The 72,089-nt window shown below is 46.0% G+C and overlaps 1 protein-coding gene across 1 annotated transcript; it reads left to right on the forward strand.

The window, feature by feature from the left end:
• The first annotated feature begins 13,981 nt into the window (after positions 1-13,981).
• Positions 13,982-55,802, forward strand: si:dkey-69o16.5 (Alpha-aspartyl dipeptidase-like). Its single transcript, XM_048534976.2, has 9 exons — positions 13,982-14,325; positions 18,678-18,808; positions 26,077-26,165; positions 28,897-28,971; positions 32,399-32,478; positions 33,394-33,567; positions 36,651-36,710; positions 38,036-38,118; positions 55,619-55,802. Exons 2-9 carry the CDS (start codon positions 18,714-18,716, stop codon positions 55,695-55,697), a joined length of 735 nt encoding a protein of 244 aa, XP_048390933.1. The 5' UTR covers positions 13,982-14,325; positions 18,678-18,713; the 3' UTR covers positions 55,698-55,802.
• The last annotated feature ends 16,287 nt before the right edge of the window (positions 55,803-72,089 follow it).

Consider the following 72,089-nt stretch of genomic DNA (forward strand, 5'->3'; position numbering starts at 1 on the left):
TACTGCATAATCCCAGAGACTAATGTTCAGTGCCTGGAGACTCCCACAGTGTTGGCAACCAGAGGGCACAGGCAACTAGTGAGGAACTCCACTTGTATAGCTATCATAGGCACACTGGCATAGAAACAGATGCATGCAATTTATCTGCTATCTGAAAAGTTGCTTGAATATGAAGAATGTGATGCATAGAGCGTGATTTAGATATGTTTGTATCTTTTTAAGAGTTTAGATTATAAACTAGTGGCATATGGGTGCTTTTCCTTTGTGAAAGTGTTCAAAAATATATCAAACCAGTCTGTCCAGGACTATGATTTTAAACCAGTATTGTCAGACAGCAAGGAACTATAGAATGTCAATGCAAGTTTGCTTATAAAGTGGAGGTATGTGACAGGAAAGAGAAAAGAAAATGAATGATATTAGCTTGATTTTGAGTTTATAATTAACAAGGATTGAAGTCAGTTTAGATAAACCCAGAGCTTTTGAACACTTTGAAGGAGACCTGACTGAAATCAAATGCAAGTCTAGTTCCTTTTAGATAAAAGGCATTGCTCAGTGCAGGAAAAGAATTACCTCAGGGAAGAGTTTAGTTTGTGGAATTTCCAGATCAGCGCGTTTGTTTAGAACTCTGCACATTCTAAAAGACCTGGGAAAGTCTAAGACCTCAGTTGTGTGAATATCTCATGGAAAAGACCTCATAGCTTGCAGGACTGGAACTGATAAGGAGCAGTTAACTTAATCCTGCAGAAATGATAAGGAAGGTATTACTTCAGAAATTGATCAAAGTAACGGTGTCCATGAGAAGTCAAGGTTTCTCTTTTGCCACATTTCTTGACATCTTTCAAACTATGTTATAAAAAGATAGCCCAATTTGTTTCTTTTTAACTAACTTTGTGTAATAAACTTCTGTTGTACTTTTAAAACCAAATCTGCGGCCTTATGCATTTCAGTGAAAGACTCTGACATTAATTTCAAAAAAATCCATCAAGCCAAATTTCCTTCAGTAACATCAGCTGGGATCCTAACAATTTCATTTTTTAAAATTCCCACAACATTAGAACTAGGAAGGGAAACTTCACCCACAAACTGTAAATAAATTTATGTCCACATTCTATCTTCAGCATCGCTTATCCCAGCCACCTCGACTTCATGTTCCCGCTGACTGGAAAATCCAGAGCCATGGGTCTGAGCCTAAGGATTCAGAGCAAGCATTTAGGGCTGAGGTGGTGAAATTTCTTCATCCAGAGAATGGTGAGCTTGTGGAATTCTCTACCACAGAAAGAGGTTGAGGCCAAAACATTGAATATTTTCAAGGAGGAGTTAGATATAGTTCTTAGGGCAAAAGGGATTAAAAGGATCTGGGGAGAAAGCGGTAACAGTTTGGATTGTCAACCATGATCATATTGAATGGTGCAGCAGGTTCCAAGGTTTGAAAGGCTTACTCCCGTTCCTATTTTCTATGCTTCTATGCTGATACTCACCAGATTCCTGATCCCGAGTTCAAATGTGTCTGAGACAGAAACTTGCTGAAAGACAAACAGACCCAAAAATGACTACTCCACACTAGAATATCTTGCACCTACACTGAGCACTTTTAACAAAGAAATAAATGACACAAAGCATTTGGCAGAGGTTGGCTCAGGCAGAAGCAAATCAATAGTAGACTCACTCTAAAATGGAATGTTTTGGTGGGCATTCAAGAGTGGGCCAGGGAGAGAGGGAGTGCTGAAGCCGATGAGGACACATACATTAATGGTGAAGTGTTGGAAGGGAGGATATTTGTGAGCAGACCCCACATTATCGATAACCCTATATATACGGGTCCTGCCTGCAACCCAAATAATTTGGCATCCTGGAGATAATTTTATGTGGCTCTATGGATTGGCTTGTTTAGATGGAGCAGTGATCAGGATGGAAGGTACTGCAGGAAGCTTTTCTGCCTTTCAAGCCTGGTCTTTTGCTGTTCAATAAATCATGGCTAATCTGCCACATAACTCTATTTAATTATCCTTGCCTCATATTCCCTTTGGTTGGCTAAAATCTATTAGTAGACATCCAATGAACAATTGGTCCAGGACCAGTGGCTACTTCCAGAAAAAAAATCCAAACGCCTTCACACCGAGAAGGATTTCCTAGCTTCATTTCAAAAGGTTCAATTTCAAATTTAACTATGTCCTAGGGTTCTTATCCAGCCAAAATAGCGTCTCTCTATTCACCTTAACTAAATACTGTGAAAACCTTTGAATCAATTACCTGTGAAGTATCACAATCCAGGGAGTTCGACAGTCATTTATGGAATTGCTCCTTTTAATTTAACAGTTGGAGACCAGTTATCATTCTGGTAAATGGACATTGCACTGTCTCCAAGGCCAATATATACTTCCTGAAGCATGGGGCCCAGAGATGATTGTTTCAGAGCTGACTGGGGCTGGAATGAGAATTAACGCTTTGTGGAATATGACGCCACAGGGTGTCCGTGGATCCACCATGCTACAGCCTCAACGAAAGGAAATCTGTCATTCTTACTTGGTCTCTCCTCCACATTGCTCCAGACCCAGTACAGATGAGCAATAAATGTTTGCCCACATGCACACATACTTTGGGCAGGATACTGAGTCAGAACAGGAGTTTGGTTCACACTTCCAACACCCAACAGCCAGCGACCCTCAACCCTCACCCATCATCTCCTTCCACCAGCCTCACCAATCCCATGCATTATGAAACTATGATCTGAACATCACTTGACTAACTCAACATAGGCCAGCAATCAGAATGGACCTTCCACTCTGTGTGAATCAGTGACATACGTGTGCGACCTGTTGCAGGATCAAGGTGCCTCATGCAACAACAACAACTTGCGTTTACATAGCTGTGTGAAAAGCTGAACACACTGTGCAAGAACCTTATCGGGTTCGTTGTGTCGCTGAATGTTAGCCAACAAGTTAGGAATTAAGGAGAAGGGAGCAGGAAGATTGAGGGAGAGAATTTTGGGGCTAAGGACCTCAACAGCAACTTCAATAGTGAAGTGAGGGAAACTTCTAGAAGCTTCCTCACTGGTTACTTTTCCACCTCAGACAGAATAATTAATCCTTGCTACGTGAAGAGACTTACCTGAACAATGTCAATAAGCTGGAGATATGTTCGCCCCAGGAGTTTTTGGCTGTCACTGAGTCGCTCAATTCCCAGTAGCTCAACAATTATCTTGTTCCTTACATCATTCTTCCTTCTAGGAATCTAGCAGAGAGTGCGAATTAGAGTGACAAATCGAAGTAATTACTAGGTCTCCCGCCAAAAGTATCTGCTGTCCAACGGGGCAGTTTTATACAATACCTGAGCACAGAAGTATTTGATTTCTTCGAAAGGAATGACGATTTTTGACTTTTTCATTTTCAGGAGTTCTCTGAGGTGGTGTGGCATGGTACACTTCATGACCTCACCCACGGTGATCCGGATAACAAGCTGCATTCTCTTCTTCAGAACCACTGAAAGTTGGATCTCTTAAAGAGAACAATTCAGCTTCTGAGAAAGGGCGGGCAGGAGTCAGTCAGCTAACGCCCCAAACCAACGTCCACTCGAAGGATCAGCTGAATACTACCCCCAGATGTAGCTCGTACAGTTTGTTCTCCGCTCACTGCTCTCACCTGCAGATGGCATCAATTGGCTCAGTTGCTTTTGGCCTCAATTGCTTCACACTTACCAACATCTTAAGTGGCCCAAGATCCCAGCTGCTTTGGTAACTAGTATCCCAGTGGATCCTGTCACCTTTGCATGTCTTTGAACACAAATCCCATGTTCCCCGATCCCCACGAGCTGTAATTTCAGGAGGCTGATCTCCATGGAGAAGACTCATTTCATCCCAGGTTTCTGAAATATCACCTCAACCATCTCCCCAGTAACTCTTCCTAGCCCGACTCTGTATGAATCTAACTTGTGACTTCATCCCACTGGTCGGTGTTGTTTGACAACTTGTACACACAGAGGTTTTCAAGGGCAAAAAGACAGCGTTATAACTCCTGAGGGCATTGTCAGAGAGAAAAGGTCAATTAAACATTTGAGAACAGTGCAGCCTTAAGCTGATGAAAAGGATACAAGTATTGGAAAAGTCTTTACAGTGTTTTATATGAAACACCACACAACCAACCTGCAATGAAAAATGGAAATTCATTAAGTTGAAGCAATTAAAGGTTGAGTCTTGTGGTGCAGGTGATCATATCCCTCTGTCTGGCCTAGGTGATCTGGGTTCAAGTCCTAATTCGGGACTTGACATACCCAAACAAGCTAATCACTGATCCATCATTCCTACTGCAGTCAGTAAGAGCAGAGAGACTACTGTTGGTCTGGCCTGTATGTGATTCCAAATCCAGGGGTCAATGTGGCTCAGCAGCCACTCAGTTGAAGGGGCAATTAGGTATGGGCAACAAATGCTGGCCTAGACAGTGATGCCCACATCCTATGAATGAATTAATTTAAAAAAAACTTGCCAAGTACAGGGTAGTGTCAACACACAGGAAAGTCCATGGCCACCAATGTCCATATGTCTGAAATCGTAACCAGGGACCCGGGTTCGATTCCACCTTCGGGCGACTGTTTGTGTGGAGTTTGCACATTCTCCCTGAGTCTGCAATGGGTTTCCTCCAGGTGCTCTGGTTTCCTCCCACATTCCAAAGAGGTGCAGGCTAGGCGGATTGGCCACACTAAATTGCTCATAGTGTTCTTGGATGTGTAGATTACGTGGGTTATAGGGGGAAGGGTCTGGGTGGGATGCTTTGAGGGTTGGTGTGGACTTGTTGGGCCGAAGGTCCTGTTTCCACGCTGTGGCTAATTTATGATCTATGAACTATTTACTTTTTATTGGTATCTCAGCTGAGACACAGTTTCTTCATGTGAATCTTGGACAATGAGAAAATGGAAACGCCACTGAGAAGAATCAGATGCAAACAGACCTCCTCTTGTCCTCTGCCTAAACTGCAGTGCGGCCAGGAAAAAGACACAGTTTTGGATGCAGTAACCATGGTTAAGGTGCCATTCCACAGGGCAGCCAGTGGGAACCTGCTACGGCCATATCTGGGAGCCGCACTGATGTTACATCGACATCAGGCGGGGGTTTCCATGCTCTATGGCTCTATGGCTCTATGACTCTCGAAGTAACTGCCTGCTGTCAAAGAGGGCAGGCAGCTCTTCATTCGCAACGGCGCCACTGGGAGTAGTGGCCATTGCTGGGGCTGCAGGGGTATCTGGAGCTGTAGAAGGAGATGGAGGCCCCTGAAGATGTTCAGCGGATTGGACTGGCCCAAGCCAGTTGGGAAGATCCCAACAACCAGGGCATTAGCTGAAAGTCAGGAGTTGCTCTTCCAGAGGGAAACCATCAGTTTATAATTGGTGGTCCTTCCATATATCACCAGGGGTCACTCCACGCTCACTGCAATTCTCAACTAGCTTAGAGGCTGAAGAACAGACCTCAATCTTCTCTGGATTTAATCAAGGCAAGGAGGGGTGCTTCTTACCCATGACTTCCCAACTAGCCATAGGGATTGCCTCATCTCACAACCATTCTTAGGGTGAGGGGTAAGGAATGGATGATGGAAAGCACGATATTCTGTCCACTTTGTGAGTACAACTTTAACATTGTGCCAAATAATGGACTTGAATGGGTGGAAATTGGGCTCGTACAAGCTGCAAGCTTATCAAAATCTACATTGGAGTTTTCCATTACAGGGCTTAAGGGCCTATGGCACAGTGGTAGTGTCCCTACCTATAGGCCAGGGTGCCCAAGTTCAAGTACCACATGCTCCTCTGGTGTTTGATCTCTGTGTTCTGAGTTTCTTGTTCAGAAATTATCTTTCATTGTGCTAATCAAAGTTGAAAACCTTCCAAATGTTTAGAATTATCCTCCTATTTGTGCTGAATATATTATTTTCAATTACTTAAAGATGATCGAATTACTTTAAAATAAAGAAACACTGTTTTATATTTTCTCTCTTCATTTTCCCTTAATAACAGTTGTCCCACTCTTTTCCACAACATGTATGGTTCAGGTCCTTTTGCCCATTCCCTGACAGATATGTGCCTTTTTTTTATTCAGTAGGTGGTATTATGCTGTTATCATGTCTCTAAGGACATTTCAGTTGCTAACTAAAATTAATTTTTCATTCAAATCACTGATTTTCTTTAATTAAGCTGTTCTTCATTTGATGTTATGATTCTAATTAGTCAAATTATGTTGTCATTTCAGCATTTATGGGAAGTCGGTGCAGTAACTTAGCAATGCTAATGCAACAAGAGCAGTGGTGTCCAGACTAATGTTCTTGGATATGGGCTCAAATCCTTCCACAGCAGATGAAATCTAGAATGAAAAGCTAGTTTAATAGCAAGCATGATGATTCTCACAAAAAACCCTGTCCATCTCACTAATGTCCATCATGGAAGGACTCTTAACTGCCCTCTGAAATGGGGTGGTAAGTTCAAGGTAGTTTGGAATCAGCAATGACTACACCCCATACCAAAATAAAGGAAAAACCATTCCTTTACGTGTCTTTTCAGCAAGAACAATGGAGCTACTCCCAATAAAGTTAATTGATACTTGTTCACTAAATATCACGATTTAAGCCCTTTAAGCTTCTCAGGCAAAAGTTTTCTATAAATGTAGGAGTATTCACTCTTCCTCAATGGGACTTAGCTTATCTGGTGTCCAACACCATCGGCAATTTCTTGGGTTTCCCATTTCATAATGCCCTTTGCAGTTTTGGTCAGAGCCTACATGGTCCTCACAAGCTGTTTCACTCTGTTTCATTCTTTCCCAGATATATAAATTCACATAGACAGGGTTTGCTAATGCTATCCATGCTGCCTCTCCATAAATCCCTGGCTGCTTTGTGCACAGAGGCTCAGTTTGTTATTGAGCTGCTGAACATTTGAAGATAACCTCACAGTTTTCTGGGTGCAATTTTTCTTTCTCTTTTCTTAACCTTGGATGCCGTTGCTTTTGTGGAACTGAAGCTTTCTTTCCCACAAGCACTGCTGTTCAGGAACTTATACTTGGTGGTGGGGTGCACCTCTGAAAATAACTTTAGATCCCAGTGTTGGCAGCCCCTTATGCTCTCGTGATTGCGTTCACTTGAACCACCTAGAATGCCTTGGATTTGCTGCCACCTATCTCTCTTATTGGCATAAGTCTAAGTTGAGGGTACCCAAACTGTGTTCTAATGGGCATAGCTTATCTCCCGCTTCAGTTAGGTACTAATTCTGATACAACGTTGCCTTTTACCAGCAACACACAGTGTGAACGTCACATGACAGTTATAGCCTATCCACTTATTAGTCTACTTTCTAACAAGCCCTCCTCAGCCCTCACACAGTCATCTGTCTCATGGTACAGTGAACGACCTCCAGACTGCACTCCCCCCACACAGTGCCGTCACTCTCACTGGTATTCAATGCCGAGGCTGGTTTGCAAGTGCCAGACTCTTGGAGGACTCCTGCCTCTTCCGACTTTGTTGGGTGGCCACCTTAAACCTCCCCCAATGCACGTATCCCCCTCCTTCCACCCGCCCCAACTAGCCTCATGTGGAGCACATTGCCTGGTGTGTGAAAGATCACCGAGATTGGTGCAAATAACTCACAGGGTCATCCACAGCTGTTAGATAGGCATGGGAAACAGCTGTTGCACTGCCTTCACCTTCTTCTGCTTCAGTTGGAATTCCCATGAAACGCTGTAAGAAGATAATATCAGGGTGAGGGCCTTGTGCCATGTAGTATTGGAAATGCTTAACTAGCAGCTACAACCCACTGAAGAGAATGGCTCAGAGATTCTCTGAAAAGATAAGGTTTGCCTCTGACGGTAACGATGAGCAGAGAGGGGAACAGGGAACAGGGAAATGACACCCTCTTCCTGGCAACAGTCAAGTTAATGATCATAAATTATTGTCCATTAAAAAAAAATGGGGAAAGTTCTGTGGAAGGACCACTAAAGGTGACCTGTCATCTCAACATTTTCAGAAAATTCTTTTCAAGTTCAACTCCCGACTGATGCTAGGAAGTGAAATCTGACATAGAGCCAACTGAGGTAATATTAGGTAAGATTTGAAGAGATGATTATGACATCGGAATAAGTCGGGCCATGGAGCAAATCGAACAGAATTGAAAATTAAATGAACGTTCCGAATCTTATCCGCAGGGCCTGAATGAAGGAATAGACCCCCAATAGTTCATCTACACCCATTCGGTAACCTTACTCCAAAACTGCTCCGAAGCTGACAACTGACCTTAATGAGTCCAGGGTTCTTCATGCTTTGGGATCGGTTCCTGTTAGAGCGCACAGTGCCATTTTTGGAATTGCTGGCTGTAGATCGCTTTCTATCTGCACTAAGTAAGGTCAAGTTCTGAAATGTCCTCCTGCGCGTATTCGTCTGGGACACGCTGACATCAAGGATGTCGGAAGTCACATCGGTACGGCTGTTCATAATCTCCAGAGGCGCTAATGCAACGCTATGAGAACGGCTCCTTGGTTTTGGAACATGCAACTTATCCATGATTGAATTCTGACAGCCTTGGATTCTCTGATGTTTGGCTCACAGCTCTTTTAATGGCATGAACATTGCATCTAGCGCCCACTAACTGACCAAACCAACTGGCGCATCTTTCTAAAGTCTGATATTTTTCATCCAGGCACTGGGAGTGGTTTTGTTTTGAAGTGAGTAACCGTGGCATCGCAGAATGTAGTGTCCTTTACATCATAATATTCATTCCAAATCTGTTGTTGATCAAAGCAAGTGCGGTCTGTAAGAATAAGGTTACTATTGCTTCATTTGCAACCCTCCCAATGCGTTACTCTTTGAGTTGACCAGTTTTCAAAATATTTCAGTTGACTGGCTTGTAATAGTTGTAATATTCTTCAATGACGAAGCGGCTTATACCACTCTAAAGCTTTCACTGAATGTAGAAATTACAGAGAAACAGGCCGTTTGACCCATTGGCCCATGCTCCACTTCATGCTCCACTCACCCCAAGCAGCATAACATTACACCCCCTTCCCTTGCTTATTTAACTTCTTAAACCCGTCGACACCATTCATCTCAGCCTCTCCGAAGTGGCAGTGAGTTCCACATTCTAATCATTCACTGGGCTAATAAAATTTCTCTTGATTTATAGGTGATGTTTCTGTTTTTGTGATTTTACTCATTCACGGGATGAGAACATCGCTGGCTGGGCCAGCATTTATTGCCCAGAGGGCAGTTAAGAATCAATCACATCACTGTGGAGCTACAATCACAGGTAGGCCAGACCAGCTAAGGATGGCAGTTTCGTTCCCTATGGGACATTAGTGAACCAGACGGTTTTTTCAGACAATCAGCAGTGGATTTATTGTCATCATTAGACTCTTAATTCCATATTTTTTAAAAATTGAATTCTAATTCTACCATGGCAGGGTTCAGACCTAGGTCACCAGAACATTACGTGGGTCTCTGGATTAAAGTCCAGCAATGATACCACTAGGCCATACCTCTCCTCCAATTCATGGTGCTGAGCTATGGACTCTCGACAAGTGCAAAAGTCTTGTCTGCATCCCCCTCAGTTAAACCTTTTCATAATTCTGGAGTTGAGACCTTTGTTTAAAAGATCAATCTCAATTCCCTGGGATGGCATGTCTAATGATTTGATAAGCTTTATGTCCATAACCCTTGTCACTGATTGCCCTCACATATTATTACCTCACCAAGCCATCTTAGTCCCCTATACCAAATTGATGCCAACCTATGCTCCAAATCAGCTTTGGCCTGTACTGTCTCCATGCTAACTCACCTAGCATCCTCCAGCGACCATGCTCAGAAGCCGATTTCAGATGAAATAAAGTAAAAACTTAAGTATCTAAATCAACCTTTGTCATAGTTAAAAACACTTTCATTCATAAAAAAGCATTTGAAATTTTTATATCCCCTTAAGGAATCTTGACCAGATGAAGCGATGGGCTGAGGAGTGGCAGATGGAGTTGAATTGAGATAAATGTGAGGTGCTGCATTTTGGAAAGGCAAACCAGGGCACGACTTGTACACTTAAGGGTAAGGTCTTGGGGCGTGTTGCTGAACGAAGAGACCTTGGAGAGCAAGTTCATGGTTTCTTGAAAGTGGAGTCACAGGTAGACAGGATAGCGAAGAAGATGCTTGGTATGCTTGCCTTTATTGGTCAGTGCATTGAATATAGGAGTTGGGAAGTCATGTTGTGGTTGTACAGGATGTTGGTTCAGCCACTTTTGCTGTATTGCATGCAATTCTGTTTTGCCTCCTCTAAGTGTTGTGTTCCTCTGTGTGAAACTAGAAAGGGTTCAGAAAAAACTTACACGGATGTTGCCGGGATTGGAGGGTTTGGGTTATAGGGAGAGGCTGAATAGGCTGGGGCTATTATCCTTGGAGAGTCAGAAGATGAAGGTGCAAGGGGCGTGGGAAGGGTGAATAGGCAAGGCCTTTTCCTTGGGGTGGGAGAATCCAAAACTGGAAGGGCACAGGTTTAAAGTGAGAGGGGAAAGATATAAAAGGTACCTAATGGGAAATCTTTTCACCCAGAGGCTGGTGCATGTATGGAATGAGCTGCCAGACAAGATGGGTATGTGAATTGGAAATGCTTAGAGGCTTATGGGCCAAATGCTGGCAAATGGGACCAGATTTATGTAGGATATCTGCATGGACAGGTTGACCGAATGGTCTGTTTCCGTGCTGTGTATCTCTATGGCTGTATGACTTGTAACTGTTTAATTACTTTTCAAAACAGACACATTTCTATTCATAACCCTCAGCAAAGGCAGCTAAATCTTTGAGCTGTCAGTCTAAAGTGTCTGCTGACATAAATGTAGCTTGCAGAAATCATGTCAGCATTCAAAAAATGTTCTCAGGTAAATGTCAACAAATTGGTTTTTCAATTAATTTAACAACTTTTTCCAATCTTACTGACACAGGTAGGCTGTTCCTTTCAATTTTATTGTGTTGGGGATTTTCCAATAGCAGAAATGACATCTGTTTAATTTAAGCACTGAGTTCAAATGACGCCGGCTGAGTTCAGGCATCCCCGTATGTGAATCATGCTCTTCCCCCTTCACCCTAACGTTGAAAATGGGATCTGTCAGGAACAGGGGCAGGATTTTCAAATGCAGTTCTCACCTGCCATTTTTAGGTGTTTCAATTATTCTAAATGCTACACAGCTAGAAATTGAGCATCACATACATTCTTTCTCCACCTGTAGTCTCACATCATTGAAGTTATGATTACTTTATACTATTCTAACTTATTCCGCACTAGATCTCAACTCTGTGTAACTACTTACATTCAAGTTTATTCTTCCACCTTCTGTTGCCCCATTGCTAAAACTTAGGCATAGCATCAGTCATAATCTTTTCTTAATGAACCTTTACTTTTGCTATCTTCAATCTTCCCATGGCCTTGCAACATGAGCTTTAGTCCTTCATTGCCTCTTCTCAAAACTAAACTAGTCAATTCAAGCTCTGATCTTTCAAAATAGTTCGGCTTTAGCATCCAAACATGGGAAAAACAACATCCAGGAATGCTTGAGGCTGATCCATAGTCTTTAATTGCATTAAACAGGACCTGTCACAATTTCAAAACATCCCAAAGCCCTTGACAGGCAATTTTTGTTTTTAAGTGTAGTCATTGTTTTAATGTAGAAAACATGGTAGCCAATTAATGCACAGCAAGTTCCCACAAATATGAATGTAGTAATGCTCGAGATTTTGGGCAAAAGAAAAATTTTGATGAAAAACATGATGAAGAAATACCCAGCATTTCCCTAGACATCATCATGGGATCTTTATGTCCATTTGAGGAGACAGTCTGTGCCTTGGTTTCACATCACATCCAGAAGACAGCTTCTCTGACTGTCCAGCACTCTCTCAGTGTTTCACTGAGGTTGTCAGTTGACACTAATTGTTAAATTTCTGGTCTTGCGGTCAATTCAAATAGTACTTCATTGGCTGCAAAGTGCTTTTGGTTCTCTGAGATCATGAAAGATGAAGTAAATGTATGGTTCAGATCTTCACCACAATGGAGAGCCTTTCTTTCATTCAAAATGTGGCCTAGAATTGTAAGTTCCTCACCAAAACATAACACTTCCTCATTTATCCTGTGGTGGGAATGGAGTCAGGACATGTTTTTGCACATGTGTGTGTTTGTGGAAGTGTGTTCTAGGCATTTAAATCATTCCTTAATGTGGAACCTGGAGTTGCAGACTAGAGAAAATCAGGACCATATATATTTGTTTAGACAGCCAGAGTACCCCTTTGGAGAGATAAGGTAGCCCTTTGGATGTTATCCCTGGACACCTTTTATGAAGAACACATTTTAGTTTGGTTCAGGTGTCCTTTAGGATTGTTAACTGTGTATGTGAAAGTTCCTAAAAGGTGCTTAAATCCACCAGAGCTGTCAGTCTGTCAAAGAATTGGCAAAGTTATCAAAGAGCTGTCATAGATGACTTGTCAAGAGACTTATCTCTGCTGGATTTTGTCTTTAGAAATTGTCCATGGAGTTTTGTCTTAAGGAAAAACCAATATTTCCTTTTACTGTTGTCTATTGACATGAGACTGGAGGCCATCCTGTCATAGGATTTGTGCAGTCTGAGGAATTTTAGACCTTAACTTTATCCTAGTCAGATGTAAATGAACAGTTTGATTGACAGTTCCAAGTAGTTGCAGAATATAAATGTTTGCCTTCATAAAATACAAAGCAGTTGAGTGCGAGGCCTGAGATTATTTGAAGGAATTTCAAAGTTTTGATCTTTTCACTAAGAGTGCTTTTTTTAAAAAAATGTGACATCAACAGAGAGATTGCTTTATGTTATGATAGCTTGGCACCTCAGGTTTGCCCATTTTGGATACTGGGCCAATTGGTATGGAAAGGGAGGGCAAAAGGTGGAGTCATGAATTGGCACATCAGCACCAAGTTGGCACAGGGTTCATAAAGAAACACAGATATGAGTGGGGTGCATGTGTTTGCAATAGGAACGAAGGGAAGAACATGGTTGTGGATGCAGGGGAATACATTGACAACAAAGTGTCATGGAACAGTCTTGAACTGAGTGTTGGAGTCCCGAGGCAGGGTTTTTGCCATCCTGCTTCCACATTGGGCATCTATCCTCGGCTCTTGCCAACACCCCGCACTGAAATTGAGACATTCTGGAAAGCGGGGCATCTCCTGTCACCACCAACCCAACACCACCGCCCCCCCCACCCCCCAGCAGGAGTGAAAATCCTTCAGTTAAGATGGGAGGTAGAGTTGATTCTGCTATGACGCATGTTCCAGCGATATGAATTGGCTATAACATGACTGATAAATAGGGGAATGCTATTTCTAAAATGCAAACTTGTGTAGGCTATCGCACACTGCCATCAGTGAGTGGAGGATTACACGTTGACATCACATGATCGTTTTGTGGGCTTTGCCTGAAGACGCACCATATGTTAGTGCCAAAAGAGTCTCCATCCTGGCAACATGTGATCATTTTGCAGGCAAAGGATCATATGACTGTTCTTCTGGGTGCCGGTGGGAGACTTAAAGCTTAAGCCTATGGTGGTATACCGTTCTGCCAACCTGTGAGCCTTAAAAGGTTACCGTAAGTGTCCTCTGGGCATCTACTTTAGGTCAAGCAAAAGAGCACTGTTGTGTTTTCCTGCCTGGTGTTAAGTTTACTTTTATTTCATTGTTAGATATGAATTAAACATTTATTCAAACTGTGCTATCCTTTGTGTTAGGCTTTTGAGTGCTTTTTGAGTGATATTTTTTGGTGGTCTGCCCCAACCCCCTCTTTTCCCATAGGCCCCTTTATTTCTATAATGCGATTTTCTATCACAAGATGTTGCACAGGAATGCAACTGTCACATTACAGCAACACTGACTGTATGACCAATGCTCAGGAAGGTCTTTGCTAGTCTGCTCATGATCACTAGGAGGCGCGCAGTAGTGACTCTCCCAAAAGGAAGGGCCGTTGTGAAAGCAGGAGCCCCTCAGTCTGGGGAATGGTGAACTTTTGTCTGAAGTTTGCTACACGACTACAAGAGGTTCGGGCTGCTGCAAGAGTGCCAACTCTATTTAAAATGAAACCAGATCAGTCTAGGATGTGAAAGTTGCTTAGACGGTGAATTGCTGTTCAGTGAGGTCAAAGTGCAGATGTTGTGGTTTGATCTCGTGCTGCTGCTCTGTGGTCAGCAGTAAATTATACCTCAGAGGCTGATTCACAGTAAAAAGTTACGGTTAATTCTTGCCGATTTGGTGAGGGGTGCAAGTCGTAAAAGTGACTTGAAGTTCCAGGCAGATCCGGAGGTTGATAAGCGGGTAAGTCTAATTTGAAGCTCAGTTTAGATCTCTCCATTGAAATCACCACAAAGTCGTCATTCAGATGTTGACTTTTAGTCTGTCTCAGTCCCGTTCACTACCATTCATGAAATTTTGCTGTGCTACTCTTAAGAAAAAGTGGAAAGAGACCACTGGTGCAAGTTGATAGTGGAACAAAATATTTGCAGTCATCGTTTTTAGAGTGGAGTTTTAAAGGTGTGCAAACCCAGAGATTTTCTTCCTTTCATTCTTGGGTTGCGGCATGGGTGATAAGGTTAAAATTTATTGTCCACTTTTTTCTGAGCTGTTTTGTGAAGGGGAAGCAAGCTGCCTTCTTGAACCATTGGTATTCAACCTGTTAGGTTCTCAGTTCTGGGATTTTAACTCAGCAGTGATGAGGAGAAAGGGCTGTGGGCTGTACCTTCATGATTATTTTTGGCTATGTGCCAGCTTCATTGGATTTCACAGTGGCCTAGTGTGTTTTGGTGCTGCACCTTACCAAATCCACCGCGTTAAATGCCCGATCCTGCCTTACTTTGTCTCTCCCATCTGCTTTTAGCCCAATTCTACCACTCGCTGTACCCTGAACAGCTTACCACCACCAGAATATCCCAAAATTAGATTCCCTACATTGTGGAAACAGGCCCTTCGGCCCAACAAGTCCACACCACCCCTTGATATATCCCACCCAGACCCATTCCCCTCTAACCCACACACCCTGAATATATTTAGCATGGCCAATCCACCTGGCCTGCACATCTTTGGACTGTGGGAGGAAACTGGAGCACCTGGAGGAAACCCACGCAGAAACGGGGAGAATGTGCAAACTCCGCACAGACAGTCACCCAAGGCTGGAATCGAACCCGGGTCCTTGGTGCTATGAGGCTGCAGTGCTAGCCACTGAGCCACTGAGCCACTGTGCCACCCCTAATGGATTGTCATATCTGGTGCTGGTGCCATCTTTAAAAGAACATTACATACCTGGACAAGAACTGTCAATATGAAGCTGATCCTGAGCGGTTCCAGACACCTATCCCAGCCATGGCAGACAGGGGGGCAATTGACACCCACTTTGCAGCCACTAACCAGAAAGTCCAGCTGGATGGGATGGTGCCAAGGCAGTGCACCCTCTTCTCCCAGGACCATGCCAGTCTGGGCCAAGGCTGCCACCCAGGTTGCTATCTGGAGGAATTCATGGCATAAGTGATTTTCTCCAGTCCACCAGTGTAAAGTGCTACCAGTTTCGCTGCAATACTTCATGCTCGCTCTACCTCTTCCTCTGTACCAACCTCATATCAAGGCTCATGCTTCACGACTCTCACTGCTATGTCTTCGCCCTCATCCGCACCAACTCCTTACCCTGCATATCCTCTGTGCGGCCTACCTACTCACTCAGGACACCTCTCCACATGTACCTCTTTTGTTATTATTCGCTCACGGGTTGTGAGCATCACTGTCCATTTATTGCCTGTCCCTAATTGTTCAGGAGGCACTTAAGATTCAACTACATTGTTGTGGGGTCTGGAGTCACATGTCAGCCAGACCAGCTAAGGAGGTGCAGTTTCCTTCCCTAAGGGACATTGGTGAGCCAGATTTTTTTCCCCCTCCTCCCCGACATTCAACAATGGTTTCATTGTCATTTTTGGACTCGTTACTCTGGATATTTATTGAATTCAAATTCCACCATCTGCCATGGTAGGGTTTGAACCCAGGTCCCCAGAACATTTCTGCATCTCTGGGGAAATAGTCTAGCAATACTACCACTAGGCCATTACCTCACCTAATGTACCACTCACTTTTATCTCCTTAACATTTGCCTTTCTGTCATTCCAGAAGCAAAACAGCCCACAACTAGGGCAGAAAGAGCCAGGACATTTGGCTCCTCACCCCTTGTGAGGAGACAATCCTGACTCTGATCACCTGAGCAGCCTAACTGGCACCTGGCCTGGTATCAGAGTGTGCCCGTGTCTTACTGTGCCAAGATTCTGTGACAGAAGGTTATCTCAATGACTTTAATGAGGACTCCTGATATCAATAACAAACTTCCTGGCTTTGTCTACACTAAATAGTACAGCAATGCAACAACACTGTGAGTTTGGTATTATTGGCTGAGGAGAAAGGTGCAAAATGGCAAGCCAGGGTTGCTGCTATCATCCAGGTTGGTTCAAGATGACTGAATGCGAAAAGAGCAATTGTAGACCCTGATCCAGTCCTGAATACACGGTGTCCTTGCTGCAGCATTAGAATGAGTGCTACATGTGCAACATGAGGTGCAGCTTTGAAGTGCAGAAATGTCCTGTAAGTGGATGGAAATGTATCATGAAGGCTCATAAAGGCTGGCACATGTCAAATGCCAATGTCCATGGGCACAGAGTGCATGTGGCTGTTCTCCATGGAGTGTGCCCGAGAGATGTTGGTGACTGAAGCTCCCTTGGAGCAAATGGTGAGTTGAAGTCTTCAGGCACCCGCACTGGACTTTCAATTCAAGAATCTTTGGCAGCTAGTTTGTTTGTGAAGGGTGGAAAGGAAGCTGCATATTAAAGAGGCAAGATATGCAGTTAATAAAGTTACTAACAAGCAATAATGCCCCTGGTAGGCGACTGTCCACTGCCCAGTGAAAATTGTGCCTCAATACCAAGAATTTAGTTAAAAGATGCAGTGAGTTGTTTATGATATTGAGAGAGGCCTTGCCGAACCTCTTGCAAGGTTCTGCTGCATTTCACACCGTAGCTCACCTCATTCAGGACCCTATATGATTCTGTGATAATGGGAACTGCAGATGCTGGAGAATCCAAGATAACAAAGTGTGGAGCTGGATGAACACAGCAGGCCAAGGAGCATCTCAGGAGCACAAAAGCTGACGTTTCGGGCCTAGACCCTTCATCACTTCATCAGAGAGGGGGATGGGGAGAGGGAACTGGAATAAATAGGGAGAGAGGGGGAGGCGGACCGAAGATGGACAGAAAACAAGATAGGTAGAGAGGAGAGTATAGGTGGGGAGGTAGGGATGGGATATGTCAGCCCAGGGAAGACGGACAGGTCCAGGAGGCGGGATGAGGTGGTATGTAGGAAATAGAGGTGCGGCTTGAGGTGGGAGGAAGGGATGGGTGAGAGGAAGAACAGGTTAGGGAAGCAGAAACAGGCTGGGCTGGTTTTGGGATGCAGTGGGGGGAGGGAACGAGCTGGGCTGGTTTTGTGATGCAGTGGGGGGGGGGGGGTGCGGGGAAAAACTGGGCTGGTTTTGGGATGCAGTGGGGGAAGGGGAGATTTTGAAGCTTGTGAAAACCACATTGATACCATTGGGCTGTAGGGTTCCCAAGCGGAATATGAGTTGCTGTTCCTGCAACCTTCGAGTGCCATCATTGTGGCACTGCAGGAGGCCCATGATGGACATGTCGTCTGAGGAATGGGAGGGGGAGTTGAAATGGTTCGCGACTGGGAGATGCAGTTGTTTGTTGCGAACCGAGCGGAGGTGTTCTGCAAAGCGGTCCCCAAGCCTCCGCTTGGTTTCCCCAAAGTAGAGGAAGCCACACTGGGTGCAATGGATACAATATACCACATTGGCAGATGTGCAGGTGAACATCTGCTTGATATGGAAGGTCATCTTGGGACCTGGGATAGGGGTGAGGGAGGAGGTATGGGGTCAAGTGTAGCACTTCCTGCGGTTGCAGGGGAAGGTGCCGGGTGTGGTGGGGTTGGAGGGGAGTGTGGAGCGGACAAGGGAGTCGCGGAGAGAGTGGTCTCTCCGGAAGGCAGACAAGGGTGGGGATAGAAAAATAGCTTGGATGGTGGGGTTGGATTGTAGATGGCGGAAGTGTTGGAGGATGATACGTTGTATCCGGAGGTTGGTGGGGTGGTATGTGAGAACGAGGGGGATCCTCTGAGGGCGGTTGTGGCAGGGGCGGGGTGTGAGGGATGTCTCAGTCTCCATCTCAGGTAACCAGCTAGAAACTGATGTCCATTTCAAGCCCACTGACTCCCACAGCTACCTAGAATACACCTCCTCCCACCCACCTCCTGCAAAAATTCTATCCCCTATTCCCAATTCCTCCGCCTCCACCGCATCTGCTACCAGGATGAGGCATTCCACACCTGCACATCCCAGATGTCCACGTTCTTCAAGGACCGCACCTTCCCCCCCCAACCCCCCACCCCCGCAGTGGTCGAGAACGCCCTTGACCGCGTCTCCCGCATTTCCCGCAACACATCCCTCACACCTCACACCATCAATTTAGTCTTCCTTCAAAGTATCATGTTCAATGTAGGCTCCATAAAACCTGGAGTTTGTTCCATATTCTGTGGTCTTTGTACAGCAAAAGATTTGTTTCCCAACTTCTGTTTTCACTTTGCAGGAACTCTACCAGAAATAATATTCTGAGAGAGTCAAGATGAAACGTAGGGTGCTATTGGTTTCAAACTCGACTATGTATGGAGGCAGCTACCTGGAACATTGCCAGGAGCAAATAGTCAAATTTTTTGGAGAGTAAGTATTCCAAGACATGCAATTTAAATTCTTGGCCTTGTGGTCCTAAATAATATTTAAAGAACCGGCTTAAGAATGGTAGGATTAAAATATCTCAGTCAGCTCCAGCAACTAGCTAATAACCATGGACAGACAATTATCGTCTTAAATCGTGATAAAGGCGCCAGTTTAACAGTCAGAAATCATGACACTGATGCAGGAATAGGCCATTCAGCCCAAATGATTTGTTCAATCCAATTAAGTCATGGCTGATCTGCATCTTAATTCCATTCCACCTGTCTTGCCTCAAAAATCTTGAATAGTCATTCCTCACAAAAATCTTTTAATCACAATTAGGAATGTAGGAACTGGAGTAGGTCATTCAGGCCCTCAAGCCCATTCCACCATTCAGTAGGATCATGGCTGATCTGTGGCCTAACTCCATATACCTGCCTTTGGCCCATATCTGCTAACACCTTTGCTGAACAAAAATTATCTATGTAGGGAAATCAAAGTTAAACTTTGGGGCTGGTGACCCTTCCTCAGAACTGACGGTAGCTGGGAAATGGTTGTTGTTTTATGCAGATGATAGGTTGGGGGTAAGGAGTAAATAATAGGTGGAGATGGAGCCCAAAGAGAATGAGAAGAACAGTTGGACAGACAAAGTTGTAGACAAAGATCAGGTTGTAGACTTGCTTGCTGAGCCAGTGTGTTTAGTTGCAGATGTTTCGTCACCTTTCTAGGTAACATCGTCAGTGTGCTTCTGGTGAAATATTGGTGTTCAATCCCAATTGTTACTTATATGCCTCGGTATGTTGGGGTCGTTGGCATCACTTACAGTTTTGGTTTTCAGTGGTTTGTGTCTCGGGTCCAGTTCAATGTGTTTGTTGATGGAGTTCCGGTTGGAATGCCACGCCTCCAGGAATTCCCTGGCGTGTCTCTGTTAGGCTTGTTCTATTATGGATGTGTTGTCCCAGTTGAATTTGTGTCCTTCTTTGTCTGTGTGTATTGGCACCAGTGAGAATTGGTCATGCCTCTTGGTGACTACTTGGTGTTTGTGTATCCTTATTGCCAGTCGTCTTCCAGTTTGGCCTGTTATGTAATGTTTCTCACAGTCTTTGCATGGTATTTTATATATCATATTAGTCCTTTTGGTTGTGAGTGCCTCCGAAACATCTACCTTCTTCCACAGTCGAGGAAACCCCAGTATCGTGGTTGACAGGGCCCTCAGGCGGGTCTGACTCATCTCCCCTGTTTCAGCCCTCACCCCCTCTCAAGGATCCCCTTTGTCCTCACCTACCATCCCAATCCAGAGGATTATTAGCTGCCATTTCCGCCACCTCCAGTGGGTTACCACCACCAGATACATATTCCCCTTCCACCCCTTTTTAGCCTTCCATAAGAACTGCTCCTTCCAGGACACCTGATCTAGTCTTGCTTCACTCCCAACACTTTCCCCTGCAACCCAGAAGGTGTAAGACCTGTCCACTTACTTCCTCCCTTCTCAGTTGTCTAAGTGTTCAAACACGCCTTCCAAGTAAAGCAGCAATTTACCTGCACTTCACAATATCTAGTCTACTGCATTCACTGCTCACAATGTGATCTCTACATTTGGGAAAATTAAGCATATACCGGGTGACTACTTTGCAGAACACCTACATTCTGGCACTAAAAAACAGTCCTGAGCTTTCAGTTGCCTGTTATTTGAATACGCTGCCGTATTCAATTCTACTCGGCTTTAGTGGACACGAGAAACCATAAGTACAGTAAACTTACTGGTACCTACCACCCAAAATGGGCTTCCTCCACCTCCCAAAACCCCAACCCTACCCAGGACCTTCCCCACAATGCTCCCGCCGCCATTGGCAACAATGAGTGATGTCACATCCTTCGCCGCCGGGTACACCACTTCTGGGACAGTGACTGCCGCTGCCTCCATTTCCGCGGCCAACACCGTAGACACTGCGCACGCACCTACTGTCACCGCTGCTGCCGCCCCCAACCTGCTCCGCCCACCGCCGACACAACTCTGCCCACTGCTGATGTTGATGCAACTCCGCCCACCGCCGATGCTGACGTCACTCCGTCCATCACCTCCACAGCCAGCAGCTCCAGAGGAGACAGCAGCACCCAGCCCTGCCGGGTCTTAACTATTCCCCCAGTCCTCCCCCTTACTGAGGGAGAATGGTCAGTCCTCAGTAAAGGGCTAACCTTTGTCCCCCTCCACCCACATATCAACAAATACCAGTCACGCTTGGACGTTGAGTAGTTTTTCCGCCGCCTCTGCCTCCACGCTTACTTCTTCAATCGGGAGCCTAACCCTCCCTCCACTGACCCCTTCACCCGCCTCCAACACACCGCCTCTACTTGGACACCACCCCAAGGCCTCCTACCCTCACTCAACATCTTCATCTCCAAGTGCCGTTGTGACATCAATTGCCTTAACTTCCCCACACCTCTACCTACTTCAACCTCTCCCTCGCAGAATGTGCAGCCCTTTGCTCCCTCCGCCCCAACCCCAACCTCAACATAAAACCCGCAGACAAGGGAGGCGCAGTTGTCTACATTGCCGAGGCCAGACGCCAACTCTCCAACATCTCCTCCTACCGCCCCCCATGATCATGACCCCACTCCCGGCCACCATCTCCCAAACCATCCACAACCTCATCACTTCAGCTGGCCTCCCACCCACAGCCTCCAATCTCGTTGTTCCCCAACTCCGCACCGCCGCCTCTATCTCCTTCCCAAAATCCACAAACCTGACTGCCCTGGTTAACCCAATGTCTCCGCCTGCTCCTGCCCCACCGAACTTATCTCCACCTATCTGGATTCCATTTTCTCCCCCTTGGTCCAGGAACTTCCCACCTATGTCCGTGACACCACCTACGCCCTCCACCTCCTCAGAACTTCCAATCCCGGGGTCCCCAACACCTCATCTTTACCATGGACGTCCAGTCCCTAGACACCTGCATTCCCCATGCAGATGGCCTGAAGGCCCTCCGCTTCTTCCTGTCCTGTAGGCCCGACCAATCCCCCTCCCCTGACACCCTCATCTACTTAGCCGAACTCGTCCTCACCATCAACAACTTCTCTTTCAATTCCTCCCACTTCCTACAGACAAAGGGGGTGACCATGGATACCCGCATGGATCCAAGCTATGCCTGCCTCTTTGTAGGTTACGTGGAACAGTCCATCTTCCAAAGCTACGCTGGCCCTATCCCCCATCTCTTACTCCTTTACATTGATGACTGTATCAGCGCTGCCTTGTGCTCCCACGAGGAGCCTGAACAGTTCATCCAATTCACCAACACCTTCCACTCCAACCTTAAGTTTACCTGGACCATCTCTAATACCGCTCTCTCCTTCCTGGACCTCTCTGTCTCCATCTCTGGCAACCACCTAGAAATCGAGATCCATTTCAAGCCCACTGACTCCCACAGCTACCTAGAATACACCTCCTCTCACCCACCTTCCTGCAAAAATGCCATCTCCTATTCCCAATTCCTTCGCCTCCGCTGCATCTGCTCCCAGGATGAGGCACTCCACTCCCATATGTCTCAGATGTCCTTGTTTTTCAAGGACTGCAACTTCCCCCCCCTCAGTGGTAGAGAACGCCTTCAACTGTGTCTCTTGCACTTTCCGCAACTCATCCCTTACACCCTCTCCCCACATTAAAAATCAAAACAGAATTCCCCTCATCCTCACGTACCACCCCCCTGAACCTCCAGATCCAACACATCATCCTCCGAAACGTCCGCCATCTGCAAACCGACCCCACTACCAAAGACATTTTTCCCTCCCCACCCTTATCTGCTTTCCGGAGGGACCACTCTCTCCGTGACTCCCTTGTCTGCTCCACACTCCCCTCCAACCCCACCACACCCAGCAACCGCAGGAAGTGCTACACCTGCCCTTACACCTCACCTCTCACGCCCATCCCAGGCCCCAAGAAGACTTTCCACATCAAGCAGATGTTCACCTGCACATCTGCTAATGTGGTATACTGCATCCGCTGTTCCCGTTGCGGGCTCCCCTACATCGGGGAAACCAAGCGGAGGCTTGGGGACCACTTTGCAGAACACCTACATTTGGTTCGCACTAAACAGCTGCACCTCCCAGTTGCGAACCATTTTAGCTCTGCCTCCCATTCCACAGACGACATGTCAATCCTGGGCCTCCTGCAGTGCCACAACGATGCTACCCGAAGGTTGCAGAAACAGCACCTCATATTGAGCTTGGGAACCCTGCAGTCCAATGATATCAATGTGGACTTCACAAGCTTCAAAATCTCCCCTCCCCCTACCAAATACCAAAACCAGCCCAGCTCGTCCCCGCCTCCCTAACCTGTTCTTCCTCACACCTATCCCCTCCTCCGACCTCAAACCCCACCCCCATCTCCTACCTACTGACCTCATCCTATCCCCTTGACCTGTTCATCCCCCCTAGACTAACCTCTCTCCCTCCCTACCTCCCCACCTACACTCACCTTTACTGGCTCCATCCCCGCCTCTTTGACCGGTCTGTCCCCTCTCTACCTATCTTCTCTGTCCATCTTCTATCCGCCTCCCCCTCTCTCACTATTTATTTCAGAACCCCCTTCCCCGCCCCCATTTCTGAAAAAGGGTCTAGGCCCGAAACGTCAGCCTTCCTGCTCCTCTGTTGCTGCTTGGCCTGCTGTGTTCATCCAGCTCTACACCTTGTTATCGAAACATCTCTGTCTCAGGTTTGCTGCAGTGCTGCAGTGAATCTCAGAGCAAGCTGGAAAAACAGCACCTCGTGTTCTGCTTGGGAAAATTACAGTCTTCGGGACTCAAAATCGAGTTCAACAATTTTAGGGCTTGAGACACTTACCTCCACACAGCAAGACTTTGTGATAGCAGATCATGAGATTACATACAACCCATTTTAGCTGCTAATAGTTGCCATTAGTAGCTAATCATTCTCCTCGGCTCATCATTAACACTCATTTGTCTGTCCATCTTTTGATCTCTCTCTCTCTCTGTCTCTCTTTGGGCTCTATGGCCACCTATCATTCACTCCTTATCTCCTTCCCACACCCTATCTTCTGCGTATAAGGTGACATTTTCCTAGCTACCATCAGTTCTGGGGGAAGGTCGCTGGACTCAAACTGTTAACTCTGATTTTCTCCACAAATGCTGTCAGACCTGCTGAGCTTTTCCAGCAATTACTGTTTTTGTTTCTGATTCCCAGCAACCGCTGTTCTTTCAGTTTAAAAAACAATCTATCTCAGACCTAAAACTAAACTTGTCTAGCAAAAGCTGCTTTTTTTTTCAGGTTTTCCACAACTTTCTGGGGGACAGAATTCTTGAATTCCTCCGTCCTTTATGTGAAGAAACATTTTCTGACATGATCCCCAAGTAACCTAATTCAAATGAAAAGCGTTTCTTCTGGATCACCCATCGGAGAAAATTGTTTCTCATTGTCACCTTATTAAATTCATCTTCATTTTCTCAATGGTATCATCCATCAGAATTCTATACTGATAAGCCTACTGTACGCAGCATGGCAGCACAGTGGCTCAGTGGTTAGCACTGCTGCCTCACAGGACCAGGGACCCTGGTTTGATCCCAGCGTCGGGTGACTGTGTGGAGTTTATACATTCTCTCCGTGTGTGTGTGGGTTTCCTCTGGGTACTCCAGTTTCCTCCCACAGACCAAAGAGGTGGAATAGGTGGATTGGCCATGCTAAATTGCCCATAGTATCTCAGGATGCGCAGGCTGGATGGATTAACCGCGGGATGGTATGTTGAGGTTGTACAGGACATTGATGAGGCTTCTTCTGGAAAACCATGTCCAGTGCCTAGTTGCCCAGCCACAGGAAATGATATTATCAAGCTGAACAGGGTTCAGAAGAGATTTATTAGGATGTTGCCAGGTATGGAATGTCTGAGTTATACGGAAATGCTGGATCGGCTGGGACATTTTTCACTGGAGTGTAGGCTGTTGAGAAGTAACCCAATGGAAGTTTATAAAATACTGAGATATAGATAGAATTGTTGGTCATTGTCTTTTCCCTAAGATGGGGAATTTCAAGACCAGGAAGCATACTTTTAAGATGAGAGGAGAGAGATTTAGAAAGATGTAACAGGCAAATTTTTTTACACAGTGGGTGGTTCACTTGTGGAATGACTTCCCGATGAAGTGGGGGATGCGGATACAATTACAATGCTTAGAAGATATTTGGATAGATATATGAATTGGAAAGGCTTGGAGGGATATGGGCCAGGAGCAGGCAGGTGGGACTGGTTTAGTTTGGGATTATGTTTGGCATGGACTGGTTGGACCAAAGGGTCTGTTTCCGTGCTGTATGACTCTATAAATAGACTGTTACAAGGATAGGATGGGTCTGGGTGGGATGTTCTTCAGAGGGTTGGTGTGGTCCCTGGGATGAATAGCCTACTTTTGTACTGCAGGAATTCTATGATTTCTATGTCACTGGGATTGTAATCCATAACTCTGAACTGGTCCTTTGAGCATGTGTTCAAATTCCACCATGGAAGCAGATGGAATTTCAGTTGAATTAATGAATCCATGACTGTAAACGCAATTTCAGTAAAGAAAACTATAATTGATTGTTGTTAAAAGAAACACTTAGTTCATCAATCCTCATCAGGGAAGGATGTCCTTGACCCTTACATGATCTGGACTACAAACGACTGCTGACCCACAGCGATGTGATTGTGTCTGAAATGGCCCTAACAAGCCACTTAATTCAAGTGTACAAATAAAAGTTGCTGGCAAAGCTCAGCAGATCTGTTAGCATCTGTGAGAACTGAGTTCTGAGGATGGGTCCCCAGACATGAAATGTTAACTCTGATTTTTTTACATCACAGATGCTGTCAGACCTGCTGAGCTTTTCCAGCAACTTCTGTTTTTGTTCTTGTTTTACAGCATCTGCAGTTCTTTCGGTTTTAATACAACGGCAGTTCGAGATGAGCATCAAATACTGGCCTACATCTCATGAAAGAAGAAGCTTAAAGTAAATGAAATCAAAGAACTGGAGATCTGAAACACAAAAGAACTATTAGATTGATAAAGGGAATCCATATCCCACTCCAGTTAGTTCTTAGTTAAATTTAAATCGGAATACATTTTTGCTGTGACAATTGCAAGTCAAAGGAAGTAGCATCTTGTGGGATCGGTCATCAAATTTATCAAACCAACAGCATTGTCCCACCATGGTCTTGTCCAATCGTCTAAACTCAGTGTGTTGAAATTATTTTTTTGGTTCTTTTCAGCTGACTCCTATTCATTTGCTTTCTTTTGCAGCAAAGTGAAGAGAGTTTTATTTATTCCATATGCTTTGCATGACAGAGATGCATATGCCAAGAAAGCCCGGCATAAATTTGAAAGTTTGGGTAAGCAATTGTCCACGGAGTGTATAGTTCTCCTTAATGGTGCTCAACTCTTTTTAAAATAATACCTCGAATATTTACATAAAGAACGGCAGACACACTTCGGAATGCAGGTGTCAGGGTGGTTCAGTTGTTAACGTGCTCAACTCTGAATTTAGAAAGTTGTGGAGTCAAATTTCACTCCAAAGACTAAGCATAAAATGCAGATTGATGCTGCAGTGCAGCATGAATCTATGGGATGAATTTGTATTTGCAGATACATTCTATTTTGTTCAAAAAGCACACAATTTATCAACAGTCAGTCAATGTGGTGTTTTATAAATGCCTACTTTAGAAATAAAGCCAGCCTGACTCCAAACCAAAACGCAAACAGATTCTAAGTAAAGCATCACACCTAACATGCATTGTCTGACCTAAAATGTCACCTCTTCTTTACAATGATAAAATCTTTAGTTCTCACAGGACAGGGTCTCGAAAGGAACTTGGGGATTTTATTAATCAGTCAAAACCCTCCAACTGATTAAAAGATTTAACAGTACCTTAGGTTTGTTTAGTGCATCATCATCAATAGTGTGACCCTTTGATCTTTTAGTTATAAATTCTGTGTCTGATACTACCTCTCTCACTAACACCTGAAGAAGGAGTAAGACTCTGAAAGCTTGTGTTTTCAAATAAACCTGTTGGACTATAACCTGGTGTTGTGTGATTTCTGACCTTGTCCAAGCCACTCCAACACTGGTACCTCCACATCTTGGTAGGGAGAATGAGGAGTAGTGGTATGAAGTGGCGCAATTTGCAAAAGGCATTTAGGAACATAGGTATATTTACATGAGTCGTTGAGTGCATGTTTACCAGGAGGCTGCTCAGAAAACACATGGTGGCAGAAACCAGAAAGCAGGAAGAGTGCACTGAGGACAAGAACATACTGCTGATGTTCCTAATCAAGAGATAAGGCATGGGTTTGACTCCACACTAAAGCTGCCTGTTCAAGCCCGCTCTCTTTAAATCCGTGCTAACTTCACATTCTCTGTAGTACTTCCTGTAAGGCATGAAAGCTCATCCAACAGTGCCCCATTAGTAACCAGCCTTCTGCAAATGTAAACAGATCTCCATGTGATAACTGCATCGTACAGATCAGCAGGATCTTGACTCATGTCAAAGATTTATTAGGTGCCACCTTACTCTATTATCCGTACAGTGTATTGAAAATGAAAAGGTTTTGTTCTTCGAAGGAGTAGGAAACTAACTCTCAGCTGAGGGTGGGCAGTGGGAGGACAATCATCTGTGAGTGGCTGACCCATGGCCATTGGCCATCAGATAGACTGACGCTGTGCCCCTCAAATTATGATATAACAATAGGCGCTCGGGCAGAGTTCTCATTAAGCAGACCTTGTAAGCAGCAGTTAATGTAAATCTTCATTGGTGGTGCCCAGAGAGCAGTCGTCATCAAGCAGTTCTCACCAGGCAGATGAAAGTCAGACCAGAAGAGGAGGAAGACTGAGAGAAGAGTTACCTAACATCTCAGTTAGACCCACCACTTCTAACTAGACCAAAACATTCTATGTTGACAGAGGTAGTAGGAACTGCAGATGCTGGAGAATCTGAGATATCAAGGTGTAGAGCTGGATGAACACAACAGGCCAAGCAGCATCAGAGGAGCAGGAAGGCTGACGTTTCAGACCTAGACCCTTCAGAAAATTTTTGGATTTTCTGAAAAACCGTCTAGGCCCGAAACGTTAGCCTTCCTGCTCCTCTGATGCTGCTTAGCCTGCTGTGTTCATCCAGCTGTGCACCTTTTTTCCTACGTTGACAGCCTGTTTAGAACATAGAACATAGAACAGTACAGCACAGAACAGGCCCTTCAGCCCACAATGTTGTGCTGACCATTGATCCTCATGTATGCACCCTCAAATTTCTGTGACCATATACATGTCCAGCAGTCTCTTAAATGACCCCAATGACCTTGCTTCCACAACTGCTGCTGGCAACGCATTCCATGCTCTCACAACTCACTGCGTAAAGAACCTGCCTCTGACATCCCCTCTATACTTTCCACCAACCAGCTTAAAACTATGACCCCTCGTGCTAGCCATTTCTGCCCTGGGAAATAGTCTCTGGCTATCAACTCTATCTATGCCTCTCATTATCTTGTATACCTCAATTAGGTCCCCTCTCCTCCTCCTTTTCTCCAATGAAAAGAGACCGAGCTCAGTCAACCTCTCTTCATAAGATAAGCCCTCCAGTCCAGGCAGCATCCTGGTAAACCTCCTCTGAACCCTCTCCAAAGCATCCACATCTTTCCTATAATAGGGCGCCCAGAACTGGACGCAGTATTCCAAGTGCGGTCTAACCAAAGTTTTATAGAGGTAGAGGTTTTATAGAAGTTTTATATGGTATCAGAGAACAATCCTCAATTGGTACGGTTCTATATTTCCTTCTTCTAATTAACTACAGAATCATATCTAAACTTTGCTTCTCTGTATAGTCAATAGACCATCAGAAAATTACTTCGAAATCATCAACTGCGTAAGTTGGGTAACTGCCCAAAATCCAACATGCCCCTCAAGTAAAGTACCTCACATAAACTTGCAGCTCATGCTCACAATCAGATGTGGAAAGTGTAGGCAATCAAGTTAGTGGACAACGACATTTGGCTTTGATCTTCCCAACAGTGCAGACAACACTGTCTTATTTGCCAATCACTCCTCTCTAAATCTGCATCTTTCCTTCTCAGGTTATGGATTGGACAGTATTCACGAGGCTACAGATCCTGTGGTGGCAGTACAAAAAGCACAAGGAATCTTTGTGGGTGAGAATCTGTAAACATCTGACTGGGTCGTGCATAGATGTAATTTATCATCAATCAGTCAATAAAGTGTTCCTTCTGCTTTCATTATTGGGAATGTGGAGGCATGACACACTTCATGGGCAACAATATAAAGCAGTTGTTGTTTTGAGAGTTAATTGTGGAATAGTTTAATGGAATAATTTACGTAGGTACTGAACTAGAATTTGCAGTTGCTGACAGCATTCTCTCTTGTTAATGTATAAAATTAACTACAACATCTAGTGTCTACTCATGTACAGTTAAATACAGAAACATGCAAGTGCCCGTCATTGATATCCTCCTGTTCCTCCTGGTGCTTTGCTGCAGACTTTGCAAACAAGATCAGCACAAAACTTGCAAATTGGTGCATAATTCAACATTTAACACATTATTTTGCTGTATAAACCATTGAAAATATGAGGCTTTGTCAAATGAGGAGTATCTTAAGAACCTTTCTAACCCTGAAAAGCCTGATTTCAGAAGTCAGGAGTATTTTTCCTTCCGTTCTATGATTAAAGAAAAAAGATGTTTTTCAAGGGTTATCTTCTTTCCTAGCTCTCAACTTCCACCTTCATCTCATATGCATGTCCCAATATTTATTCTAGTTTGAAAAAAAGAGCGATAATCAGGACTTTCCACTTCCTGAAACAAAAACAGAAATTGCTGGAGAAACTCAGCAGATCTGAGTCTCTGTTGATCTTTTGAGTCCAGTGACCGTTCTTCAGAATTTTGTTTCAGGTTTCCAGAATCCACAATTCTTTGTTTTATTTTAGTACATTTTATTTCCTTTATTGCAGTATGCCAGAATTATTCATTGGTTCTTGATTTGATTTGATTTGTTATTGTCACATGTCCTGACAATACAGTGAAAAGTATTGTTTTGTGTGCTAACCAGACAAATCATATCTTAGGTAAGCACATCAGAATAGAACAGAATGTAGAATGTGGTGTTAGAGTTACAGGGAAGGTGCTGAGAAAGATAAACTCTAATATATGAGAAGTTCATCCATAAATCTGGTAACAGTGGGGAAGAAGCTGTTCTTAAATCTGTTCGTGCCAAAATAAAATTGTAATTGTAAATGGGGAAAACAGATTCCAGAGATCTCTTTGTATTCTTGGTAACAGCTTTCTTCAATGTCAGCAGCAAACTTTATCCTTACATTGGGCTAGTAACTATAAAGTTAAGAAAGTTGGATTAGAAAGAAAGCTCCCACCCATTTGAGTTTAATTTCCTCCTGGTGGACCAGACACAGCATAAATGGAAAAGGTTTCAGCAGATTTCATCCCCACAGAGAGATGACTCTAATAGTTAAGTTTCATCGAAGTGCTAGCAAGGACACAATGGGTCAAATGGGGTCATTTGTACCATTCAGTCATTTGATACATTCTTCCTTAATTGCTCTTTATTTTGGCAAAGTGATGAATTGCACAATAATGAGATAGCACTTACTCACAATATTGGATTAATAACTTGTGGTCATAAACATTCAAATATTAGTTGTTCTCCAATATAATGTATACCTTAAATTTGTAATGCTATAGTCAAAACTCTATTATTCCAATGGATATGACAGGCCAGTTGCAAGTGATGTTTTTTTTTCTTTTTATGGGTCAAGGCCAGCGTTTGCTGTCCATCCTTGAACTGAATGTCTTCCCAGTTTCAGAGTAAACCACATTGTTGTGTACCTGGAGTCATATGTAGGCCAGGTAAGGACAGCTGATGGCTGTTGCCGAAAGGCTATTGGTTAAACAGCTGGGAAAATCCATGGTAGTTTCTGAGGGTAGTTTCACATTACAGATTCTATCATAAATTCTATCAGCTGCAAAGGAACTTGAGCCCATGACCCCAGATCATGAGCTGGGGCCTCTACATGACAAAAATCCAGTGACATTACCATTATCTTCATGTCTCTCCTATCTGTGCAGTGTTTGAAAGGACTCAAAACTTTGCTCAGGCAAAATAATTGTTCACAAACAGCAGGCTTACTGTCTAAATGCAAAAAAAAACTTCTTATTCACTCATGGGATGTGGGCATTCCTAGCTGGACCAGCATTTATTGCCTGTCCCGAGTTACCCTGGAGAAGGTGGTGGTGAGCTGCCTGCTTGAACTGCTGCAATCCATGTGCTGTAGATAGACTCACAATGCCCTTAGGCAGGGAATCCCAGGATTTTGACTCGTCAGCCCTGAATGAACAGTGATATGGCTCAAGTCAGAATGGTGAGTGGCTTGGAGAGAAACGTTGCAGATGGTGGTGTATCTGCTGCCCTTATCCTTCTAGATGGAAGTGGTCATGGGTTTGAAGGTGCTGTCTGAGATCCCTTGATGAATTTCTGAAGTGCATCTTGTAGGTGGTGTGCAATGCTGCTACTGAGTGTTGCTGGTGGAGGGAATGGATGTGGTGCCAGTCAAACAGGCTGTTTTGTCCTGAATGGTGTCAAGCATCTTGAGTGTTGTCTGTTACCATGTATAAAACCCAGTTAAATTCTCAGTTGATTTTTATGGATAAACTGCATTACGTGTTTGGAAAATCATGGTTGTAATCATCACTTTCAGTCAATTAAATATTAAAAACTACATATCCCCACATCTTTTGCCTTTAATGTCTCAATTTCGCAGCAAACTTTGTGCGAGTTTCCTGTGTCTGATTCCAATTTGGTAAAAGCAGCGACAGATCTGAGCTTTCCCTGTGTAGCAAAAGAAGCATTTTGTAAGGAAATAAATAAAACACTCAAAAAATATTTTTTACAATTCAAACACTATCTTCTCCTTTAGCCAATTTACTACACAAATCATTGTTAAAACTGAATTTTTTTCCCTTAAGCCAGAAAGGCTTTTAAAAATGTTTTTTCTTCTGGTGTTGGTGCCAGCTATACTATTCCTTACATGTCAAAGTGATGCAGTTTAAGCTGGTGCACTGTAGTCAATTTTACAACCTAAGTCATTATGACTATCTCAGTATATAAGACATTGAAACAATATTGGTGCAGAGATGCCTAAAGAAAACTTCAAATGAATTGAGTATTTTCAGCTTTCCATATTCCTGTTCCTTTTTCAGAATCTGTGATCAATCTGTGAACTTTCCCCTAAGCATGCATTGTTCATGAGGGACATATGAACAGCTGCATCGTCTATTCTTTACAACATGTTTCATTCAATAATCAGCGTGAATAGGAATAATGCCAGCATTGAATGTGGGATATGTAGAGTGGGGATAGACCGCATCTAATTGACAGGTGATATTCAATGATATTCAATGAATCACTGTGACCAATACCCACACTTCGCTTGAGCCCCACACATGGTCAGACATTCATGCATCTTTTTGGCTCCTGTTTAGTACTTTCAACCTGGATAGCCACTGCTTGGTGGATCTCATCTTTTACTCACTCTAACGTTTTCTATTCCAGGTGGTGGGAACACTTTTCGCCTTCTGAAGGCTCTGTATGATAGTAATCTGGTTTCAGAGATACACAAGAGAGTCTCCCAGGTATGATCCTCTGAAGGTCAGTTATTACAGTCGGTTCTGCTATAAGATGACAGTTGTGTTCCTGTGCAACGTTGTGTTATAGAAAATCGCGGTATGGAAATAATAGGGCCAGTGGCAAAAGTAGGGTTAGGGCAGATCACCAAATGAAAAATCACTCAAAAATCACTAAAAAGCCTAACACATAGGATAGCACATTTTGAATAAATCTTTAATTCACATCTAATAATGAAATTAAAGTAAATTTAGCATTTTACCTTGAATAAAATGTCAAGATGACGGGGGAAGAGGTTGTACTGTACCTCTCTCAAGAAGCACATCATGACAAAGCCTGCAAAATAATCATGCGATACCGGCGCGGGGATTCTTTTGGCGCTAACGTTGTACTGACTGGGTTCTGAGGAAGGGTCACTGGACCCAAAACATTAACTCTGTTTTCTCCTCCACAGATGCTGCCAGACCTGCTGAGCTTTTCCAGCAACTTTTTGTTCTTGATTTACAGCATCCGCAGTTCGTTTGGTTTTTACAATGCAAAGTGGACACGTTAAAACATGTTGTTATCATAAACAGGATCCCTTGGGATCAAATATAATGTCATGGCAACAGTCGGTTACTTTGAATAGAAAATATGGTTGCTGCCTCCTCAGAAAATGCTTCTTTAAAGATCACATCTCTTACATAGCTTTCTGTGTACTGCCTTGTATCTAGCCTGACATGGTCATAGCTCAATGTCATATAAGTGTCATTACTCTCAACTACCTCAAACTCTCACAAGGTTATCTTCTCTGTAGGTAAGAAGCAACTTCTGTCACTCAGTGTACACTGGCTGCCTCGGGTGGTGGGCTGGTTTGTGCAGTGCAATCGTTTTAAAGCAAGATGCAGCTTTTGGAGAGTGATCATTTACGGTTTCCATTGCAGGACGGCATTCCTTACCTGGGGTCAAGTGCTGGGACAAACGTAGCCACTGTCAGCATAAACACTACCAATGATATGCCAATTGTCTACCCACCTTCATTCAAAGCCATTGGTCTGGTCCCATTCAACATTAACCCTCACTATCTGGATGAAGATCCCAACAATCAACACATGGGGGTAAGTGGTAAGCATTGACACAATCTGAAGTGATACAAAATGGCGCAGAGGTCCTGAGTTCAGAAGTGTTTGGAAATATTTTGATCTAAACGAACACAAAGATTCCCAAAATGCCTTAGCAATAGATTGCAAACAACAGCGAGAGCTCTGCAGTCACAACTTCACATAAAAAATACTGTCCCAAATTGTTTCACATGGAGTGTAAATAGGCAAAATTTTGAAACTGAACCAAAAAGGGGGCTTGATCCAGTGTTTGGTCAAAGAGGTGAACTCTGAAGGAAGGTCTTGACAGAGCAGTTAGAGGTGAAGCGATAAAGAATCTGAGAGTTTCAGTGATGGACTCTCTTGACATCTATAGAAATGACAGCCAATGATGAGTCTGTGGGTGACAGAGGTATGGGGTGGGATGCACAACATGTAATAACTGGAGAAAGGCAGATACTTTGTAACATTTTCATCTTGCCTGTTCTAGGTGAAAGTCATTCCAGCGGAAGTAATTAACAGAAACATGAGTTGTAAAACTTCGTTTCTGAGACACATATACTAATTAAATAGCTGACAAGGGCCCATGTAAAAATTATTCATTCAACAAGTCAGCTCACATGCAGCAAATTGCCCAATTATACAAGCAAAGCACTCTGTTGAATGACAACTTACGGAGTTATCAGTTCGGAGCCCTTCTACCTCTACCTGGGCACTCATGTTGGGGAAACTTAGAAAACTTTTTGCTGTATTTTTCATGTAAAGTTACATGTGGCAATAAATTTTTGTTCTGCTATTCTGAGTGTAAAGCTTAGCATGGATTGCAGAGTGAAAATCAACCTAGTACTCAAGATTCTCATATTCTTTTGGAGCTGAAATGACCTTTTAACGTGTATTAAGTGTAGAAACCAAACTCTCACCCACTGCTTTTCTACTAATAAATTTCTTCAGTCAAACTTTGATTGTACCAAAACAAAAGTTTCAAACTGATGAAGAGTCATGTCAGGTTCAGACTGTTAACTCCATTTCTCTCTCCATCGACGCTGTCAGATCTGCTGTGTTTGTTTCAGATTTCCAGACTCTGAAGTATTTTGCTTTTACTCAATTGTACCAGTTTCGACAGCTCGTCTTTTTAAAAAAATGCTGAAATGCAATTTGACTCTGAATTTATTTGTTTCCTGGGGCAAACATCACTGAACCATTATAATTAATTTGGGGCGGCACAGTGGCTCAGTGGTTAGCACTGCAGCTTCACAGAACCAGGGACCTGGGTTCGATTCCAGCCTCAGGTAACTGTCTGTGTGGAGTTTGCACATTCTCCCAGTGTGTCTGCATGGGTTTCCTCCGGGTGCTCCAGTTTCCGCCCACAGTCCAAAGATGTGCAGGCTAGGTGGATTGGCCATGCTAAATTGCCTGTAGTGTTCAGGGGTGTGTGGGTTATAGGTGGATGGGTCTGGATGGGATGCTCCAAGGGGCAGTGTGGACTTGTTGGGCCGAAGAGCCTGTTTCCACACTGTAGGGAATCTAAAAAAAATTACAGGGAAATGGATGATTTAAAACAATTTTAAAAGAAATTGTAGAAATAACATGTTATTTGAACTATAAAACTGTACAGTGGACAAAGCATTCTTGTTATATTACGATGGGGATTGGTCCCAATTCACTGTCATTTTGTGGGGATTTTGTTAATTGCTGAAATGGAAGGCGAGAGACACTGGTGGGCAGTAATGGTGCCTTAAAGATAGTTGAAGTTGAAGTATGTCTATAAAGTGTGTTTGAGTCACATTTATAAATGATTAGATGGTATGTTAACAGCATGTGTACAATTTTCATTGATATAAAAACAGAAAGGTGAGCTTCTATGGAGCTACATGTATATCATCTTATCAAATGCAGGTCAACAGTCCACGATGTTATTTTCCGATTGAAAAATTATAATAGGATGGAAATTTCAGCCTGAATTCACCTGGAAATTTAATACACATTTGGTGCATTTCTTATTTCCTTTGCCAGGTGCTGTTTGAAGGGTGTGATGTGATTTATTTAATTATCCCCCAGCACAAATGTTTGTTGCACCTGGATTTATTGAGTAAAATAATGAAAATCTTCCTCTTCCAGCTTCAGCGTCTAGAGTTCAGATTTGCTATCTTCCATTGTAAGCTCAGTTCATCTTTTCAGTGCTTCCTAGATGATAGGATTCTGAGTATCTACATTCCTCTTTACCGCTTGAAGTCACACATTCCATACTCAGTATATTGGCCATATCCTGAGGGCTTTTGAGGTGCAGAGGTATTGTGCATACCTCCAAGCCAGCAGGCCTGGCTTCAAGTTCCACCTACTCCAGATGAGTGCCAGAACCCATCTGAGCAGGTTGATTAGAAGAATTGAGAAACAGACACTGTTTTTGGAAGGACGCTTCAAAGCTTAACGCATACTCTGCGGCAATCTGATGCTTGTAATTGTGGTCCAACATGAATAACTGTTGGTTAAACAGGGCCTTTATAAATGAGCATCTAGAATTAAAAAAAAGCAAATTGCACAAAACCTTTTTAAAACTGGTACAGTCTATATTAGACTTTAGTGTCCAAATCTGAGTGTGACACTTTAAAAGATGGTAAGGCTTTTGAGAAAATGTCTCGTGGAGAAAATGCAGGTTGAAATTAAGGATGAAATAGCTCAGTTATGTAGTGAGACCAAGAAAGCTAGGGTTGCTCCAAGAATGGAGGGGAGATTTAACAGAGGTGTTTAAAATTGTGAATCACTTTACTTATGTAGAGATGAAAAATCTGACAGGAAGGTTGATAACTAAAGGCCCCAAATGTAAAAAGCAGAAGAGAAATTATTTCTACACAGAAAGCTATGATCCTGAATGCACTGCTGGGAAAGTCCATGGGAATACATGCAGCAGTGATTTTCGAAGAGGAATTAGATAAATACCAACATAAAGTTTGCAGGACCAAGGGGAAGGAATGGGGAGAGGGAATAGTCAGATTGTTCTTCCAAGCAACCAGCACAGAAATCGTGGGCTGCGTGACCTCTTTCTGTGGTGTAAGATTGTACAATGATCACACATTAACAGAAATCTCCCCTCTGCTTATTAGGAGACACGGGAAAAGCGCATTGAACAATACCACGAGGAACCTGATACACCGCCAGTCATGGTGAGTATTTTCACTACTGTAGTACGAACTGCAGGATTTTGACGAGAACTCTAAATATCATCAAGTGAGTCAATGGCTTGCACCTCACAGCAGCAGTTCATGTCTGAAATTCCCCGTTTAGTGTGTCCTTCATCTGAGGAACATACAGTGAACATGGACAAATTAACAAAGAAAGTTCAACCACTTGTCCTGTGAATCAAAATGCATGATAATAAAGAAGAAAATCAGGTCAGGTAGGCAAGAAACACGAGCAGAAGTAGGTATTGGCCCATTGAACTACTGCACCATTCAATATGATTGTGTGTGTTTTTTTAAATGTTTATTGGATTCCCAAATCCCCTTGCCAGGAAGAATTACTGCTGTTTTCAGTTGAACAGAAAACTATGTATGTCACAAAAATCTTTTTTGTTCATTCACGGGATGAGGGCATCACTGGCTAGGCCAGCATTTATTGACCATCTCTAACTGCCCAGATTGCAGCCCAGAGTTAACCACATTACTTTGGGTCTGGAGTCACATAGAGATCAGTCCAAGTAATTTTCCTTCCCTGAAAGAAGGAAATTAGTGAGCCAGATGGATTTTTTCTGATAATCGACAATGGATTAATGTCATCTTTAGACTCTTAATTTCAGTGGGTTTTTTTTACTGAATTCAAATTCCACCATCTGCTGTGGTAGTATTTCAACCTGGGTCCCCAGGACATTACTTGGGTCTCTGGATTAACAATAATATCACTAAGTCATCATCTCCACTGTTGCCAGCACATTTTTTTAATTATGCATTCATGAAATAAGATAGAAGTGATCTCCATTAAGCACTGTGTTGTCTTCCTCATTACATCGTCAAAGAATCCCTAGAATCATAGAATTAGGGCAGCCCTGTGGCCCAATGCTTAACACTGCTGCCTCACAGCGCCAGGGACCCAGGTTCGATTCCATCCTCAGGTTACTGTCTGCATGGAGTTTGCACGTTCTCCCCGTGTCTGTATGGGTTTCCTCCGGGTGTTCCGGTTTCCTCCCACAGTTCCAGAGATGTACAGGTTAGATGGACTGGCCATGCTAAATTGTCTGTAGTGTCCAGGGGTGCGTAAGTTATTAGCCATGGGCAATGCAGGGTTACAGGCAAAGGGTAGTGAAATGGGTCTGGGTGGAATGCTCTTTGAAGGGGCAAGGTGGGCTTACTGGGCCAAATGGTCTGTTTCCAGACTGTAGGGATTCTTTAAGCATGAACACAGGGCACACAGTGGCTAGAAAATCATTCGGTTCAGCTCTGTGAGGCTGTGTGAATATCAGGTGGAACCGTGACTTTTTCTGTTGATACGGCAGGGCTTGCGAGAAGGGTCCATGCTCCTGGTCGAAGGTGTCAAGGCCACACTGCTAGGAACCACTGGTGCTCGCTTGTTTGTCCAGTAAGTGTTGTCCTCTTTAACTCCCAGTGAGCTTGTTCGTGTTCAAAAGCCCCTCCCCTTCAAGTTAATCATTTACCTGGAGAGATTGTTGAGGGTGGGATGGTGCATAAAACATCACTGGCTGCAATTTCAATAGCCAGAAGCAAGGTGTGTGCTGTAAGAACACAATAAGTAAGAACAGGCGTTTGGTCCCTCAACCCTGTTGTCCCTTTACACACATGCTTGCGGCCTTAACTCCACTTTCCTGCCTCCTTCCTGAATCTTTGACTTTCTAACACAACTTTCAGCATATTGAACGACCTAGCTTTCTCTGCCCTCTGTAGAGGGAACACCAAAGTTTAACAACACTCTGAGAGGAGAAATTCCTCCTCAAAAAGGGGAGACCCTGTAATTTTAAAGTGTGCCTCCTAGTTCTAGATACTCCCATGAAAGGAACTATCCTCTTCGCATCTACCCTATCACGACACACCGTCCACCTTCCCCTGCCAACACCAAAGTTTAGATATGATATCATCAATGCCCAGTGCAGTTGTAGCAAGACATCCCTACTTTCACACTCTAACTCCCTTGCAAAAAAGGCGACCATTCCATTTGTCCTTCCTAATTACATGTGTACATTTATGTACACTTTTTGTGATTCTTTTATAAGGACACCCAGTTCCCATGCAATGTAACATATTGGGGTCTCTTTCTCCATTTAAATAATATTCTGCTTTTCTATCTTTCTCACCGAAATTAACAAGCTTATGTTTTCCAAAATTTCTGCTTCGAAAACTTTTCCCATTTCCCTTAAACTATCTACAATTTGCTTTCAAATTGACTTCTTCAGTCAGCCTCGTTGGCAGATCCTTCTTCTAGTGCCTTTCTTTCTCAATGGAATATGTATTTGTCGAGAATGATGAACCATCTCCATGAATATCTGCCAAATAGTGAACAAAAGAACGTGAACACCAAAGATCGCTTTTCTCAGCAAGTTATGATCTGGATTACAATCCCTACTCAGGTACAATAAGGGAGACGGGAACCAGAAAGATGTCTAGGCCAATGGGGAAAGAGCGGAAAAGTGGGACAAATTAGTTCAAAGAGCTGGCATGGGCTTATGAATCAAATGGCATCCTCCAGTACTATCTGATTTGTGGTTTCCTCCTGCCATTATCACTTCCCTCCTGAAAATGTGGTCACTTGCCAGTTCCACAGAGAAGTGGCTGGCAAATCATGTGTCATTCAAGTGACCATTTCAGTCTGCCTAGAATGTGCCAGTGGGTACGGAGAGGCAGAACAGTGCTGAAGGGGAGGACTGCAAGGTGAGAATCAAAACCACCTTATTAAGATCCTATACTCAACTATAAAAGTCACCAACTCAGCTGTTGGGATGGAAAGCAACAGTAAGGGGTTGAATTCCGAGGCTATCCAACCCTACTGTGGCTTGTTGCTCCTCTTGCGGGATGTGGGAGGTAAGGCTCACTGCTGGTGTCCCCTTTGACTTCATCTGTGAGAACTGCATCCAACTCCAGTTCCTCAAAAACTGTGTTAGGGGACTGTGACTAACCATGTGGATGAAGGTAGAGCAGTGGATGTGGTAGATATGGATTTAAGTAAGGCGTTTGATAAGGTTCCCCATGGTAGGTTCATGCAGAAGGTAAGGAGGCATGGGATGGGAGGAAATGTGGCAAATTTCTTCCAAGGGTCAGCCCCTTGGAAGACAAAGAGAGGAAGTGGATGGAAAATATTCAACATGGTGCTCAGTTACAAGTGGTGTACCACAAGGATCTGTCCTGGGTCCTCTTCTATTTGTGATTTTGGTAAACGATTTGGATGAAGGAGAGGAAGGGTGGATTAGTAAGTTCGCGGATGATACCAGGGTGGGTTGTGTTGTAGACAGTACAGAGGGCTGTTCAAGGTTACAAAGGGACATGGACAGAATGCAGAGCTGGGCTGAGAAGTGGTAGGAGTGAGGTGATTCATTCTGGAAGGACAAACTTGAAAGCAGAGTACAGGGTTAACGGAAAGGTTCTTGGCAGTGGAGGAGCAGAGGGATCTTGGGGTTCATGTCTACAGTTCTCTGAAAGCTGCCACCCACGTGGATAGAATTGTTAAGAAGGCAAATGGTGCGTTAGCTTTCGTTAATAGTGGGATCAAGTTCAAAGGCCGTGAAGTTATGCTCCAGCTATACAAAGCGTTGGTTTGGTCACTTCTGGAGTATTGTGTCCAGTTCTGGTCGCCTAATTACAGGAAAGATGGGTAAGCGTTGGAAAAGGCACAGAGGAGATTTACCAGGATGTTGCCTGGAATGGAGGGAAGGTATTACGCGGAAAGGTTGAGAGATCTAGGACTTTTCTCTTTAGAACGACAAAGGATGGGAGGTGACTTGATAGAGGTGTACACAATGATCAAAGGTACAAATAGAGTAGACAGCCAGAGATTTTTTCCAAGGGTGAAGGTAGCTACTACAAGGGCGCATAGTTTTAAAGTGGATAGAGGTAGCTACAGGGGAAACATCAGAGGTAGGTTCTTTACTCAGAAAGCGGTAGGGGCATGGAATGCATTGCCAGAGAGGGTAGTGGAGTCAGCCTCATTAGGGGCATTTAAGCAGCTATTAGATAGGCATATGGATGATAATATAAGGCAGGGGTGGAGGTTAGATAGACTTTAGGATTAGGGTAAAAGTTTGGCACAACATCTTGGGCCGAAGGGCCTTACTGTGCGGTACTGTTCTATGTTCTCTATGTTCAATTGAAAGATAATCTAATTAATCCCAATTCCAATGCTTCCCCAAAGCTTTGTAAGTATTTCAGTATTTAATCAATCCCCTTTGAAAAGTCTTATTGAATCAGCTTCCACCATCCTTCCAGACAGTTCAATCCAGCTTGTTAGGGGAAAGGCCAGTCAGGAGGAGACAGGAATGCAAAAGTGTCCATTAGGTTTTTGCTGATATGGGAGAGGAGAAGGATAAGAGCAAAAGCAAATGATACACTTCTATGTTCCAAAGTGCACCATTTGATTATTGCTAGACCAAAGTCTATTTTGTTCACATTCTGTTCACCTTGGTAGTGACATGCTGCAATGAGATAGCTGGCTAATCTTGACAATCAATCTTGAGCAATTTGATTATAGAACCTTATCAATCATTGCAGCAGTAGCCAACAAAATCCATGCAAACACAATAACAGTGTCCATGAGTTCTGCCCTTAAGATTATATGACACACCACAATTCATCATTTAGCATGGTGAAATCAGCCTTTACTGATGCATTGCTTTACTCGTTCTCCAAGTTACCAGTACACTACCAACAATATGTGAATCACAAATGACTAATTAGAAGCCACAAGCCATAAGCCTTTCCCTCGTTCAATGTGTTTGGTACCTTTTGTCAGTAGGCTGTGACTTAGCATAACTTCTGCATGGATGTGAGTTTGCTCGCTGAGCTGGAAGGTTCATTTTCAGACGTTTCTTCACTTTTTTTTAATTTGAAAAAATATACTTTATTCGTAAGATGTACAAAAAATAAAACATATTTACACACCTACCCAGTCATGCAAGCCGCTCCGGGTTACCCAGGGGGTACATACACCGACTAAAGGAAAAAAAACAAAGAAGGAAAAAAAAACAAAGCAAAGAAAACACCCCGGCAGTCGTCACCCCGCACAGTCCCCGTTGGCCACCTGACCAGTTGGGGAAGGCGCCAGCTGGGCCCAGTTACCAGATAGGGTTCTTTTGCCTATTCTGGACGAGGGGTTTCATATGGTGGTCTTCCCCCACCGCGCCTTGGCGGCGGCTGCCCCAAGCTTTAGCGCGTCCCTCAGCACGTAGTCCTGGACCTTGGAGTGCGCCAGTCTGCAACACTCGGTTGGGGTCAGTTCTTTCAGCTGGCAGACCAGCAAGTTGTGGGCAGACCAAAGAGCATCTTTCACTGCATTGACGGTCCTCCAGGTGCAGTTGATGTTGGTCTCAGTGTGCGTCCCGGGAAACAGCCCGTAGAGCACGGAGTCCCGCATCACGGAGCTGCTTGGGACGAACCTCGACAAATACCACTGCATCCCCCTCCAGACCTCCTGCGCATAGGCACACTCCAGAAGGAAGTGATCGACAGTCTCGTTCCCCCCGCAGCAATCTCGAGGGCAGCGTGTGGTGGCGCAGAGATTCCGGGCATGCATAAAGGATCTCACTGGCAGAGCCCCTCTCACCGCCAGCCAAGCAATGTCCTTGTGATTGTTTGAAAGTTCTGGCGATGAGGCATTCTGCCAAACGACTTTGGCAGTCTGTGTGGGGAACCACACGACGGGATCCACCCTCTCCTTTTCCCGAAGGGTCCCGAGGATACTACGTGCTGACCACTGCCTGACGGCCCTGTGGTCAAAAGGTGTTTCCTTTCAAAACTTTCTCCACGAAGGACAGGTGGTACGGAACGGTCCAACTACTCGGAGCGTTCCGCGGCAACGAGGCCAGGCCCATCCTTCGCAACACCGGGGACAGGTAGAACCTCAGTAAGTAGTGACACTTGGTGTTTGCGTACAGAGGAGCTACGCACAGCTTGATGCAGCCGCACACAAAGGTAGCCGTCAGGGCGAGGGTGGCATTCGGAACGCCCTTTCCCCCATTTTCCAGTTCTTTGTACATCATGTCCCTGCAGACCCGGTCCATCCTCGACCCCAAAATGAAGTGGAAGATGGCCCGGGTGACTGCAGCGGCACAGGTCCGGGGAATAGGCCAGGCCTGCGCCACATACAACAGTACCGAAAGCCCCTCGCACCTGACAACCAGGTTCTTACCCGCGATGGAGAGAGACCGGAGCGTCCACCTGCCCAGCTTCTGCTTAAATTTGGTGATACGCTCCTCCCAAGTCTTAGTGCACGCCCCAGCTCCACCAAACCAAACACCCAGCACCTTCAGGTAGTCTGTCCTGACGGTGAAGGGGATGAAGGAGCGGTCGTCCCAGTTCCCGAAGAACATGACCTCGCTCTTACCCCTATTGACTTTGGCACCCGAGGCCAGTTCAAACTGGCCGCAGATGTCCAATAGTCTACTCACCGACCGACGATCGGTGCAGAAGACGGCGACATCATCCATGTACAGGGAGGTCTTGACCTGAAGGCCTCCGCTGCCTGGGATAGTCACGCCCTTCAGGCTCACGTCATTCCTGATGGATGCGGCGAAGGGCTCCACACAGCAGACGAACAAGGCAAGAGAGAGCGGGCAGCCCTGTCTGATTCCAGATCTAACAGGAAAACTGTCCGATTCCCACCCGTTGATCGAGACTGCGCTAACGATGTTGGTGTAGAGCAGCCGGATCCAATTGCAGATGCCCACCCCGAACCCCAATTTGGAGAAGATGTCCCTCGTGTAAGCATGAGAGACCCTGTCGAAGGCCTTCTCCTGGTCCAGGCTGACGAGGCAGGTGTCCACCCGCCTGTCCTGTACGTAGGCGATCGTATCCCTGATGAGCGCGAGGCTCTCAGCGATCTTCCTGCCCGGCACAGCACAGGTTTGGTCAGGGTGAATCACCGACTCCAGGACAGACCTGACGCGGTTGGCTATGACCTTGGCCAGGATTTTGTAGTCCACGTTCAAAAGTGAAATGGGACGCCAATTCTTAATTTCTTCCCTCTCCCCCTTCCTCTTGTAAATGAGGGTGATCATGCCCTTCCTCATGGACTTGCACATTTCCCCTTCCCGAAGCGCACTATCGTACACCTCCAGCAGGTCCTGGCCTACCAGCTCCCACAGAGTGGAATACAGCTCGACCAGTAAGCCATCGCTTCTGGGAGTCCTATTCCTCTCCAAGGACTTGAGGGCTCTGGTCAGCTCGTCCAGGGATATCGGCCGGTCCAGCCACTCCCTCGTACCGTCGTCTAAGACCTCCGTGATAGACGGCAGGAACGACTCGGAGGCCGTGCTGTCCGTGGGCTTTGTGTCGTACAGTCCGGTATAGAATGATCTGCTGATCCTCAAAATGTCGGGCCGAGATGACGTCGCCGAGCTGTCGTCCTCCTTCAGCCAGCTAAGCACAGAGCTCTGTTTGTGCACCTTCTGAAAGAAGAAACGCAAGCAAGTCTCGTCCTGCTCCACGGAGCGGACCCTGGACCAGAAGATTATCCTGGAGGTCTCCGCGGCGAAGAGCGAGGCTTGCTGGCCCCTCACCTCGCGGAGGTCCTCCGTGACATCGACCCCCATCAACTGCAGAAGGAGCAGGTTCTGCACCCTTTTCTGGAGTCGCGACAGCTTTCCCCGCCTCTCTCTCGCCTTCTGAACACCCTTGAGGACAAAGAACCTCTTGATGTTCTCCTTCACCGTCTCCCACCAGTCGCCTGGAGACTCAAAGAGGGGTTTCACGGTTCTCCAACCGGTGTACTCCCTCTTAAGCTCGTCGACGTTCTCTGGGGTCAACAGAGTCGTGTTGAGCTTCCACGTCCACTTGCCGGCCTGCTGGTCGTCCTGTAAGTGACAGTCGGCCAGCAGGAGGCAGTGGTCAGAGAAGAACACCGGCTTGACGCCAGTGGACCTGACCAAGAACACCCGTGACACAAACAGGAAGTCTATCCTTGAGCGAATAGACCCGTCTGGCTGCGACCAGGTGTACCTCCGCTGCGCTCCGTCTGCAGGGGTGCTGAAGACGTCGAAGACGTCGAGCAGCTTGGCGTCCTTCAGCGTGCCCATCAGGAATCTGGAAGTGACGTCCAGTTGACTCCCCCCACTGTCCTCACGCCGGATCTTCCATCTGCATCAATGATGCAGTTGAAGTCTCCGCCTAGGATGACCGGCCTGGACGTAGCCAGCAGGGGTGGAAGCCTTTGCAGGACGGCCAACCGCTCATTCTGTACCGCTGGGGCGTACACGTTGATCAGCCTCAGGGGAGAGTTCCTGTAGGTGACGTCAGCCACTAGGAGGCGCCCCCCCCGACCACTTCCTGAACTTGAGAGATGGTGAAGTCGCGCCCCCGCAGCAGAATAGCCAGGCCCGAGGAGCGACAGTCGTTACCCCCTGACCAGATCGAAGGCCCACAGGTCCAGGCGCCGGACCATTTCCCGTACCTGCCGAGGTGCGGTATCCCGCACTCCTGCAGAAACAGGAGGTCCGCCTCGATGGTGGTCAGGTAGGCCAACGTGGATACACATCTTGCGGTGGACTTGACGCTGCGCACATTAATGCTCGCAACTCGTACCCCCATTGTGGGCAGTGACCGCAGTACCCTCCCCAAGTCCAAGGTCCAGCCCCTCCATCTGTCCCTTCATGCCCATTGCCCGGGCTAACCGCTGGACGCTCTCCGGGCTCAGGAAACCGTCCGTGCTGCCTTCTGGGTGGCATCCCCCTGTCAGGGGTGCGGAGGCAGGAGGGTCCGGCTCTGGGTCAGGCTGGGGACGCGCTGTTTCCTCCTTCCCGCCTGGAAGTTCTGGGGGGCCCTCCAGTGCCCCAGCGGCACTTGACTGGGTGTCAGAGGGAGCCTCAGGATGCCTCCCGTCACCTGGAAGCGGGGTGCTGCTTTCCTTCTCCCTCGAGATCTTTAACTTCTGCTTCGGGCGGGCCCTCTCCAAATCCCCCTCGTCAGAGGAGCTCTTATAGCCCCCCTGTAGCTGCCTCTTCCCGCCTGATGGTTGCGGTTCCTGGGCCTGTCGACGCACCTTCCTCCTCACTTTTTGGACCGTCGTCCACTCCCCGGGTCGCCTGTCCCCGCCTCCATCGACTCCGGGTTGTCGGGGGGCAGCGGAGCCTGCAGGGGCGCTTTGCTGGCGTCGGGCCCATCCTGCGGGGCTGGGCCCTCCTGCACGACCTGGCCCTCCTGCACATCAGTGGGGTCCTTGCTGGGCCCTGGTGCCTTCCTCTCCTCCAGGGGGGCTGGCCCCGCATTGCCCCTGCCGGCAACCTGGGCGTAGGTGGTCCTCCACTGCAGGCATGCCCTATAAAGGTGGCCCGCTTCCCCGCAAAGGTTGCAGCTTTTCTCTTGTGGGCAATCCTGTGCAAGGTGTCCCTCCTCCCTGCAGATGGTGGCTTTGCAGTCGGCCGCCACGTGACCTGACCTACCACAGGCATGGCAGACTTTAGGTTGCCCTGCATAGGTCAGGTAGCCCCTGCTCCCGCCGATCGCGAAGCTGGACGGTGGGTGTACGATGTTCCCGTCCGCGCCCATCCTCAGCGTCACCTTGACCTGCTTCTTACTGGTCCAGATGCCAAAGGGGTCCACGATGTCAGTTAGGTCCCCTTCTACCTTCACGTACCTTCCGAGGAAGGTCAGGACATCAACTGCTGGCACACGCGGGTTGTACATGTGTACAGTCACCATACGGCTCCACTGCACTGGCATCACAAACAGCGGGACAGCGGTCAATACAGAGAGGGGGCCCTCACCTCCTTTCTCCTCGAAAACCTCCAGAAAGCGCTCGCAAAGCTTGGTACTCCTGAAGGTCACATCGTAAAAACCTCCTCCGGGGAAATCCTGCAGGCAGTAAATGTCCGCAGCAGCAAACCCACAACAGTCCAACAGGACCCTCTTCACGAAGAAGGTGCGGTCCACAGGTGCACCTTCCTCCACCTTCTTTACGGAAACACGGATGGTGTTCCGGACCCCCTGACCTGGGGCACGAGCACTTGCCGCAGCCATCGTTGCAGGTTGGCTGCTCCCCTGAACCAGCGTTAGGCCGAAGCCAGCATTAAGATCCACTGGTCGCAAGGGTGCACAGCCAACCCGACGTCCTCCTTTCACCTCCAAGACAGCACTCTCCTCCTCTCGGTCCACAAGAGAGTGGGTCTTTATTTTGTTCCAGAGGTAAGCTGGTTCACTGAGCTTGAAGGTTTGTTCCCAGATGTTTTGTCACCATTCTAGGGAACATCATCAGTGAGCCTCTGGCAAAGTGCTGGTGTTATGTCCCGCTTTCTATTTATCTGGTTAGGTTTCCTTGGGTTGGTGATGTCATTTCCTGCATTGGTGATGTCATTTCCTGTTCTTTTTCTCAGGGGATGGTAGATTGGCTCCAAATCAATGTGTTTGTTGATGGAGTTCCGGTTGGAATGCCATGCTTCTAGGAATTCTCGTGCATGTCTCTGTTTGGCTTGTCCTAGGATGGATGTGTTGTCCCAATCAAAGTGGTGTCCTTCCTTATCTGTATGTAAGGATACGAGTGATAGTGGGTCATGTCGTTTTGTGGCTAGTTGATGTTCATGTATCCTGGTGGCTAGCTTTCTGCCTGTTTGTCCAATGTAGTGTTTGTCACAGTTCTTGCAAGGTATTTTGTAGATGACGTTCATTTTATTTGTTGTCTGTATAGGGTCTTTTAAGTTCATTAGCTGCTGTTTTAGTGTGTTGGTGGGTTTGTGGGCTACCCTGATGCCAAGAGGTCTGAGTAGTCTGGCAGTCATTTTGGAAATGTCTTTGATGTAGGGGAGAGTGGTTATGGTTTCTGAGCCCGTTTTGTCTGTTTGTTTGGGTTTATTGCTGAGGAATCGGCGGACTGTGTTCATAGGGTACCCATTCTTTTTAAATACGCTGTATAGGTGATTTTCTTCTGCTCTGCGTAGTTCCTCTGTGCTGCAGTGTGTGGTGGCTCGTTGGAATAATGTTCTAATGCAGCTTCGTTTGTGGGTGTTGGGATGGTTGCTCCTGTAGTTCAGTATTTGGTCCGTATGTGTTGTTTTCCTGTAGACGCTGGTTTGAAGTTCCCCATTGACTGTTCGCTCTACTGTGACATCTAGGAATGGCAGTTTGTTGTTGTTTTCCTCCTCTTTTGTGAATGTTATGCCAGTAAAGGGTATTATTGATGGTCTTGAAGGTTTCCTCTAGTTTGTTTTGTTTAGTGATGACAAAGGTGTCATCCACATAGCGGACCCAAAGTTTGGGTTGGATGATTGGCAGAGCTGTTTGTTCGAGTCTCTGCATTACTGCCTCTGCTAAGAACCCTGATATCGGAGATCCCATGGGTGTACCGTTGGTTTGTCTGTAGGTTTTGTTATTGCAAGTGAAGTGGGTGGTGAGGCATAGGTCCACGAGCTTGATGCTGTTGTCCTTGCTGATGAGGCTGGTGGTGTCTGGTGTATGTGTCTTCGGTTCTTCTAATAGTGTCGTCAGTGTTTCTTTGGCCAGGTCAATGTTGATGGATGTGAACAGGGCTGTTACGTCAAAGGAGACCATTATTTCATCCTCTTCTATCTTGGTGTTTTTGATGGTGTTCAGGAATTCTTGGGTGGAGCGAATAGAGTGGTGGGAGTCTTCTCCTCGGTGTTTTAGTCTTTGGTGTAGTTCCTTGGCTAATCTGTAGGTTGGTGTTCCAGACACTATGGGTCTGAGGGGGGCTCCTGGTTTGTGAATTTTTGGTAGTCCGTAGAAGCGTGGTGTGTGTGTGAACAGAGACACGCACGAGAATTCCTAGAAGCATGGCATTCCAACCGGAACTCCATCAACAAACACATTGATTTGGAACCAATCTACCATCCCCTGAGAAAAAGAACAGGAAATGACATCACCAACGCAGGAAATGACATCACCAACCCAAGGAAACCTAACCAGATAAATAGAAAGCGGAACATAACACCAGCGCTTCGTCAGAGGCTCACTGATGATGTTACCTAGAATGGTGACAAAACATCTGGGGACAAACCTTAAAGCTCAGTGAACCAGCTTACATCTCGAACACAATAAAGACCCACTCTCTTGTGGACCGAGAGGAGGAGAGTGCTATCTTGGAGGTGAAAGGAGGACGTCGGGTTGGCTGTGCACCCTTGCAACCAGTGGATCTTAATGCTGGCTTCGGCCTAACGCTGGTTCAGGGGAGCAGCCAACCTGCAACGATGGCTGCGGCAAGTGCTCGTGCCCCAGGTCAGGGGGTCCGGAACACCATCCGTGTTTCTGTAAGGAAGGTGGATGAAGGTGCACCTGTGGACCGCACCTTCTTCGTGAAGAGGGTCCTGTTGGACTGTTGTGGGTTTGCTGCTGCGGACATTTACTGCCTGCAGGATTTCCCCGGAGGAGGTTTTTACGATGTGACCTTCAGGAGTGCCAAGCTTTGCGAGCGCTTCCTGGAGTTTTCAAGGAGAAAGGAGGTGAGGGCCCCCTCTCTGTATTGACCGCTGTCCCACTGTTCGTGATACCGGTGCAGAGGAGTCGTATGGTGACTGTACACATGTACAACCCGCATGTGCCAGCAGTTGATGTCCTGACCTTCCTCGGAAGGTATGTGAAGGTGGAAGGGGACCTAACTGACATCGTGGACCCCTTTGGCATCTGGACGAGTAAGAGGCAGGTCAAGGTGACGCTGAGGATGGGCGCAGATGGGAATGTCGCACACCCACCGTCCAGCTTCGCGATCGGCGGGAGCAGGGGCTACCTGACCTATGCAGGGCAACCTAAAGTCTGCCATGCCTGTGGTAGGTCAGGTCACGTGGCGGCCGACTGCAAAGCCACCATCTGCAGGGAGGAGGGACACCTTGCAAAGGATTGCCCACAAGAGAGAAGCTGCAACCTTTGCGGGGAAGCGGGCCACTTCCATAGGGCATGCCCGCGGCGGGGTACCACCTACGCCCAGGTCGCCGGCAGGGGAAATGCGGGGCCAGCCCCCCCGGAGGAGAGGAAGGCACCAGGGCCCAGCAAGGACCCCACTAATGTGCAGGAGGGCCAGGCCGTGCAGGAGGGCTCAGCCCTGCAGGATGGGCCCGAGGCCAGCAAAGCACCCCTGCAGGCTCCGATCCCCCCCGACAACCCGGAGCCAATGGAGGCGGCGACAGGCGACCCAGGGGAGTGGACAACAGTCCGGAAAGCGAGGAGGAAGGTGCGTCGACGGGCCCAGGAACCGCAACAATCAGGCAGGAAGTGGCAGCTACAGGGGGGCTATAAGAGCTCCTCTGACGAGGAGGATTCGGAGAGGGCCCACCCGAAGCAGAAGTTAAAGGTCTCGAGGGGGAAGGAAAGCAGCACCCCGCTTCCAGGTGACGGGAGGCATCCTGAGGCTCACTCCGACACCCAGTCAAGTGCCGCTGGAGCACTGGAGGGCCCCCCGGAACATCCAGGCGGGAAGGAGGAAACAGCACGTCCCCAGCCTGACCCGGAGCCGGACCCTCCTGCCTCCGCACCCCTGACGGGGGGATGCCACCCGGAAGGCAGCACAGACGGTTTCCTGAGCCCAGAGAGCGTCCAGCAGTTAGCCCGGGCAATGGGCATGAAGGGACAGATGGAGGGGCTGGACTTTGGACTTGGGGAGGATACTGCGGTCACTGCCCACAATGGGGGTACGAATTGCGAGCATTAATGTGCGCAGCGTCATGTCCACCGCAAGATGTGTATCCACGTTGGCCTACCTGACCACCATCGAGGCGGACCTCCTGTTTCTGCAGGAGTGCGGGATACCGCACCTCGGCAGGTACGGGAAATGGTCCGGCGCCTGGACCTGTGGGCCTTCGATCTGGTCGGGGGGTAACGACTGTCGCTCCTCGGGCCTGGCTATTCTGCTGTGGGGGCACAACTTCACCATCTCTCAAGTTCAGGAGGTGGTGGGGGGGCGCCTCCTAGTGGCTGACATCACCTACAGGAATGCTCCCCTGAGGCTGATCAACGTGTACGCCCCAGTGGTACGGAGTGAGCGGTTGGCCGTCCTGCAGCGGCTTCCACCCCTGCTGGCTACGTCCAGGCCGGTCATCCTAGGCGGAGACTTCAACTGCATCATTGATGCAGATGGAAGATCCGGCGTGGGGACAGCGGGTGGGGGGATTCAACTGGACGTCACGTCCAGATTCCTGATGGGCACGGTGAAGGACGCCAAGCTGCTCGACGTCTTCAGCACCCCTGCAGACGGAGCGCAGCAGAGGTACACCTGGTCGCGGCCAGACGGGTCTATCCGCTCAAGGATAGACTTCCTGTTTGTGTCACGGACGTTCTCGGTCAGATCCACCGGTGTCGCGCCGGTGTTCTTCTCTGACCACTGCCTCCTGTTGGCCGACTGTCACTTACAGGACGACCAGCCGGCCGGCAAGGGGACGTGGAAGCTCAACACGACTCTTTTGACCCCAGAGAACGTCGAGGAGCTTAAGAGGGAGTACGCCGGTTGGAGAACCGTGAAACCCCTCTTTGAGTCTCCAGGCGACTGGTGGGAGACGGTGAAGGAGAACATCAAGAGGTTCTTTGTCCTCAAGCATGTTCAGAAGGCAAGAGAGAGGCGGGGAAAGCTGTCGCGACTCCAGAAAAGGGTGCAGAACCTGCTCCTTCTGCAGTTGATGGGGGTCGATGTCACGGAGGACCTCCGCGAGGTGAGGGGCCAGCAAGCCTCGCTCTTCGCCGCGGAGGCCTCCAGGATAATCTTCCGGTCCAGGGTCCGCTCCGTGGAGCAGGACGAGACGTGCTCGCGTTTCTTCTTTCAGAAGGTGCACAAAGAGAGCTCTGTGCTTAGCTGGCTGAAGGAGGACGACGGCTTGGTGACGTCATCTCGGCCCGACGTTTTGAGGATCAGCAGATCCTTCTATGCCGGACTGTACGACACGAAGCCCACGGACAGCACGGCCTCCGGGTCGTTCCTGTCGTCTATCACGGAGGTCTTAGACGACGGCACGAGGGAGTGGCTGGACCGGCCGATATCCCTGGACGAGCTGGCCAGAGCCCTCAAGTCCTTGCAGAAGAATAGGACTCCCGGAAGTGACGGCTTACAGGTCGAGCTGTATTCTGCTCTGTGGGGCCTGGTCGGCCAGGACCTGCTGGAGGTGTACGATAGTGCGCTTCGGGAAGGGGAAATGTGCAAGTCCATGAGGAAGGGCATGATCACCCTCATTTACAAGAGGAAGGGGGAGAGGGAAGAAATTAAGAATTGGCGTCCCATTTCACTTTTGAACGTGGACTACAAAATCCTGGCCAAGGCCATTGCCAACCGGGTCAGGTCTGTCCTGGAGTCAGTGATTCACCCTGACCAAACCTGTGCTGTGCCAGGCAGGAAGATCACTGAGAGCCTCGCGCTCATCAGGGATACGATCGCCTACGTACAGGACAGGCGGGTGGACACCTGCCTCGTCAGCCTGGACCAGGAGAAGGCCTTCGACAGGGTCTCTCATGCTTACATGAGGGACGTCCTCTCCAAATTGGGGTTCGGGGAGGGCATCCGCAATTGGATCCGGCTGCTCTACACCAACATCGTTAGCGCAGTCTCGATCAACGGGTGGGAATCAGACAGTTTTCCTGTTAGATCTGGAGTCAGGCAGGGCTGCCCGCTCTCTCCTGCCTTGTTCGTGTGCTGTGTGGAGCCCTTCGCCGCCTCCATCAGGAAGGACGTGAGCCTGAAGGGCGTGACTATCCCAGGCAGCGGAGGCCTTCAGGTCAAGACCTCCCTGTACATGGACGATGTCGCCGTCTTCTGCACCGATCGTCGGTCGGTGAGTAGGCTGTTGGACATCTGCGGCCAGTTTGAACTGGCCTCGGGTGCCAAAGTCAATAGGGGTAAGAGCGAGGTCATGTTCTTCGGGAACTGGGATGACCGCTCCTTCATCCCCTTCACCGTCAGGACAGACTACCTGAAGGTGCTGGGTGTTTGGTTTGGTGGAGCTGGGGCATGCACTAAGACTTGGGAGGAGCGTATCGCCAAATTTAAGCAGAAGCTGGGCAGGTGGACGCTCCGGTCCCTCTCCGTCGCGGGTAAGAACCTGGTTGTCAGGTACGAGGGGCTTTCGGTACTGTTGTATGTGGCGCAGGCCTGGCCTATTCCCTGGACCTGCGCCGCTGCGGTCACCCGGGCCATCTTCCACTTCATTTGGGGGTCGAGGATGGACCGGGTCCGCAGAGATACCATGTACAAAGAACTGGGAAATGGGGGAAAGGGCGTACCGAACGCCACCCTCGCCCTGACGGCTACCTTTGTGTGTGGCTGCATCAAGCTGTGCGTAGATCCTCAGTACGCAAACACCAAGTGTCACTACTTACTGAGGTTCTACGTGTCCCTGGTGTTGCAAAGGATGGGCCTGGCCTCGTTGCCGCGGAACGCTCCGAGTACTTGGACCGTTCCGTACCACCTGTCCTTCGTGGAGAAATTTTTGAAAGGAAACACCTTTGACCACAAGGCCGTCAGGCAGTGGTCAGCACGTGGTATCCTCAGGATCCTTCGGGAAAAGGAGAGGGTGGATCCCGTCGTGTGGTTCCCCACGCAGACTGCCAAAGTCGTTTGGCAGAATGCCTCATCGCCAGAACTTTCAAACAAGCACAAGGACATTGCTTGGCTGGCGGTGAGAGGGGCTCTGCCAGTGAGATCCTTTATGCATGCCCGGAATCTCTGCACCACCGCACGCTGCCCTCGAGGTGGCTGCGGGGGGGACGAGACTGTTGATCACCTCCTTCTGGAGTGTGCCTATGCGCAGGAGGTCTGGAGGGGGATGCAGTGGTATTTGTCGAGGTTCGTCCCGAGCAGCTCCGTGACGCGGGACTCCGTGCTCTACGGGCTGTTTCCGGGGACGCACACCGAGACCAACATCAACTGCACCTGGAGGACCATCAATGCGGTGAAAGACGCTCTTTGGTTTGCCCGCAACTTGCTGGTCTGCCAGCTGAAAGAACTGACCCCGACCGAGTGTTGCAGACTGGCGCACTCCAAGGTCCAGGGCTACGTGCTGAGGGATGCGCTAAAGCTTGGGGCAGCCGCCGCCAAGGCGCGGTGGGGGAAGACCACTGTATGAGCCCCCTCGTCCAGAAAAGGGAAAAGAATCCTATCTGGTAACTGGGCCCAGCTGGCGCCTTCCCCAACTGGTCAGGGGGCCAACTGGGACTGTGCGGGGTGACGGCTGCCGGGGCGGTTTCTTTGATTTGTTTTTTTTTCTCTGTTTTGTTTTTTTTTCCTTCAGTTGGTGTACGTACCCCCGGGTAACCCGGAGTGGCTTGCATGACTGGGTAGGTGTATAAATGTTTTATTTTTTGTACATTCTATGAATAAAGTATATTTTTTCAAATAAAAAAAAAGGTGACGAAACATCTGAAAACGAACCTTCCAGCTCAGCGAGCAAACTCACATCCAGAACCTCAATCTGAGCTACAAATCTTCTCAAAACTCAATAACTTCTGCATCTTTGTTAAGGATTTACAGCAGTCAGTGACAATTGCCAGTCAACAGCCTTAAATTGTCAGTGTTACACTTTAGAACAATATAACATTGCAGTTAAATTTCTTCAGAGAAATATGATCCATGAAGACTTGCATTTGTAGATCACCATTAACCTTCTAAAGATTCCGTCTGCAAGTTACACATTATTGGTGTTCATTTCCTCTCCTCCTTTACTGGAGGTGATAGCACTGAACCCTCTGCATTGTCATTGTGCCATAATCTAGTAACCCAGGGCCATAAATCCGTACAAATGGGTGGAACATGTGTTAAGTCACAGCCTCTCAAAAAAAGGTATCTTGCATCAGTCCTTGTAGTGGAAGATGCTTGTAGCATACCAGAACTTCAAGACAATCGGGGGAAGTGTCTCAAGTTGGACAATTTACCCAGTCCAGATGGACTATACCCCAGTGTTCTGGAGGAGATAACTGAGGAGATTGTGGAGGCATTGAAGGTGATCTTTCAGGAGTCACTGGAGTCAGGGAGGGTCTCAGAGGACTGCAGAAAAGCTAATGTAATATTCCTGTTTAAGAAGGGAGGGAGACAGAAAACAGGAAATTATAGGTCAGTTAGCCTGACCTTAGTTGTTGGTAAGGTTTTAGAGTTTATTATTAAGGATGAGCTTGTGGAGTACTTGGAGGTGCATGGTAAAATAAGGCTGAGTCAGCGTGGCTTTGTCAAGGAGGGATCATGCCTGACAAATCTATTAGAATTCTTTGAGGAGTTAGACAAAGGAGAGTCAGTGGATATCACCTGGTTAGATTTCCAGAAGGCCTTCGGCAAGGTGCTGCACAGGAGGCTGCTAAATAAGTGCCCATAATGTTAGTTGCAAGGTACTGGCATGGATAGAGGATTGACTGACTGGCAGAAGGCAGAGAATGGGGATAAAGGGCTCTTTTTCAGGATGGTAGCTGGTGACTAGTGGAGTTTTGGAGGGGTCAGTGTTAGTTCAACAACTATTCACATCATACATTAATAATTTGGATGAAGGAACTGAGGGCATTGTTGCAGATAACACAAAGATAGATGGAGGGACAGATAGTGTTGAGGAAGCAGGGAGGCTGCAGAAGGGTCGCAGGGAGAATGCAGAAGAATGGGGTTTAGATACGTATTAGCCATGATTGAATAGTGGAACAGATTTGATGGACTGAATGGCCTAATTCTGCTCCAATATCTAATGGTTTTATAGACACAAGGGATTCTGACTCAGAGGCTGGAGCACTTAGCCACTGAACCACAGCTAGCACGCAGATTGATCTCTGGTCCGAATAATTCAAATTCTTGAAATATTTCATGATATCTAACACCAAGGCATCCAAAAAATCTTCCCCTCACGGTAAATGTTTCAAAGAAAAGTAGATAATGAAGGGGAAATCCTAACTGATACAGTTGGTAATTAGTATGGGAAAATGCAAGTGACTCTTAAGGCACTAACTTCAATTGTGTTCTCATTTCGTAGGGGTGAGAAAGCCACTGAACATGACTCTGGAACAGACTTCAGCTTCCTTCTGACTGATTCTCGCCAACTGAACTGTTAATGGGAATCCAAATACAATATGGGAATTAGTGTTGCATGAATAAAACCAATGAAATAATATAAATTTTGAGTAGAGTCGTTGGCATATAAGGCCCTAGCTAATAAAAATAAACAGATCCTAATCAGACTCATGTGTCTCATAATGTTTCATCATGGTATGTGTTTCTGGGGCTTGACCAGTTTGGTTATTTATGGTCAGCTAGACCATATTAAGCATCACCATTGTGATGACTACAATTCACATCCTCTCCTTTCATTCTCAATTTCAGGAAAGCCCACAAGCAGCCCAGAACATTACTGCAGAGAAGAGGTGAATTTGAGCATGGTTAAGTATTGGTGGAGAGAAGAAGTGGAAACCAGCTCTGAATGCCTGGGGGTGCACCTTACAGTCAGTCTTCCTGATGTTCTCAGTGAACAAAAGCTTAATGCACCTGGTGGTTAAAGTCTCACGGACCCCAATGACAAGTGGTCAACTTCCATTCCTTCATTGTTGACGTGCTTGAGCAGTGTGATGAGAATGAGGTGCCAGGGAGACTCTCCAGCCAATCAGAGCAGAGGCGATTGTAAGTTATTGTCCTCTGGAGCATGAGGCTCCATGGTGTAAAAGGCCTTTATGTAATGTTTGATGGTGTTACCTCAATACTGTTTTGCCAATGATGACATTGAGCTCACATATAATTTTGAATTGCAGGGCAATGAGATTGTTAACCTGTCCAGTAATGCCTGGCAAAACTGCTGGTGCTCCTCTCTCTAATGAAGAGTGAGTTTCAAATACACACACACACACACACAAACACACACACACCCAATCGCGCACGTGCACACACAAACCTTGACCTTGGAGTGGCCTCAGGATGCTTCGTTGCCTGTGAAGTGTAGGCATTGTAGAGTAAATGCAGCAGCCAACTTGCATACAGTAGGCTGCCAGAGACGGCAATGTGATGGTGACTAGGTTGCCTGATGGAGTGATAAATAACCGATGCCAGGACATGTTTGGGATGAACTACTCCCCTCTGTTCTCCATCAAATTGTAGCCATTCAATTTCATACATCCACTTAAGAAGGCAGAGGGGGCCCTTGGATTAATGTCTTGACAGGGCAATACTCCCACAGTTGAAGCACCAGGAGAGGCAGCTCTGGACCTGCTTGTCAACTATGAACCTCTTGACTCAGAGGTGAGACTGCCACTCACTCTCATGCTGTGCTCTGCATGCTGGCTTTATGGAAACAGCGAATGTTTACAGCACCGAAGGAGGCCAATCAGCCCATCACGACCATTAGCTTCCTGCATCTCACCTGGCGTTTCTCCATAATCCAGCCCATTATTGCCCTTCTACAGAATAATCCAACTAGAAAGGCATGACAGAATCTGCCTCCACCCCAAGATGTACTACTTCAGATGGGAAATGCTTACTACTTAAAAAGGTTGTTTCTCATGTTGCCGACTCATGCTCCTTGCACCACTGTGAACAGTTGCTCCCTATCTATTCTGCCCAGACTCTTCATGATTTTAAACATCTCTGATAATCTCCTCTCATCTATTCCTCCACAGGCAGAACAGCCTGCCTGTTTTGAATCCATCCATTATACTGAAGTTCCTTATCCCTGAATCATTCATAGAAACAGAAATGTCGATAAATAAGCAGGAGTGGGCCAGGCCTTTCGAGCCCTCTCCACCATTCATCATGACTGTGGCTGATCATCCAATGCTACCAACTCTTCGATTGCTTGAGTCCGACTAAATAATAATAATATTAATAATAAGAATAATATCCAACTCCTTCTTGTAAATATTGCTGTCCTTGCAGACCCATCCAGCTGATGGTGGTCTGTTTCTCAAGCCCTTGGCTGCAGAAACAATTGTAGGAGAAATGGATCCATTGGAATTCCAGGAGGTAATGCAGATATCCCAATCCCAATCCCAACCAGAGATCTGGAAGCAAATGCCAGGAATGAAGTATCCTCAACTCGAGACTTGTGTTCAATTTCTTGCAATTTTCGCACATCATACCGCTGCAATTTGCTGTTCATAAAATCAAAATGTTAGGCATCCCTTACAAATCAACACCCTTTATATCACCATGACAACATAACAGCCATGTTTTCAAAAGCTTCTATCCAGAGTAGAATCTTGTGAGGGGCCTCTATCTCACGCAGTCAACTTGACTTGATAACTGAAGCACTTATGATTTAAAGTGATGGGCAAATGAAGCAAGGGTGATCTGAAACAAAACATTTTTCATGCAGCGAGTGTTTCTCACAAAGCCGAGAGGAGGAGCTTAGCACCGTGGTCTGATTTTCCAAAATGCAGATGGGGGATGGAATGGTAGGCATCTTTGTGTAACCACGATCAAGGATTTTCAGACTTCTGGTGGGACAGGAGACATGTTGGTGGTATTTTGGTCGCACATTCTTGAGTTTGGCCTGGTTGAAAACTCACTGGCTACAACAAACGTGGCCCCAGGGTATTCTGTCTCAAGTCTGTAGAGTTGTAAACTTCATGAAGTGCACTCTTCAGTTCTGTGTGGCATGAGATGTAGACCGCTGTCAGGGCAGCGGAGGTGAACTCGTACAGAGGGTAGCATGGATGGAATTTCACTGTTAAATACTCTGGGTCTGAGGTGCAGTGACTTGCCAGGGTCACCTCAAAGGGCACCGTGAGGTGCTGATTAGGAGGCAGACTCCTCAGCCCATTGCCTTACCCGAAAATGTTGAATGGTCTGTTCAGTGAATTGAGACGCCTCCAGGTTCCAAGGCAGGGGTGTAGCAGGGGTCAACCATGTGTCTGTGAAACAGAGCAGACAGCAGGTCCCTCAGTTCTCTTTGGAAGGTGAGTCCAGCTTCAAGGTCATCCGTCTTTTTTTCAGAGACTTAGACATTTGCAAAGAGGGTGCTGGGGAAGGAGGGGAAGCTTGAAACCTCAGCATTTGTGACATCATAAGCAGATCCTTAGGCCCAGAAGCTGATATCCCTGATCAGTTGCACTCATTCCCTTCTGGGGTGGTCCTGGAAGGTCTCATGGCACCCATTTGGACAATGGGACTTCTCTTCCTACTCACCTCTTTTTTTAAAAATTGTTTTCCCATTCACAAGATATGGGCTTTGTTACCTCAGGCATCGTTTATTGCCCGTCCCTAATTGCCCTTGTAAAGATGGTGGAGATCCGCCTTCTTGAGCCATTACAGTCCATGAGGGGTAAATGCACATTTAGTGATGGTTGGAAGCGAATCCCAGGGTTTTGACCCCAGGACAGTGAGGGAACAGTAATGTATTTCCAAGTCAGGATGGTGTGTGCCTCAGAGAGCAATGTGTGGGTGGTGGTTCCTCCATGTGTCTGCTGCTGTTTCACTCTTGTGGTACATGTCACAGGTTTGAAAATTAAAATGTTACTGATACCTCGTGCCACAACTGTCAATCTGCATACTTCTGTGACCATCACTGTTGATTTAACAAACATTTCCATTATACCAAAACCTTTCTGAACTTCCTTTTAAGAGATGGTATTGAAGAAAGCTCAGGCTACCTGAAGATCAGCAGACAACATTGCCTGCATCAGCTGTTGCGTGTGTAGTTTTTTTGGTCACATTGTGAAGGGGGTGAGTCAAGCATTGAAGGTGCAAGATATTGAGCCACCATTTGCAAATGAGCTGGGTAGACCATTTGTTTCCCTTACTGAAATGACACAAGATGAGTGCAAATCACGCTCTCATATCAAGAAATTGGGGTGAGTGAACTTTTGCAGTTTCCTGTCTTTCAGTGCAGGGAATGATGGTAGGAGCAAATTACTGCCGATGCTAGAATCTGTATTGAAAACAACGAAAAAATGCTGGAAATCACAACAGGTCAGGCGGCATCCATGGATGGAGACCAGGCCAATGTTTTAAGTCTCGATGACTCTTCATCAGAGCTCTGCAATGTGAGCAGTACATCAGCAATCATATATTCAAGCACCAATGAATCATCAATCAGTGTTTTTGATGAAAGCTTCTGGTGAATGAGATAATTGGACAGGCTACCTCCTTCCAACAGAAGTACAGTATATTCTTTTCGGCAGCTTTTGCACCTATTTGTTTGAAAGTGGACTTGGATGGTCAAGTGACAGCCTTCTGTTTTGTCCTCTAAAAGCTCTCTTTCATATAAAGTGTGAATTTCTGTTCAGTTCCAGATTAATGTAGGGCATATTCAAAAGCTGTTTCCCTCAATCGCTCAACCCTCGCTGGCTCAATCTAGACAACAGCCTGTGGGAAACAAATTTTCTTGATTTCCTTAGTTCATTATCTTACAGTCTCAGGCTATTCACTTATCCAAATTCTTTCCGCACCTTCAATACTTGACCCTCCCCTTCACAATGTGACCAAAAACACATCAGCTGGTGCAGGCAATGTCATCTGCTGATCTTCAGGTAGCCTGTACTTTCTTCAATACCATCACTTAAAAGGAAGTTCAGAAAGGTTTTGGTACAATGGAAATGTTTGAGAAATTAACAGTGATGCTCACAGAAGTATACAGATTGACAGTTGTGGCAGGAGGTATCAGTAACATCTTAATTTTTCAAACCTGTGACATGTACCACAAGAGCGAAACAGCAGCAGATACATGGAGGAACCACCACCCTCACATTGCTCTCTGAGGCACACACCATCCTGACTTGGAAATACATTCCTGTTCCCTCACTGTAAGGAGACAGCTGTGGTCATCTGTATTTAGTTTCATTTTAGAAAGTCTCCGAGCCTCACAAAGCATGCTAGTTAATGAAAAATGGTTTAAAAGCTGTGTATATTTGCACGTAGGAAGATTCCTGTCAGGAGTTTCTGTTATCACATGGGCTGACCCACTGCTGCTCGGGACCCTCTGGAAGTGTCTCCAACACTGAGCTTAGCCCAGATACACAGGGCTCATCTGAATACTCATCTAGGAAGTGTATATTTAATTAATATCTGGAGTAGCAATTGTTGAAGCTTCTAAAAGAAGGATATTATTTAATTTGAGACGGTTCAGAAAAGATTTACAAGGATGTTGCCAGGACTGGAGAGTTTGAGTTATAAGGAGAGGCTGGATAGGCTGGACTCTTTTCCACTGGAAGCATAGGAGGTTGAGGGGTGACCTTATAGAAGTACATGAAATCATAAAGGACATAGATAAGTTGAATAGCAAAGGTTCCCCCCCCCCCCACAGTAGGGGAATTCAAAACTAAAGGGCGTATTTTTAAGGCAAGAGGAGAAAGATTCAAAAAGGACATGAGGGGCAACTTGCACCACAAAGGTTAGTTTGTGTATGGATTGATCTGCCCAAGGAAGTGGTACATGCAGGTATAGTCACATTTAAAAGACAGTTGGACAGGGATATGAATAGGAAAGGCTGAAAGGGGTATGGGCGAAATGCAAGGAAATGGGACTAATTTAGTTTGGGATAAATTGGTCGGCATAGATGAGTTGGACTGAAGGGTCTGTTTCCATGCTATATGACTCTATGACCTTCCTCAGTCAATCTCCGACCAACCAACTGTTCCCACGACAGCTCAACTATCCCACTTATCAGCCAGAAAATTTGTACACCAGACTGAACTACTCCCATGGCTATATACCAACCACACTGGCTAATACAACCATCCCCCAAGCCCAACTACAACCACATAACCAGGCCTCAGGCCAGAACATATCTGACTGGATCCCAAACTCCCCCCTCAACCATCTTACTATCCACCAACCAGATCTGATTATTCATCTGCCTCCAACCAAACCTGATTACCATCACAAGCCAGACCCAACCACCCTCCCAGCCAATCAACTACTGCCAACTAATCCCCAAACAGCTGGTGACCACCCTAACAGACCTGACTATTATCAGATTAACCTCTCAATAATTCATTTCACTCAACCACTGATGAATCCCTGATCCCTAGTCTAAACCCCTGATCAACCCATATATCTCACCAACTACCTAGCTGCTCACCTCAACCAATTATCCGCATACAGACCTCACCCCCCACCTAATCCATCTCACCCAGTCACTCACTCATCCGCTGATTAACCCACTACACCAGAACATTAGAGTTGTGTAGACTAGCCTGAGTGCACCAGTTATTATCACCACGCTGTGTATGTCTATTCATTGGACCTATCCTGGAGACACTGTGCTCCCCATATCTGCTTTGTTTGGAATCAGACGATCCCAGAAAAAATGGGCAGAGTCACCAGCTCGGGAATAACTTTACAGGCAGCTGCAATGTACCCAACATTATTAATGAGCAAAATATTTTAGTCTGACAAATGTACAATTCACATCCTGCATCTTCTGACTATGAGGTAAGAATGCAGTCACTATTCCAACTACCATCATGCATTAACAGGGGAAGGCATAACCAAGTAAATATGAAACCATAGCCATGTGAAACACAGCAAGTAGATGATGTAAGTAGTTTGAATGACTTACCAATTTTCAGAATTGCAATACTCCAAGTCAGACTGGTTTTGATGAGGGACAACCATTTCACTTGACATAAATGACGCTGCCGTTATAGTTCAGGCATTGTTCTGTCCTTCCTGCTTTCCCTGTGCCCAATATGCCATGTTTTACATATCCAGTTTACATTTCAACAAATAAGCACTAAGGGTCAGTCCTGGCTGAGGAGAAACAAACCTTGAGGTTACCCTCCCAATGTCCTTTGTTCAAGTTGCTCCTAGGAAGACATTGATCTGAAGAATAGTCCTTTGATTTATTCATTCATCGGACACAAGCAACACAGTCTGGGCCAGCATTTACGTCCCATCCCGAGTTGCCATTCAGACAGTGGTGGTGAGCTGCCTTCTTGAACTGCTGAAGTGCATCTGCTGTATGGACACCTACATAGCTGTCAGAGAGGGAATTCCAAGAATTATGCCCAGCGACACTGAAGGAATATCCAAGTCGGGACGGTGAGTGACAGCAAGCCACTTTAATGCTACCGACGGTCTTTTCTGGAGTTACAGTCTCAAATATTCTTGTTCAGTCAAAATCATTTTAAACAATCAATTTTATCACCATTTCTCAGATTGCCCCTAATTACCCAGTATAATATTCAAAGGGTTGCCCCAGTTTAGAGAAGGAGAGTACAGGCATATTCAACAAAAGCACAAAATTTAAAAAATACATATTATATATAAAAAAATTTTATACAGTGACAATGAAACGAAGAAAAGATTTTTTCTATTGAAGCGTCATCTTTATTATCCTCATTAAATTCCAATGTAATTCATCACTAATGATTATTTGTGAACTGTAGTTACTTTGGAGACATGGGTAAACATTGCAGCCATTTATGCACAGCAAGATCCCGCAGCAAGCAAATCAGGTCGATCACTCCTTAATTTGTGTATTGAAGTTGGTCAAATAAAGAATGCTGATCAGACTAACAACAGAATAGTGAGATGTTTGGGTGGCCTGGTGGCTCAGTGGTTAATGCCGCTGTCCCACTATGCCAGGGACCCCGGTTCAGTTCCAATATCAGACGCTTGTCTGTGTGGAGTTTGCATAATCCCTCAGTGTCTGCACAGATTTCCTCCAGGGGCTCTGGTTTCCTCCCACAAAGAAGTATAGGTTAGCTGCATTGGCCATGGGAACTGCAGGGTTACAGGGATGGGGTGGATCTGGGTGGAATGCTCTTCTGAGGAGCAGTGTCGATTCAATGGGCCAAATGGACTGCTTCTACACTGTAGGCATTCTATATTGTTTCAAATAGTGTGATTGGATATTTCACATGCTCCTAAATAGACTGATGAGGTCTCAGTTTAATATGATCTCCATTGTACAGTGCATCTGGCAACTAAGTGTTCTAGGAACACATGGTGGGGTGCGGGGGGGGTGGTAGAATGACTACATGAATTACTCAACAGCCAAGGTCTGCTTCAATTGTCAAAGATTTTATTGCTTTTCATCGGTGGTGGAGAAGGTTTCTAAGCAGTCCTGAGCCCCTGTCCATTGAACAAAGAAAGTCACACATGTTAGGTATGGTTTGAGTACAATTACTCACCCATGTTGGCTGGCAGCTATCCAATGAATTAAGGATCTCAGCATCTCATGGCTGTGTGATTGGTGCATGGTCTGCCTCTACTATCCAACCCAGGCTGGGACCTTGGACCAGTTTTCGAGCGGAATGGTCCATACAGGCATTTCATAAGGCCTCATCTTATCTAACCCATTTTCTTTGTTTGCCTTATGACCAAAGAACCTCACCATGCCCATTGTGTGTGTTATCTTAATCCTGTTTCTGCTGAGATGACTAATTATTGCAGCTGAAGTCTGCCTCCCATTGAAATATCATTGAATCTGTACAGTGTGGAAGCACGCCATTCAGTCTATCGAGCCCACACTGACCCTCTGAAGATCATTCCAGCCAAACCCACTGCCTACCCTATCCCTGCATGTCCGATGTCTAATCCACCCAGCCTGCACATCTCTGAACACTATGGGCGAGTTAGTATGGCCAAATCACCCTCCCTACACATCTTTGGACTGTGGGAGGAAACCCTAGAGCACCTGGAGGAAACCCACGCAGACACGGAGAGAACATGCAAACTCCACACAGGCAGTCGCCCGAGGGTGAAATCGAATCTGGGTCCCTGTCACTGTGAAGCAGCAGCACTAACCACTGAGCTATCATGCTACCCCAGAATGACCTTGCTTCTTCAACTGAATTCTCCGTTCAGTCACCATTTTTGTTGCTGTTTCTGCAATGGATCGCCCAAACAAACATACAGCTGCATTATAAGTTGATGAGACCAATGGTTCACTTCAGTTCAGATAACTAATCCCTTGGAGACACTTGAGACCAAGGAGAAAGTTTTCCAGTCACCAAGCTTTGTAGATAGGTAAAGCACTCCAAATATAATTTAATTCGGAAAAACAACGAAAAGGGATATATTTGCAACTTCTTGATAGTAGCCAAGATATGGAGGTGCCAATGTTGGACTGGGGCAGACATCAGAAGTCACATGACACCAGGTTATAAACCAACAGGTTTATTTTAAATCACAAATTTTTGGAGCACTGCTCCTTCTTTGGGTGAAGTGACGTGCTTTGAAAGCTTGTGATTTCGAATAAACCTTTTGGACTACAATAAAAACCAAAACAACTGTGGATGCTGTAAATCAGGAACAAAAACAAAGTTGCTGGAAAAGCTCAGCAGGTCTGGCAGCATCTGTGAAGGAGAAAGCAGAGTTAATGTTTCCGAGCTCTGAGGAAGGGTCACCAGACCCGAAACGTTAACTCTGTTTTCTCCTTCACAGATGCTGCCAGGTCTGCTGAGCTTTTCCAGCATGTTCATTTTTGTTCTTGTTGGACTATAATCTGGTGTCATGTGACTTCTGACTTTACAATTTTTCAACTGAAGAGGATCCATTGTTAAGATGTCTCTGTGAAATGTGATCATCCCAGGAAAAAAAGTGGTAGTGAGCAAACTGCACAGGCTATTTTAGGGAATGATTATCTACATAGTTATTAAAATGGGACACATCATTTCCTCCTGCTGCAAGTGACCCAATTCAATGAATCCATACATTAATTAAAGATGAAAGGACTCATGGAATGAGGAAACAGGGACTGAATTTAAAGGAAGCTGAGTAAGCTCAATAGTCTATTTTGAACACTTATAGTTAAACCAATTACGTGTTTTCCAAAGCTATGAGACTGCACCAAATGCTGTGAGCCCAGGCTTGAATCCTAGCAGTTCCTGAAAAGGACAACAAAAGAACACTGTTCTTCACAATGGCAGTTATCTGAAACTGTTTCCTCAGAAAGTTGTTCTGTGCTTGAAGCTGAGGTTAATAGATTATAGTTCTGAGGAAGGGTCATTGGACCCAAAATGTTAACTCTATTCTTTTTCTTCACAGATGCTGCCAGACCTGCCGAGCTTTTTCAGCCACTTTGTTTTTGTTGTTAATATATTATTGCTCAGCAAAGTTTTTAAAGGCTTGTAGATTGAGTTGAACATAGATCAACCAAGGTCTTGGACAGATTTGCTTATCCTACTCCAATTTTTGAAATGAACATACACCAGAGTTTCACTGTTGAGGTCCAGTCACCAGAATATAGGGCTGTTCTCTCAATAGACATCTTAGGTGAGGGGAATGTCCCTCAGGGTAACCTCAGCTGGTTCAGGAATTGATGCCTCTATGTGTCTGGCCAAGGGTTGGCAATTGGGTATTTTCTTTTAGCAATGCCAGCCACAAAGCCAAGCTGCCCAAGACACATGGCTGATGCTCAGAATGGTTGATGTTCCCCCATATGTACAATTCCATTTCCTCACGTAGTTGCTGTTTAACCACCAGGTCACTCAGTTTACCTGTCCTTGGCAAAATCATGTCTAGACACCCCATCTATGTCAACATTACTCTGTTCCCAGTGCCCTCTCGGGACCTACGACATGTTACTGTCCTGTACGAGAATATCACACACAGGCAAGCAATTGGACAATTCCAAACATGAGTTTTATTTTATAGCCAAGAAAAGTGAACACAAATGAAACAAATAGAGTCTGCAGCTCTCCCCCTACAATGTTTACTAAATACTGGCATTATGACCAATGACTATTGAACATTCCATGATGGTTCACTGCACCCAGCTCTCATCTCCTGGAACTAGGTGTCTGTTAGGTCCTGCCTGCTTTGTAACACTCAATGCCATTAAACTCTGGAATGCTCAAGTACAGCATTTTTTCCCAAAAAAACCAGTAAAAGGATGCTGGAAATCAGAAACAAAATCAGAAATAGCTGGAAAAACTCAGCAGATCTGGCAGCAACTGTGGAGAGAAAGCACAGTCAAAGTTTTGTATCCAGTGACCCTTCACTTCTGAAGAAGGGTCACCGGACTGCGATGTTAGCTCTGCTTTCTCTATACAGATGCTACCACGTCTGCTGAGTTTCCCTAGCACTTCCTCTTTTAGCTCCTTTCTCTCCAGCGTCTCATTCTCCTCCTCCTCCTCCTCCTAGAGAGACTGATCCCAGTCCCCATTTCCTCAGCATCGAGCACTTTACCTCATTGCCTGCTCCAAGTGCGTGAGCACAGCACACCAGGACGATGCAGCACACATCATCTGGACTGTACTGGCCCTCCCTCTTCCCAAAACGCCACACCCCCAGATGAATCCATGTAGTAAACCATACCTTAGCAGCTCCATTGTCCGCTCCACCATAGCCCTGAAGAAGCATGGGCCATATTGTATCTGCAATGCCCACGTCACCCAGTGCCTGGGAAGATTCCACACTCTAATATTGATGACTTGCTCTTTTAACCATATAAAACGTTAAGTAAACTTAAAGTTAGATATTGTTCTTAACAAGCATGTAGTCATTGGTGGAAGAAACAGACCAGCACAGTAAGCTAAAATAACTGCCAGCTCTTTCACAAAATAATGATGCAGGTTCTTTAACGTCCAGCCAAGCAGAGAGATAGGACAGCAGTTAAGCATCACATGCTAGAAACTGCAATTCTTAGCAGTGTATTAGGAGTGGAGTAACAGCATAGCCAAAACACCATTGTTGAATATGGTGGTCATAATGAACAGAAAGATGAAGAAGAAATAAACAAAACTTTAAGCTCAAATGGGAGCCTTGTAAAAGATCACTAAAATGATATCAGAAGGAGCAAAAAAAAGTCACAGGTTTTGTTTTCAGATAATAAATGGCAGGTAGATGATATGAAAGAACAGACAATGTATTCTGCTATTTAAGAAATTGATACAATATAGAAGACAAGGAAATGAGAGTTAGGGAATAATCAGCAATAAATTGTCACCATGAATCTGCCTGAAATCTTTAAGCATGTAACTTATGAGGAAATGAGTGTTGTGCAATGGATAAAGCTATTTGAACTTTCAGGAGGCTTAACAGATGAAAAAAATTACCTAACTAATGTATCTAAGTAAATTTAAGAACTGGGGAATTAAGTATAAATGATGATTACCATGTATTGTTTTCCTCCTGCTGATGAATCAGCAGTCCTCCGTGTTAAACAACACTTGGAGGAAGCATCGAAGGTGAAAAAGGAACATAATGTACTCTGGGTGGGGGATTTCAATTTCCACCACCAAGAGTGATTTAGCAGCAGCACTATTGACCAAGCTGATCAAGTCCTAAAGTGCTCTGCAGATAGACTGGGTCTGCTGCAGGTGATGAAGGACCAACAAAAGGTAAAAACATACCTGGCCTCCTCCTCTCCAATCTGCCAGCAATAGATGCATCTGTCCAGGACAGAATCAGTAAATACAATTGCCGTACAGCCCTCACGGCAGGAGGCGATGGCCTAATAGTATTATCGCTGGACTGTTAATCTAGAAACCCAGCCAACATTCCGGGGACCTGGGTTCGAATCCCGCCATGGCAGATGTTGGCATTTGAATTCAATAAATACCTGAAATTAAGAGGCTAATGATGACTGTGAGTCGATTGACGATGAAAAACCCATCTGGTTCACTAATGTCCTTTAGGGAAGGAAACTGCCATCCTTACCTGCTCTGGCCTACATGTGACTCCAAACCCACAGCAAAGTGCCTGATTCTTAACTGCCCTCTGGGCAATTAGGATGTACAATAAATGCTGCCTAGCCAGTGATGCCCTCGTCCTGTGAATGAATAATAAAGGAAGGCCCATCTTCACATTGAGGATACCCCTCATCATGTTGTGTAACATTATCACCTTGCTGAATGGGGAAGACTTCAAACAGATCTAGCAACTCAACTAGCAGCACGGTGGCTCAGTGGTTAGCACTGCAGCCTCACAGCGCCAGGGACCTGGGTTCGATTCCTGCCTCGGGTGACTGTCTGTGTGGAGTTTGCACATTCTCCCTGTGTCTGCGTGAGTTTCCTCCGGGTGCTCTGGTTTCTTCCCACATTCCAAAGATGTGCAGGTTAGGTGGATTGGCCATGCTAAATTGCCCGTAGTGTTCAGGGGTGTGTGGGTTATGGATGGGTCTGGGTGGGATGCTTCAAGGGACGGTGTGGACTTGTTGGGCCGAAGGGCCTGTTTCCACACTGTAGGGAATCTAACCTAATCTAAAACTGGGCATTCATAAGGCAATATGGGCCATCAGCACCAGGCATACCTGAAAATGAGGTGTCAACCTAGTGAAGCTACCAAATGGCATAAGCAGCAAGCAACAGACCTAACTAAACAATCCCACAACCAAAGGATCAGATCTAAGCTCTGCAGTGCTGCCTCATCCAGTTGTGATATGTGGTGTGGAATTAAAGAACTCACTGGAGGAGGATCCACAAATATCCCCATCCTCAATGACGGGGTAGCCCGGCAAAAGATAAAGCTGAAGCTTTCACAGCAATCTTCAGCAAGAAATGCCAAACAGATGAGTCATCACCTCCTTTAGGGCAACTAGGAAGGGGTAACAAATGCTTACCTAACCAATGACACCCACATCCCATGAGTGAGTGAAACAAATATGAATTTTCTTTCTTGATTAAATTTGGCTTGGCAATAGGATGCATAATATGAAACTGAGTAGAAAATCTTAGTGGAGAGGATAATAACACGAGTCTTCTCAACCAGTTTTATTATTTTATTCTCAGTTCAAGTCCTACTTGATCCAAAGGCGTGTAATAACAATTCTGGAAAAGTTGACTAGAAAATATCTACAACGTAATGCATACCAGGACAGGGACACTTCAAAACGTTGTTGTGAAGATGGGTGGAATATTTGTGAATTAGAAGGCAGGATGTTAGAATTTGTTTGTAAAAATGCTAGGGGGGGGGGGTAGCAGTGTGTGGTGCCTTTAAGAGGAGATGTGCTTTTCTAAGCTTGGCAATTGAAAAATAGTTTCCAAGCAGCTGCAGAGACAGTTCTGAAATTAAAACATATGTATCAATTGGCTGTGTGGGTGGCAACTAGGTTGGAATTGAACCTAGGTCCCTGGCACTGTGAGGTAGTAATGCTAACTACTGAGCCACCCCATGAGATGCTAGGTCGTGTTGATGAGCTAGAAGCACAAATTGCAGTCTAGGAATACAATGAATAGGCAATATGGAAAAATGTCTAAACATTGATGAAGATCAGGCACTTAATATACATGGACATTATGTTGAGAATGGATAAGATATCTAGTCCATATGGCTTGTATCCCAAGTCACTGAAGGAAGAAGGAAAGGAGATAGAGGAAAGACTTTCCCACTTCCAATGTTCCTTAACCACAATAGAAGTGCCAAAGAGTTGAAAAGTGGTAAATGTGGCATCCTTATTTACGAAAATGTGTGAAGACACTTCCAGTAATGATGGGCCAGTCATTTTAACAACAGTAGTGAATAAGATTTTAGAATATTGTCAGGGTCCTTGAGAGGGTGCAGAATGGGTCTAGGGATGAGGTGGCAACATTACGTTGGAGGATTTGTGGCCGCTCTCCTCCAAATAAAGGAAATTGCAGGAAGATTTGATGGATATGTACAAGATAATGACAGTTTTCGGTCAAGTAGATAAGGAAAAGCTAGAATGAGGACTTCAGGTGTAAGGCAAGAGATGCAGGGAGAGGGTGAATAATGCATGAAGATGAATCTTTTAACACAGAAAGTGGTAATGTTCTAGAACTCATACAGAGTGGGTGGGGGTGGTGGGGTTGGAGATGATCAGTGATTTCAAAAGGAATTGGTTGAATGCTTGCCAGAAGTCAATCTGCAGGGGTACAGGTTTTGAGAGGAGGAACGCACTTGATGGGTTTGTCTTACTGAGAGCCTGCATGCATTCCATGAGTCGAGATGGCCTCCATCTGTTCATCATCTGGATTCCATTGCGAGCCACAGCAACCACATCTGCATTAATTGTCCGCAGCTCGAGGAACTTGGACTCAAAATTAATAAACTGGAACCTGAACTTCAGATACTGCAGTGCATCTGGGAATGGGAGAATATCCCAGGCAATTACACCCTGTAGCTTAAATATTTCCAGTTTGGCTACTGGCCAGAGGAAGGTACAGTAGCTCAGTGGTCAACACTGCAACCTCAGAGCGTCAGGTACCCCAGTTTGCTTTCACGCTCGGATGACTGTGTGGAGTTGTGCATTCTCCCTGTGTCTGGGTGCACCGGTTTCCTCCCACAGTCCAAAGATATGCAGACTAGGTGGATTAGCCAAGCTAGATTGCCGATAGTGCCCGTGGATGCACAGACTAGGTAGATCAGCCATGGGAAATACAGTGTTTAGAGGGATAGAATAGGACTGTCGTTCTGGGTGCGATGCTCTTCAGAGGGTTGGTGTGAACTTGATGGACTGAATGGCCTGCATCCACATCACGGGGATTCCACAATATGACGATTATATGAAGGTAACACTGGCCAGAAGTGTATGACAACAAGTGAGGTAAGTAGAAGGACCCTGAATGTAGCATTATAGGAGCCTCAGCCTTCTGCCTAGTCCAACTGGTATGAGGTACTCGTTCTCTGTATGGATGAGGAAAGGGTCTGCAGTAGGATGGTCAAACTGATCACTGTTCCATGGCCCAGGAAACCAGTCAAGTGTGGGGAGCACAAAGAAAAGCGACAGTGGTAGGGGATTCTCTAATTAGTGGGTGCAGATAGCATCCTTTGGGAGCAGGATCCAGAGTCCCACGTGATGTGTTGCCTGCCTGGTGCCAAGGTAAAGGACGTTTCAGGTTGGCTTGAAAGGATACTGGAGAGGGAGGGGGAAGATCCAGTTGTTGTTGTTCATTTGACAACATGGACCTCAAAAGTTGTAATCTCTGGGTTATTACCTGAGCCACATGCAAATCAGTAAAGAAGGTCAGAAGAGTTCCATTTCGTGGAGCACTGGCATCAATATTAGGGTTGTACCCTTGGAATGTGCTCCAACTGCACCAACCTGGAACCTGGATCCTCGCAGAAAGGTTTAGTAGGGTGGGTACAAAGTCCTTAAAACTAGTTAAAGAGGTTGGAGGGATGACTCAGGAAAGGTTATTAAAGTTTCTAGAAGAAATGTTAGGACACAGAAGATAGAAAGGATCAGGAATGTAATTTCAGGTGTGGCAGATAAGGGGACAAGTATGAGAAAGGGGCAATCAATGCAGGGATGTTGTACGTTAATACAAATCAAGGTAAATAATCTCGTAATGCAGATTAACAGTGGTGTGTATCATGTTTTGGGCATGACAGAGATTTGGCTGCAAGGGGGTCAGGCCTGGAAACAAAATATCCAAGGAAATGCATCCTATTGAAGGTACAGGCTGGTGGGCAGAGGGGGCATGGTTGCCTATTAGTAAGCAACCAAATTAAATTGATAGCAAGAGGAGTATTATCGAACAGGAAGAGACCCAGCTGTACCAATACACGACATTGGTAAGGTCTCATTTGGAGTACTGTGTACAGTTCTGGTCACCTTGCTATAGGAATGATGTTATTAAACTGGAAATGTGGAAAAAAAATTTTATAAG

The sequence above is a fragment of the Stegostoma tigrinum genome, chromosome 7 (assembly GCF_030684315.1).
Source record: "Stegostoma tigrinum isolate sSteTig4 chromosome 7, sSteTig4.hap1, whole genome shotgun sequence".
In the NCBI taxonomy this organism is placed as follows: domain Eukaryota; kingdom Metazoa; phylum Chordata; class Chondrichthyes; order Orectolobiformes; family Stegostomatidae; genus Stegostoma; species Stegostoma tigrinum.

Excerpts from the sequence above, each read along its gene's own strand:
- si:dkey-69o16.5 (XM_048534976.2), top strand. The coding sequence starts at position 18,714 with ATGAAACGTAGGGTGCTATTGGTTTCAAACTCGACTATGTATGGAGGC. Across the intron at positions 33,568-36,650 it reads CCAACAATCAACACATGGGG|GAGACACGGGAAAAGCGCAT; the intron begins GTAAGTGGTAAG and ends TCTGCTTATTAG. Across the intron at positions 38,119-55,618 it reads GGTGCTCGCTTGTTTGTCCA|GGGTGAGAAAGCCACTGAAC; the intron begins GTAAGTGTTGTC and ends CTCATTTCGTAG.